General features: G+C 36.6%; 4 protein-coding genes and 1 pseudogene across 4 annotated transcripts; 2 read left to right on the top strand and 3 right to left on the bottom strand.

Moving 5' to 3' along the window:
* Positions 1–4,727: 4,727 nt before the first annotated feature.
* Positions 4,728–10,177, top strand: LOC21409422 (putative U-box domain-containing protein 50). Its single transcript, XM_010115143.2, has 8 exons — positions 4,728–5,025; positions 5,124–5,236; positions 5,343–5,470; positions 5,557–6,007; positions 6,707–6,847; positions 7,263–7,802; positions 8,210–8,956; positions 9,649–10,177. The coding sequence occupies exons 1-8, from the start codon at positions 4,857–4,859 to the stop codon at positions 9,844–9,846; spliced, it is 2,487 nt and encodes an 828-aa protein (XP_010113445.2). The 5' UTR covers positions 4,728–4,856; the 3' UTR covers positions 9,847–10,177.
* Positions 10,178–10,259: 82 nt separating this feature from the next.
* LOC21409420 (nucleobase-ascorbate transporter 11) lies at positions 10,260–15,725 on the bottom strand. Its single transcript, XM_010115141.2, is given in 11 exon segments — positions 10,260–10,723; positions 10,725–10,907; positions 11,018–11,298; positions 11,572–11,806; positions 11,929–12,216; positions 12,432–12,482; positions 12,672–12,807; positions 12,884–12,984; positions 13,392–13,562; positions 13,661–13,758; positions 14,829–15,725. Coding segments are annotated over 11 exon segments (2,574 nt in total). The 5' UTR covers positions 15,526–15,725; the 3' UTR covers positions 10,260–10,390.
* A 4,714-nt stretch (positions 15,726–20,439) lies between these two features.
* LOC21409419 lies at positions 20,440–21,534 on the bottom strand (annotated as a pseudogene).
* Positions 21,535–25,908: 4,374 nt separating this feature from the next.
* On the bottom strand, positions 25,909–29,083 carry LOC21409417 (protein SKIP34). The gene is made up of 2 exons (XM_010115138.2): positions 28,688–29,083; positions 25,909–26,198 (listed from the first exon to the last, which is right to left on the bottom strand). The coding sequence occupies exon 1, from the start codon at positions 29,001–29,003 to the stop codon at positions 28,707–28,709; it is 297 nt and encodes a 98-aa protein (XP_010113440.1). The 5' UTR covers positions 29,004–29,083; the 3' UTR covers positions 25,909–26,198; positions 28,688–28,706.
* Positions 29,084–42,455: 13,372 nt separating this feature from the next.
* Positions 42,456–69,842, top strand: LOC21409416 (protein ecdysoneless homolog). The gene is made up of 5 exons (XM_010115137.2): positions 42,456–43,686; positions 44,144–44,482; positions 45,411–45,544; positions 68,703–68,869; positions 69,162–69,842. Exons 1-5 carry the CDS (start codon positions 42,533–42,535, stop codon positions 69,339–69,341), a joined length of 1,974 nt encoding a protein of 657 aa, XP_010113439.2. The 5' UTR covers positions 42,456–42,532; the 3' UTR covers positions 69,342–69,842.
* The last annotated feature ends 2,247 nt before the right edge of the window (positions 69,843–72,089 follow it).

Raw genomic sequence — 72,089 nt, 5'->3', positions numbered from 1 at the left:
AGGAGAGGAATATATGCCTTAAAGAAAGGGTTAGATTTTCCTTCATAAGTTGCTAAAATAGAATAGCAAACGACAGTTAATCTCACACTCTTAATGGGTGTTCACTTTCAGAAGAAAGCAAGTAAGAGACTAGGCTGTTTGGCGAAAAGGGGATTCCAGCTTTGAAAATCAAGTAAGTAGAAATCTCGCCTATAGTATAAATAGATTTTAAAATAAACAGTACACATGAACTATATATGTTTGAGTACATTTAATGTTATGAATGCTATGCTATGTTATACTACATACACTTAAGCAGTACACCCGAATTATATGTGTTCGAGTACATGATATAGTATGCTATGCTAGGTCATATTGCATACACCTTAATAAGTCAAGAGTAACTTATAAGAATAATCTCAGTTGAGTGCTGTATCAGCCTCCACAAGGGAGGTAACTCAAGCTCTGCAAGGGAGAAAAGAAAAAAAAATAATGTCCTCCGACTCAAGGGAGACATTCAAGTTATAATCACGGTGTCGTGGGGGACCTTGCAAACCCTCACGTCCCGATGATTGCGCGCAAGTGGTACGCGAACACTCGGGCCCACAAGAAAGAAAGAAAAGATAAGATAAGATAAGATAATAAGACTATGATAAGACATCATAATTAAGCATAATCAACTTATGCATATTTATTCATGTGAACTTATAGTTATTTTGCGAGAGGTAGTTCCTACTTGCTGAGCGAAACCTCATTATAGAATGTTTATACTGTAGGTAAGCAACCGGCATATAATGCTTGATGGGCTGACGGCGAGTGGATGAACGATGTGGAGATCGGAAAATGGATACCGCTCGCAAATATTTCCGGAATTAGTTTTATGTTACAAATAGTTTTGCTAATTATTATTCTAAAACTATATGTTAAATGGTTTGTGGATTATGGCTATTAGTAAGTAGGATTTAAAGAGTAGGTATATACATATAGATATATCTACATGTTTTGAGAATCATATATATATATATATATATTAAGGTTTGAATGTTTCGATCAAGAAAGTAATTCATAGTATATGTTACTATAAGACTTTAAAAAAAAAAAAATGTTCCGCAAATTCTAAGAAAATTTCAGTAAGTACAAGCTAACATTTAGCTACAGTGACGGCCACTTATGAGGGGCGTCACACATGTGGACCGTAAGAAAAAGATAATCGTGCAATTATAGTCATACAACATCCCACTCATTGAATTCACAAAATCATTATGGGCATGTTTGGTTTATGGATTCAGAATCATGATTCATAATTTTAATTTTTAAAATTTAAATTTTTTATGAAAGAAAAATACTATAAAAAACTATAAATTATGATTTAAAATCATTTTTTATTTTTTTACTTTGCTTACTTATTTTCAAGCATTTTTTTTTTAAAATTGTCTTTCTTCAATTTTTTTTTCATTTCCATTTTCTTTAATTGTATTTTAAATATTGTTCTTTTTCTTCCTTTTTAACACATGTATTTTTCATTATTTCCCATTAAAATATTTTTTCCATTAATTTTCTCTTTAAACACTTTTTTTTATTGCTTGCTTTCAAGCATTTTTTTAAATTGTCTTTTTCTGCTTTTTTTCCTTTCCATTTTCTTTAATTGTATTATAAATACTGTTCTTTTTCTTCTTCTTTTTTACTTGCATGTATACTGTCACTCATAAATCACTATACTCTTAATATGTATCTACACTTATAGTAGAGAAGATGTATATATTTTTTCAACTTTTTTCTTTCTACCATCATTATGCATAACATGAAATTGTTGATTTTCATCGAATCATAGTTTTATTTAGGTTAAAATTTAAAACTTCTTAATAATTTTACACCGTTATTAGAAATTTTTTATGAATATCATTTTTTTAGTTTGAAAAATAATTATCACTTGGCTATATCTATTTATTTTTATGATTGTTAAAATATTGTTGGCATTCTTAAAAGAACATCGTTAACATGTTGTATTTGTCGTGTTTCAATTGGCTATATTTATTTATTTTTATAAATTGTTTGCATATTTATTAATTTCCTTTTAAAGAAACAATTTAAAAAAGCATATTTGTATTGAAATATTACTTACCATATTTAATAGTTTTAAATAATGTGAAAAAAAAATACAATTTGCAAAGTGAAAAAAAAAAAAGAATAACGGGACGTGTCAAGCTAGTTGAATTCTAGAAGCATGCTTCTGCGAACTCCTTTTTTTTGTACTTCAATTTTTCGAAGAAAAAAAATTAGTGCCCCTAATCTTAATCAGAAGACAAACAACTTTACTTGATTTATCACGTACTTGATAATGTTCATCCTATAGTGGCTATATAAAAGTGGTCAAGATATATACATAAGTTTTAACGATCATTTTCAGATTAATAAATGTCATTATTTTGAAATTATTGTTCTCTTAAAGAATTTTGGGAAGCATATTCCTCTGCAGGCAAACCGAGGCTAGAAAAGGTTCCCTTACGCTATAGCTGAGCCGCCATTGGTTCTTGACGGTAAGCAAAATTGAATGTCAATGGCAACAGACATGCTCATTTAATGTATAAAGGTCAACAGGCATTCCCTTCTGGTGCATTGTCATGCATCAATGAATTAAAGAATTTTTAAAAACAAATGCATTTGCCTTTCTCCCTTAAAAAAATAACAATTCATTGGCAATGATGACGGTCACTGGTGGATGTTTGGTCTATAAATTTAGAATTATAATGCATAATTATTCTTAATTTATGTGTATTTTTTGTAAGAAAAAATATTATAACGAGTCACAAACTATAATTCGAATTATGACACGAACCCTCATACCAAACACCCTCTAAATCAAATTATATGAGGTGGGACAAGGCGGGATGAAGTTCGAATTTAAAAGGATGCAGATTCGATGATGCAAATAAAGGACTCGTTTAGTTTATTAATTTGAGTTTTTAATTTGAATTAAGATGTGATTTTATGTGAGAGCTTTTTATTGTAGGAAAAAAAAGTTTAGATGTAACTATTTCTGAGAGTTTTTTACTGTAATAAAACTCGAATTATAAATTCAAATCAGTGAAATAAATAGGACCAAAGTATATCATCTCCTTTTAATTACTTCAAAATAAATAAACATGTAAATAACATGGATGATTAGCAATATATATATATGTACCATCGATTTGTAGACGAAGAGAGAAATAGAAAACAATTGGTGGTTGAAAGCGTTCTTATTTTGCCAAAATAAATGTGAATATAATTCATAACTATTGTATATAGCATTAACTATATTTCAGAAACAAAAGTTTTAAAAGCTATTCTGTTGTATTTTTATGGATTTTATATTATTTTTCCAATCATTACTCTTGCTTCTTAATAATATTAGCAATTAAAAAAATGTTGTGGAATTGGTTAGTGACCTAAAAGATGATGTAATGCTAAATATGAACTTGGAGTGCATAATTTCAATTATCTGGACATCTTCGTTTGCACTCAAATTCAAAAAAAAAGTTTGAACTAAAGTTACAACTTTATTTAAATTCATGCTCTTTTATAAAATTTGAGTTTAAACTTGAATTTTAACTTGAGCTTGGAGTTAAAATCTGAGTTCAAATTTTTCTTTCAATTCAAGTTCCTAAACTCAAACTCAAGTTAACGAATAATATTTTTTCTATTCTTAAAAACGTTATAACTTTTTCGTTCTACGATTGAGAATTTTTTTTGCTTTATGTATTCACAATGAAGAAACGAATAAAATTTAACCATATACCCTATTAAAATTTTCTATCATCATTGAGTTTTTATTAAAATACTATCTAAATACAAACTCAAGTTTTGACTCACCCAAACACAAATTCAAAAAGATTCTCATATCAAACCATAACTCAAATGTACACAACCAAACACAAACTCAAGTTACAACTTCAACTCAAGTTATAACTCAAAATCTACACTTAAGTCACCATAACTCAAAAATGTAACTGAACAAACTTGTGAAACATCTTCTTCATATCTTGTATTTTAATGATATTAAAACTCTACTTTTACCTTTACAAAAACTTTTTTTAGTACCTTAAGACTGATTTTTGGGACATAAAATGTATATTCTACCATTCTCATTAATTAACAACAAATTAATAACTTTTTTTAAAAGAAATCCAAAAATACTTTAGAACATTTAAAAATTAAAAAAATTAAATTAAGTTAAAAATGTTTTTAAAAGGCATTTTTAAAGTCATTAATTTTTATTTAATTAATGAAAATGACAGTTTGCACATTATACGTCCTAAAAATTAGTCTCAAGTGTACTAAAGGAATGCTTCTTTAAAAGTGACATACCATTTTAATATTATTAACAATATAAAATACTAGCGAGATGTTTCGTTATTAAAGAGTAGTAAAATTTTTTATCCCATTTCACTTGAACCAAAGATGAATATGTAATATAACTCAGAAGCGATTCCAAATCTCTTAAGATTGTTACAGATTAACACATACATATGCTTGTGTTACACCCAAAATTCATTTAAAAATCTCTCTGAGTTATGTCCCACGTTGATTTTTCTCCCACTATAAGACACATACAAAAGTCCAACACTAGGCTGTCCTGTTGTCACAAAAACAAACAGAAAATTGCTAAAAGCTTCAACATAGACCTTTGAAAAGTTCCATATCAACAAACCTTTTCAAAAGCAACCTTCTCTTCCAATTATTTTAAAAATTATTTGCCTCACCTAAACAATTTTCCAGTTATCTTCTGCTGATTCTCTTAAGCTCTATAGTTTATTCACCAAAAATGCTTCTATAATTATGTAAGTTTCTTGGTTGTTTCCCCTCAGCCCAAAAACCATTCCTAATAGGAGAAGCTAATGGATAGTCAATTAGCAGAAAATAAGGTATATGTTGCTCTTGGAAATGATCTACAAGATGGATTGAAGACCTTGGATTGGACACTAAAGAAGTGGAACTCTCAGCCAATCTCCATCATCATTCTCCATGCTACTCACAACATTTCCAAGGATTTTGTTTACACCCCATGTAAGTTTTCACGCTTCCACAGATATTGATTACTCTCATTCTTCTATCTTTGATGAAAATTTATATCTTAATTTTTCTGTTATTTTTTTTTATTTCAGTTGGGAAGCTTCCTGCAAGTGCTGTTAGTGATGAGAAATTGGACGTTCTTAAGAGATATGAGAAAGAAAGGATTGACAAGTTGCTCTCCAAATATATATCTTTTTGTGGAGAGGTTTGAGTTAAATTTTGCCGATATTTTCCTGGCTGCTGATCAAGCAAAATTAAGACATTTAGACATGAATTCTTTTAGTTCTAATGGGGTTCCAAAATTTCTACAGGTGAAGGCTGAATTACTGAAAGTGGAGAAATGTGATGATCCAATTCATAAGGTCATCATAGATTTGATTTGTGGACACAGAGTCACCAAATTGGTTATGGGCTTTTCATTCTTGAAGTCCTCATCTTGGTATGCAATAAAATTAGTTTGTCAGTTTCCATATTATTGGTGTAATTAATTTTATTCTTTATGATGATATTTCTATGTCCATGTAGGAAAATCAAGACTGCAATTAGTGGATCATTTTATGTCCACAAGAACAAGCCTGACTTCTGTGCGCTATTTATAATATGTGGAGGAAAACAGCTCTCCATCAGAGGAGAAAACAACAAAGGAATCATGGAAGATGATCAAGGAGTCACGGTTGCAAAGCTCAGAGAAAAGGGTAGTTTTAAGGATTGGCTAGGAAAAATCTTCATTCCAAATCCACCACAAAACTCGCTAGAAAGAAATCCGCGCCGAGTTCTCTCCTCTTCGTCGATTAACCTAGATTCGCCGAGCACGCAGAGCCAGTGGGAAAGTTATGCACAAGAGATTGAAGACTATTTCCAGCACTTGTTGTCCCTGAATTTGGATGAGGAAGCTTGTGATAAAGAAGATGAAAGTTTTCAACAAATTAGTCCTAGAGTGGAGTCGGGTACGCCGGAACATGCGGATTGTGATTTGGTAAGTAATCAAAATTATCAAAAGATACTTACTTGTGGACAATAATTAATGTTATTCTAATACTTCATTAAATTATTGATTAAGAAAATGGTGTCCATTTGTCTTGTTTTTAGACAAATGGAGTAGCTAGATAATTGTGTTTTTTCTTGTTAAACGGCTCCACTTTTGCTTTCTTTTACACCATTGAATTGTTCTTGTTTATCCTACTTTTTGACCCTTGGAAGGATATGATATTGATAGTGATGGGGATGATAACTTGGGGGGGCTCATTTTGGTGCCAACTGTGTACCAAACCTGTATCTATTCTGTCACTGAATATGAATATATTAATATATATGTATATATTTTATTTAGACTCAACTTTCTAAACAATATACGCTCCCTAGGTGAAAAAGTTACTAGTAGCCTTTGACATTGGTTTCTTTTCCTTTTTTTTTTTTTTTTTTAAATCTCTAAAACGAAGTTGAAGTTTTACACACTTTTAATAACACAAGTTTCCAATAGTGCAAATCTTTCTTTTGGAGCTGCTAATAGCTATTTTTTTCAATCTCTAACAAATACTGAAGGGTCTCTCACTTCCTAATAATACAATTTTCTTTCAGTAATCCCTTTTTTTTAGTTACAAATACAAATTGATCTGGTTTTTAATATATCTTTTATCTCTAACAAATGTTGAATTTTGACACACTATATACTCAGACTGCTGCAGAAAAAATTGATTCCCTGAAAAGAAAACTGAAAGAAGCTCAAAAGACCATCCAATCCAAAAGGATAGAAGCTAAGGCCAACGCGGAAAGGCAGGCAAAAGCAGAAAGGGCAATTCTTTTATGCAATCACCGGGTATTATTATAAGCCAATGACTTAATAGTTTGTTTAATTCCTTACGAAAAATTATACACATCATAAACAAACTATTTTACTAAAAATCTCAGGACTAAAATATAACATGCCCGAGCTTTACGTGACAATACAATCATTTTTATAGAACTTGCATAGTTGTGACGGTTGCATTTAAAATGTAGATAGTATTTTGTTTTGTTTTTTTTTAAATGTTTGGAGGCACCACATGTGCTAATTACTATCCTCAACTAACACAAAATGGGCCATACTTGTAGGCTTCATGTTACAGGACTTACCTTTTATTAGTGTATAATGCTTAGTAACACCGTTGCTTTGTATTATTATCGTTTTTTTATTTCCTAATTATAACATTCTTTTTAGATTTAAGCTAATTAAGATAAACACTTTCTATTAGGCTGAGGAACTCCAGGCAAGGATCAAAGAAGAGGTCAGCACTAGAACAGAGGTAAACGAAGACTTGGACACTGAAAAGGAACACCTGAACGAAATCCTTGCGGAGATTGAAGAAAGCAAGAGCAGGCTAAACTCACTAACCGAGCTGAAGAATGAGCTCTCAAACAAGCTTCAGATTTCCACATTGGCAAAGTCACACGCGGAGGCCCAGCTAGAGAAGTCAGTGAGCATGAGATCAGAGATGGTTAGGGAGATTGAGGAGCTGAGGCAGCAGAGAGATGTTCTTCAGCGACGAATCGAGTTTTGTCGAGAAAAGGACGCCATTGGAATGGTTGCTAAGTTCACTGAGACGAGCTGTGGTTTTAAGGAGTACACGGCAGAGCAGATTAGATTGGCAACAAATGGGTTTTCGGAGAGGTTGAGGTTGAAGCCTGGAGGTGATTGGACCACTGTGTACAGAGGGCGTATCAACCATTCCACAGTTGCAATCAAAATACTTGACTCCGTGAATGGAATGTCCCCGGAGGATTTCCAAGCTAAGGTAATGGCGGTTTTTAACTACCATAACTGTCACAACAGTAATCTAGTCTTGCACAAAAGAAAAGATCATTATTTGGCACTTCTTTCAAAAGGGCAGTTCTAGCTAACTCTACACTTATTGGGGACAACCGTTCTTGATCCGTCCATTTCTTTTTTAATGTTATAATAATGGCATAGTCTCAGTTTTTACGCTATTTCCTTCGTACCAGACAGTCCCGACCGAAGAAAAAGCTTAAATATATATATATATATATATAACCGGAAAGACAACATAACCGTCTATTGATACTAGTAGCTATACTAGTCAACTAGCTTACGTGTATAATAGCGTTTTTCTTAGTTTTATCTATTTGTTTGTTAGTTTTAATTTCATTTTAGATGTAAATGTGAAAGTTTTGTGATTTACAGGTGCTGCTCTTGAGCCAAATCAGGCACCCACATTTGGTGTCCATGGTGGGATTTTGCACTGACCTAAAGTGCATTGTGTTTGAATACATGCACAATGGTAGCCTAAGGGACATATTCTTGAGGGACATTTTGTACTCCTCCCGGAGAACCTCCAGCAAAAGAATCCGGACCCTCCGGTGGCACGACCGCATCCAAATTGCCGCCGAGGTTTGTTCGGGCCTGGGCTTCCTCCACATGGCTAAGCCCAAGCCCATTGTTCACGGACATCTCAGGTTGTCCAACATCCTTTTGGACCGCAATCTCGTTGCAAAGATAAGTGGGTTTGGGCTCTCACGGAGTGGTGATGAACATAGTATTAGATCAGATATTCGGGCCATTGGGGTTCTGTTGATGCATCTACTAACAGGGAGAAATTGGGCTGGGCTTGTTGAGGCCATGACTATGGACAGGCCAGCTTTGGTTCGAGACTTGGATGAAATGGCCGGAAAGTGGCCGTTGGATCTAGCTGAGAGACTTGCGGATCTTGCTTTGAGCTGTTTGTCTAGCAACCGTGGGCCCGATACAGATTTGAGATTGGCTACTGTAATGGAAGAGCTTACTGATTTGAGAGAAAAAGCTGCAGATCTAGTGGCAAAGGGAGAATGTGATGTGGCGATTGATAAAGGATCTAACGTGGCAACTGATAAAGCCGTAGATGGAGAGGACCCCACAGATGTACCAAGTTTTTTCCTCTGCCCCATATTTCAGGTGTGTTCTGCTTTCAACTATAATCTAAAGCTATGTTTGGTACGTTGTGTATACAAGAGAAACACACTGTAATTAAAAAAATTAAATTAAATTTTTTTTTTTTTTGAGAAAATACTGCAATAATAGAATTTGAGTTATAATTTAAGTTGTAAAAAAAATAAGACCTAAAAAAAATAACGATACCTGAGTTTAAAAGAAGAATTTATTTTATCTGCCGACCTAACCAAAATCTAAAGCTATGTTTGGTACGTTGTGTATACAAGAGAAACACACTGTAGTTAAAAAAATTAAATTTGAATTTTTTTTTTTGAGAAAATACTGCAATAATAGAATTTGAGTTATAATTTAAGTTGTAAAAAAAATAAGACCTCAAAAAAATAACGATACTTGAGTTTAAAGGAATAATTTATTTTATCTGCCGACCTAACCAGTATAAATATGAGAAGTTAATAGTAAGATATACAAATACTTAACATCAAAGCACATCAGAATCGTGTCAAATTAAAAAAAAAAATGACACTTTGCAAGAACTTGAGGATTTGACGGGTTGGTCAAATTTGTATCCCATGCTATTTTTATATTACATTATAGAATTCTCTATATAAATGATGATATCTTTTCTTTGGAATCAAAATTTGATTGGAGATCACAACTAGTTGGCATTAATAGAGTGAAATTTTGAATGCATGCAGGAAGTAATGAAGAATCCACATGTGGCAGCTGATGGGTTTTCGTACGAGCTAGAAGCCATAGAGGAATGGCTAAGAATGGGGAATGATACATCTCCCATGACAAACTTAAAGCTCAAGCACACATTCCTTACCTCCAATCACACTCTCCGTACACTCATTCAAGATTGGCATAATAAGAGATCTCTTCCTCTGCCGTAACATTGTATAGTGTTGCAAATTTCTTTGTTGTCTTTTACATGCGAGAGAGAGAGAGAGAGAGAGAGAGATAAGCTTTGTGCTATGGACGGTTGGAACTTGGAAGACCAGAGGCTGCAAGCAACAAAGGTTCAGAACGGTTTTGGGGGCAAAAACATATACCACTTTGGTGTGGTTACGTCTTTCTACTTTGACAAGAAGATGAGAAATGGGAAGTTCAACATAGTTGCCGTTGGTATTGTAGGAGTCCATCTTTTGAAAATGATAATTTTATAGCTTACCTAATCTTAGTTGGCTTTTTTAGACATTGTCTAGAAGATGAGCTGCCCCAAAAGTTCTGCTTTTTTGCCAATTTCTGGATCAGATTTTGATTACTGTTATTAAGGCACAAAAGAACTTTATGGTTGAGAGAAAAATAACAAAAAATTGACCAAAAATAGCACGAGTATGTGAAGAATACCAAGTTTTACATATATTCTAAGTTGATCCTTCTATGGGTAAAGCTCAACTGTAAAACTACACTTTTTGGAATGTAATCAAATAAATCTCAAGTGATATAATTGAGAAAAAATAACAGAGAGAGCCCCCTTTGAAATAATGTTTCACCTATTATACAATCCGGAACTTCGTTATACGTAAATAATTTCACTAACCTGGTAATAGCAAATAACTTTTCACTTTCGTGTACGCTATCGATTATGTATAAATGAACTATGCTTTCTTCGTTTTGAGCTCTGATGTCCTGCAGCTCCAACATCCGCATCCTTAACATCCTGTGAGCAGCCTTTGGAGAGACTTCTTCAGAATAAGTCTGTTCATAAAGCGTGGAACAACGCCAACTATCACACCCCCAAACATTTCGGTAAACAAATACATCGGCATATTTTCCTTGGCAGAGAATAATCCGCAAGTAAAGATGGGTCGTCCCTGATATCCTCTACGCGTGACCAAATATACACCCCTCGTTCTTGTCGGCTTCCTGGGGCAGTGTTGTCCAGTACAAAAGCTACCAAGAGTGTTACGACCATGTTCATAGACAGAAGTGCGTTTATAGCAAAATCAATCTGGATGACAGGAGCAAAGAATGGATCAGCTAGTTAGTCCAATAAGAAAAAAGGACGTCAGGTAAAGGCATAGTAGTAAAATATTTTTGAACCAATAAGAAAAAACTAACTTGTTTATTGCCAGAATGGACCGGTCCATTGGATGCTGCTGCGTAAGGAATGAAATAGCTGGGAAGTATTAAGCTGGATTCAGGTTGATACTGTTGAAAATATGCGGGGACAGATAAACCGAGGAACAATGAAACACCAACTATCATTATATTTCTAAGACTTGCTGTTTGACTATACTGCAAAGTGGAGAGACCCAAGGCCACAATAAGGGCCCATATGAAGCACAATATAGCAGCAGCCAAGGCCAATGGTATGGAGGCAAGAATAGCACCAACTTTTCCTATCAAGCAAGCACAAGAGTATAAGTAAGAGCAATTCTCTTAGAAAAAGAAAGAAAAATAAAAATCATCATTTTGATAGGTCATCCAAAATAAAAATCATCATTTTGATAGATCATCCTCCAGATTTTCAAATATCAAAGGGAAAAGAAAAAATTGAATACTTATTTGAATCTATATATGGAACTGCGACTCTTTTTGGATGCTTCCGCAATACATGATCAGGGATTCAATCTAACTTTGTGTTTGTGATAATAAATTGAACAGTAATTTACCTATAAATGAAAAGACTATCAGGAAAACTGCTCCAAGTTCCACAGCCCTTCGACTAGCCACCTTTGTGACTTCAATGGTGTGCAGATTCTCTGTCAAGGTTGTCGACCCAGTTCCTGAGCCCCAAAGTCCAGCTAATATACTACAGAAACCCTCCATTGCAATTCCTCTGCTCACAATTCCTGGCGTTGGAGGCTTCAAATTGATGAGCACGGATGTAGTGTGGTACGTACCAATCTGGTACACCATTTGCACAAGGGTCAAATGATAATTTTATCCTCATGTTAATTGCATCTAAAGATATCAAATGCATCTTTCTATATATATGTATAAACTGCATTTGAGTTAAAGTTACGCACCGAGTCAACGGATGCGACAAGTGATACTACGATCATGATAATTGATGTCCTCATATGGAAGATGGGCATGCCCCACTGCAGAGGATAGGGAATCCTGACCCATGCAGCCGTTCTCCACGCATTGGAAGCATCAGTCCTGCAATGCTGCATAGTATATGCATGTTTTCTACATCCATCATTCAATATGTTTGAACTTGGTATGTCGGGGCTGCAGCCTTTGTAATCATATGCCCCGCTGGCAGTCAAAAAGAATGCATACGTCCAAATTATAACAACGCTCAAGGGAACCTGACATGATTAAAATGCCAAAAATTCAATCAGGAGTTATATACTTGTACTAATTCATCAAAACATTTGAAGAACAGGATAAGACTAAACAATGCACCCCAATTAGCTAGAGAACAATAATCAAGGAAAACATATGATACTTTTATCATAGATTCTGTACTAGTAAAGATACAAATGCGTCAGAATATTCAAAGATAAGGTCCGCTTATCCATACCGCATAAACTCGAAATAAGCGATTCCCAAAGATGGATAATCCTCGAAGGTACTTCAGAACAAAATCAACAGAGAATAATTAGTGGTTTATGAAGATGGAGACCAAAAAAATAAAAACTCTATGAGAAGGAAAGTCTGGACCATATTGCATATGTAATCAGGGATCTAAAAATAGACAATGTGCATATGTGATCTAAGAAATTAAAATCCACGTCAATCATTTGGTTTGAATTTGTCTTACCAGGGTGAATATCAGAACCAATAGTATCAATGGAAGGCTAATTTCCACACAACTTCCGGCTTGCGGAAAACCATAGCTGAAAAAGGCTAAACCCACTGCAGCAACTGTGGGTGCAACCACAATGGGGTTTATCAACCTGCAACAATTTACCGTATAAAATAAAAAGAGTAGCACATTACTAGTCATATTTAAATATGCAATCTTTCATTTACCTCAGGAAAAGGCACATCAAACCGCTAAATCCTAGGAGGAATTGAAAAATTGATCCAACAATAATAGCCCCTTGGAGTTCTCTCATTATATGCCTAAATTTCTGCACTCAAATAATCACTGATCGGCATTGAGATGGTGATCAAAATACACTGGCATTAAAATGAGAATCACGAAACATAAGTGATCACAACAATTTAGCATACAAATGAATAAAGGACACCCCTTGCAGGTGGAACTATACCATAGGTATCCAAAAATGAAAAGATCAAGAAAAGACGTCAACTTTAAGGATATTAATCAACCGAGTTTATTTAATTAATTTTATTCTTTTAACATCCAGAAGCTGGTGGAAGTATGTTATTAAGATACAAAAAGGTTGACACTTCAAGATATTCAAGGCAACTCTGAGTAAGTGAAAGAGTCTGAAAAGCTGATCGAATGTAACATTTAATCTTAAACTAAACTTACATGGTCTGTTTTAAGCAAAAAAATAAAAAAAAATCTTACATGGTCTGTAAGATTTCGGTACTCCTGAGAATTCATTATGACCAATGCAGGTGCCAAATAAACAAACGAGCTTCCTTGAATAAGTGGAAGTCGGGTTCCGAAGTATGAGTGCAGTATTGTCGCAACGCCAGAAACTAGCAGCATTGTTGAAATCACTGTGGCAGTATCTTTCTGTCATAATACATAAAAAGTTATATTCAAATAAGAAGTACCTAGAACGTCCCTTTATGTTGCAGTAGACATAAAGAATTGTAGAAAGAGATACTTACATCTGTTCCACCCATAGATGGAACAATAATCAAGGGGATGAAAATAAGTGAGCCAGCCAATGATAAATAGTGCTGCAGGCCGTAACACATCAAGGGCACTGCAAATAACAAAAATCCAGATAAAATATAAGGTCACAGTATTGGTTTCTTTCAATTTATTGGAACAATTATAACAGCTCCATCCATCTATCAGAAATACTGAAATTGTCACAAGAATGCCTTGGCTCTCAAGTAAACAGTCACTTTGGTGGAGCTACGTGCACTAATGTGGTGCTGTCTCATAAACTTAAGCATGTACAAGGCAAACTGTAAATGACAAAGATAAAAGTGAAAAAATATTTCCACTACAGGTTTGAAAAGGGAAAAATATAGCAAACTTGATTCACCTGCAAAAATTCGAATTCATTAGTGACTATTATTTTATGGGAGCCCAAAGTTGATGTCAAACATACATCGAGACAAGTTTCATTGCAAAATAAAGTTTGTATCACGACAAGGTTCATGGAGGTCATATGTTACTTTGTACTCCCGCTCTGAGCTCACAAAATTCGGCCTTTTTTTTTTGTTTGCCACTTCTTTGCTCATGAATGGCACACCATTCTTACCATTTGCACTTTCCTTTTCTTTGTGGCATTCTCTAACACTCACCTGTAACAATTTTACTACCTTACGCTTATTATGCATCAGAGGCCTTAATCCTTTACTACCAACTATAAAAAATAAAAAATAAAAAAAATAAAAAAATAAAAAAATAAAAAAACACACTCACAAGATTTACAGTATTTCACCCTCAATGTGAGGGTTACATCCACTTTCAACCGCCGCAGAATTTCATGAAAGAAGACAATAACAAGAGAACCACACACTTGACACCTCTCAGTCTCTACGTCCTAGCTCTCTGTTAGAGTGATAATTAAGCTCCACAGCTTAACAGCACCCCCAAAAACATCATCATCAATAAGAGTACACCATTTAGCTCCATTTTCAAGCATCATACTAGTCCCTAATTCATCCAAAACTTTGAAAACCGCGCAATGTACAGTAACCACATACAAAAACAACGAAAACCACATTGCAATTCCACATACAAAAAGGAACACCATCTACTAGAAACAAAAAAAAGGTGTGTGTGTGTGTGTGTGTGTGTGTGGCTTATATACACACTAACCAAAACCCGGATTTTCTCTTAGACCGCATTTGATTCCAAAGGGCCCACGCCAGTCTCCACCTCCATGAACATGTTCTTGCTCATCACCCTCTGCATTGACATTCACTTCCAAATCGTCCTGAGCTTTCCCATCCTCTTTCTTTGCCTCCACTTCCCTATCAACCACCGCCATTCCAACTCCATTCCCATTCTCATTTCCAATTCTACTCACACCGCCATTCCCATTCCCATTGCCATTCCCAATTCTACTCACACCCCCATCAACACTCTCATTCCCTTTCCCATTCCCATTATCAGCAACTCTCCTCCCAAACCCATTATCTCTAACCCCACCATTCCCATTCAAAGAAGCAGCCTCAATCTCAGCCCCTCTGTTGGGCCGGGTCCGGCCCAGAATCGGGTCGATCTCAATCTTCGGAGACGAGCCGGACCCACCACCTCTATGGCCTCTAAAACCCTTCTCCAAATCCAACCCAGAAGAAGTGGAACTGCCATTCCTCTCGCTGGGCGCCTCACTGGAGAAATTTGAGACAAACCCAGTTCTCTTCGCCCAAGATCTCAGCTCCCTGGGATTATGGTGGTCGGCCCTTGGCACAAATGGGTCGATCCTCGGAAGCATGGAACCCAGTGTACCGCCGCTTCTTTCTCTCTCTTCCAACTCGCTCTCCACTTTTTCTTTCTCACTCTTCTTCCTCATAGCTATGAGAACTTGCACTGAAGGAAGGGGAAAAAAAAAAGGCCAATCTGAAGAGATAAACAAATACAGAAAAGGAGAGATAGAGGAAGAGTAAGGAAAGCAAGAAATGATGAATTGCGCTTTGTTTTTTTGTTTATGGTTGTTGTGGACAAGGTGTCAATATTATAATTGTAACGTCTCAAACTCTTAATAGTGACTTGAGAGCTGGGACTGGCGGTGGTGAGTAGAGAAAGAGAGTGAGCTTTGAAGCATCTTCTACTTTTGCGATAAAATTCCCTTTTTCTTAATTTTTTTTTCTCTCTTTGGTTTGTGTCTTTAAAAAAAAAAAATGTTGTATTTTACCGCTCGCCAGTCGCTATTACAAGGGAGCTTTCTGCTGCTTGCGTGCCCATTATGAAAATACGAAAATGTCCTTGCTAGTTGGCCGTTGAGATGACAGTGGGGTTTCTTACGATTTAAGTTTGTTTAGGTTTGTTTGTGTTCTATTTAAAAGTTGGTTTATTGATCCTGGACCTCACTGAGTATGTCAGTGGATGTTTAGTTCACGGATTTATAATTATGATTCATAATTATTTTTAATTTACGTGTATTTTTTATGAGAGAAAATATTATAACGAATCATGAACCATGACATGAATTTTCATACTAAATACCCTCTAATTCGGGTAATGTTATGTTTGTAATCAGTGATAGAGCGGGTCTTCTATTTTTTTTTTTAGAAAAAATAAGGTAATTATATTTCAAATTAAGAAAGTATGAATTCTTATTCATATTATGGATAACACTTCTTCATAAACTAATATTTATTCCACTTACTATATTACTAGTGATATACTAATATTTATTTAATATTAGAATGGATGAACCGACACAAATACTAATCTTATTACACAGACATTTAGTCTCAATAACATATCGATTCTACCGGTACAATTTAACGAAGTACAAAAAGATAAAAAGAAAAATATATGTGCCTGGTTGTCAGACAGAAAAATGCGAAGATACGTTATGTTTAAGCTCTCATTAGGTTATTTTAGCACAATCGATAAAAAAAAAAAAAAAAAAACTCTAATTAATCACAAACAGAGGTCACTCACTTTATAGATAGTAAAAAATAAATAATTAGAGAGGAGAGATCACCTTTATTATTATTACATTAGACGAGTTAAAAAGTCAAATAAATTACAGAAAACTGGTGCTATGGAGAAATCAACGTCATTATTGTACGAAAGCAAAAGTAACAAAAGACTGAGATAACGCTAAAGGTGGATGATGCACGCTGAAGGCAGGCCAACCCCGTATTTCGTGTAGGCCGATCTCCCCGGCCATAAACCCATCTCATCATGGTCGATCTCCTTCAGACAAGCTTTTGCATCGACACATTCGATCATAAAAAGCCACGATCAAAGCTCGCCGAGGCGGATCTCTTTCAGCCGCATCTTCCTCTCATTAATTCCAGCAGCGTTCTTCAGTGTTTCCTCATATATAGCCTCCACCAGACACGCCGCTGACTCACCAGCATTACACGCCTCCAGCCATAGGCTGCTGTATGTTACCTCCATGAATGTCAGAACCTGTGTGTCGCTCCCTCTGTCGAGCTAGGAACCCGACAGCCAACTATGGGCCAACACCCCATGCATGTCAGTTCTTGTATCGACCAAATTAATGAGATGTTAGAGTTAAAATAGAAATAAAAATGAAAAGTTTAATTGGACCATATAGGGGAATATGGAATCTTAGTAATGGCAAGAAAAAAATGGACAAATCACGGATTTTTGAAATATAAAAAACTAAAAATAAAATCTTTTAAATCAGCACCAAGTAGCACCACCCCTGTTTGTGATGAGAGAAAATCCAAATACTATCATGTGCTTTATCAAAGTAGCACAAATAAACTAATACAAAACAAGTATCATAAGTTTTAGAATCATCTAAAACTATTCCACATTTAATTATGTTCAAACTAACAATGTAAAAAGATGAAGTTGCCCTAATAAATGAACACTAGAATGTTGATTGCTTACGTGCTTAGAAGGGTACTTCTGCCATTTAAAAAGAATAAATTAGAGCCTGACCAAAATTTAACATGAGGTATACTTTTTACGTGAAAATAAGAGACTTTTTTTTATTAATTTAAACCAGGAGCATTTATCGTATTTTGATAAGGTTATATTTTCTCCTATAATAGTTTTTTTTTTTTTGTTTTTTTTGTTTTGGTGGTAGAATGTTCCTATAATAATTATAGTATGGTGGAAAATACAATTAAAATGGGTCCCAAGGATTTATTTGTAGTGGGGACATAAATAAAAAATAAAAATAAATGTGAAAAAGGTGCTTAGAAAGAGATGCACAAACACTTAATCCGTCATATTAATGGGGACCTTTTCTGGATTATGAAAATATTTTTTGAAATATTATTGGTTAACCTTTTGAATTTAGGACTCATGCAAGTTAATTAACTTAACTTTGAAAACTAGTCAAGTACATGCAAGAGGATAAGCACAAGTTTGGTATATGTCTTTGTCCTTGTTTTTTTTTTCCCCCATTCTTTTACAGCTATGGACATTAACACGATGATCAACCGTCCTACTGTTCTTTGAAGGTTCGTATTTTATATGTTTGTCTTAGGCTTTTAACAACTTATTCTCTAAATTTCTAGTTCAGAAATTTACCTCTTAACTTGTGTTGTAATGTATCTCATATTGCTATGATTTTTTTTTCAAGTTTAAAGGATTGAGAGTTGATAAATTAAGAGATTTCTATTACAATTTGAATTGTGATGATGGAACTTTTCATTGAATGTGTTTTTTCTTTATCAATTTAAAACACTCATTATTAAAATTGTAACAATTTTACAAGATGAGGAGGTAAATTATTAAAATTAAAAGTTTAGAGGATAAGTTATAAAAACCCTACAAGTTACGGGACGAATGTGTAAACTATCTTTTTTTTCAATAGGGAGCTGAATTGAACACATATAGATGGAAGAAGGTTCAAGGTTGGTAGACATCCCCCTATTGGTGGAAACCATATGGAATATGATTGGACTTTTGTTTCAATATATAATTTTGATATTTCTATTTAAGGCCCCTGAAGTGTCGGTAACTACTAACTTGACAGTGTACACTTCCTTATATAAATATATATATATATATAAACTTGATTGACAGTGTACAAGCACATAGTTTCTTTTTCTAATATCAAACTTCGATTTGGTTATAGAACAGAGCATTCTTGTTCGGCAACTATTGTAAAGCAGCTCTTTATGTGTTGGACAAAATGCTACAACTACAAAAGTAACCTCAGTTTTCTGCTTGGATAACAAAAAGATGATACCAACTAGGAAAAGTGATGAGATAATTTAAAAGTTTAAAATCATAAAGAAACGGACGAAAGATGAGTGGTTTGGATGCATAATATGGTCCTTTAATGGGAAGTAATTGCTTTCGCCATTATTGCTTTAAAAAAAAAAAAAAAAAAAAAAAAAAAAAAAAAAAAAGAGGAGGAGGAGCATAAGAAAATCTCTAAACTCTTTAAATTTTAATTAAAATGATTAGAAAGTTATTTTAACTAGTAATTTTTGAGTGTGAAATAACTAATTTAACTAAAAATATGAAATAATTAACATGATTAAAGTTACTCTAACTAACAAGATGATTACCTTTTAAAACTACGACAACACGTTTCTTTATAATAATAATTAACAATTCATAAACTTCAAACATAATTAATTACCCGTCGAATCCCCAATAGTTGCCGAATTGCCGTAAAGTTTAAGGATGATGATGGTCCTGAAAGAAATAATTACTGGAAATCATTCACAATTCACAATTTACTCTTTTTTTGTCATGTGCCCGGCAGTCCGGGCAAAAAGACCGTGGCTTAGTTTGGTAATGCTGTAGATTTTAAAAAAAATGTTTTTAGTTGTGCTGAAAGAAAAAGCAGCTGTTTTAAAAAGCAGCTAAGTGTTTGGTAAATTATAATTATAGTAGCTGTGCTGGTTTCAAAATCAGTAAATAGCGTTTGGTAAATTTTGAGGTGGAATTGCTGTGGGTATGTAAAATGACCAAAATAGACATGATATGAAATTTAAATATATATAATTATTTTTAGTATTTAAAAATACTTGTTTAATTGTGTGAACCCGTATCACTGATTTAAAAAGATATTTTAGGAAAATTACTAGGTGAATTTAAATAAATTTGATTTATTTTATTAGCCAAGAAGCTTGTGTAGAAAAAATATATATTTATTTTCTTTTTCAATGTTTGAATTTATTTAGGTGTGATTCATTTAAAATACTTTTATTAACTAAGCATTTGAGTGTAATATGGTAATGGTTGATTCAAAGGGATAAAACATGGGATAAGGAGCATAATTTATGCAACACTTTCTAACATTTTAAAATTTTAGGGTCTAAATGGAACAAGAAGCATAGTACGAGGGTCAAAATTGACATTAACTCTTAATATATTATATAGATTGATTTTTTTATTTTTTATTTTTTTAAAATCAATAATAGATTGATTTTTTTAAGGAGAAGGCAAAACTAATCAGAATAAAAAAATATGATTTTTTAACAATAAAAATATGAGTAATTAAGAAAAAAAAAATCAGCGTTCCACATTCAAAACATAAAATAAAGCCCCAAGAAAACTAACTTATACAATTTAAAAAGGAAATTTTATTTGTAGAAAACAGAAACGTGGTGATAATTACATGCCATGTGAAACAAACAATGTTTTAAAAAATGATTATTATCACTGATACTCCTTGAACTTTAAAATCATTCTTGAACTTTTAAAAACTCTCATTTTGCTTCTAAATTTTGAAATATATATAATAACACAAGATGAAGTAGCTTCTAGCAATTGCATTTGCAGCAGAATTCTATTTTTATTCAAGTGACATCCAGATAAAAATTAATCCACCAACCAGCATTATCATTGTGGTCTATCAGTCATGAACTGTGTGTACAGCTTCTAAGCTAGAAACGACATCTTAAAGAAGCAACATGTGGAAAAACAATCAAAGATCCCACCAGTTTTCCTTTGATAAAGATTATCAAGTATCCCCCTGCAACCCAGTGCCCTCAAATAGCAAACTAATCCGTATAAGGACACCATTAATCTTTTCATGACAATATCACGAGTATGATAAAGCTATTGAGCAAAGCTGGCAAATGGAATGAGATAACAAGCAATCAATCAAACCCATATCTTTGAATTCACCAGGAACTCTTCTTGGAATTTTGGTAGTAATTGAGGTACCAACGCACAAACTTCTTCAATCCAGTCTCCAAATCGGTTGTGGGCTTATACCCAAGTTCTCTGTAGGCCAAACTTATATTGGCATGAGTAAACTTCACATCTCCATTTCTCGGCAGAGGCAAGACCTTCGTCTTGGCCTTCACCTTCAAAAGCTTCTCCAATATCCTCACAAGCTGTGTCACCGGCACCGGTGAAGTATTCCCCAAATTGAAGACCCTCAACTGAGCATTCCTCTCTTCTTCCCGCCACTCCCAGTGCTTTTCTTCGCCGTGTCCAAAGCCGCCAAACAGCCCTTCACTATATCATCAATGTAGGTGAAATCCCTCGCCACAGTCCCATGATTAGGCGCTTCAAAGATCGTGATCTACTTCCTCTTCAGAATATTCTTACTGAAAGAGAAATACGCCATGTCTGGCCTTCCCCAAGGTCCATAAACCGTGAAAAACATCAATCCAGTAATCGAAAGCCCGTGGATATGGTTATAAGTGCGAGCAATCTCTTCACCAGCCTTCTTCGTTGCCGCGTAGAGACTCGCCGGCTGATCAGTCCGGTCCCTCTCCGAGAACGGTACCTTCGAATTCAACCCGTAAACCGAACTCAACGACGCCCAGACGATCGCCGGCTGCGGATTCGCCGACTTACAGACCTCCAACAGATTCACAAACCCAGCTATATTGCTATGAACATAAGAGCTAGGGTTTTGCATTGCGTACCGTACACTAGCTTGAAATCACGAAGAGAGTTTCAGATTTGAGGGTTATTTTGGGAAGAACAAAAATTTCATTAATGAATTTAAGAGATTCCCGCATAATCAGAAATCAGAAGCAGCAATTGAGCTGCTTCTAATTTCAACTTGAAAATAGCTTTTAGATTTTTTAAGAATTTGTTTTCATGTGTTTACCAAACACATTTTTTAACTTCAGCTGAAAAAAAAAGTGCTTTTGACTTCTCAAAATCACTACCAAACGGAGCCCGTGTGGACAACTTCAAGTTCCATGAATTTTATGGTCACAAAAGTGTGCGTGTGTATATTTTCCTTCATCATGATCCTAAATTCATTAAATAAAATAGTCATTTTTAAAAATTCTTCTAACGCTAATAGTAACGTTAGGTAATAAGTTTCACTAAACTTTAAAGTAATTTCGTGAAATCTACCTAAAAAGTTATACAATAGTTCGGCAATTTGTCAATCAGTTTCGTCTATAAATCCTAGTCCTAATTTTACACTGACATAGTTAGTTATAGCATCTTTATATAATTTTAATGCATCTTTCCTAAGAGTAGTTCTTAAAAAAAATTGTGTATTAGGATTATGTACAATTTTAATATAACGCTGTCAATTCCTTTGTTCGGTAAAACTAAGTGGTTGATCTAATGTGGCTACTAATCGTGCCATTTCTATACGATCGACTACGGATCGTATTTTCACGTGCTTAGACCGCCAGTTTGGCAGTCAAACGATAATTGTGTTTGGCGGAGATCGGGTTTGGCGGAGATCGGCTCCGCCTCCTTGCTTTTGAAGTTACTTTTCAGAGTATCTTCTCAAGTGTGTAATACTGTGAATAGTGTTGAAGTGCTCTCAAACTGTTGAGGTGCGCTTACATTTCTTCTTAGAACTTGCAACACTTGCACTAGCACTTCTGCTTGCCTCTCCTCCACGCCCACCACCATTACGTCCACGACCTTTAGTACGTCCACCAGGGCTCGGATTTGCAGTTTCCTCAGCAGCTCTTTCTGTTGTTTGCGATTCCTGCGTTTGAAAAACATTAGTAGGAAATTTTCCTTCTTCGATGTTGAATTGGGCATCAATGGGAATATCACCACCATAACCAGAAGAAGCCATTATGAAAAATAAGAGAGATTGAGAGCGCTTTGAGAGAGATTAAGAGAAATCGAGAGAGATTTAAGCGAGATTAAGAGAGATTTGAGAGAGATTAAGAGAGATTTGAGAGAGATTGAGAGAAATTAGGAGAGGATGAGAGTTTTTTGGTGAGGAAAATGGTTGGGGGAGGGGGGTATTTATAGGAAATTTTTTGGCTTGAAAAAAAATAATTTTTCCCTCAAAAATTCGGTTCCAACGATAACAGAAATTCGGGCGGTCAGGTCGGGTTCGGGTAAATTCGGGCAACGGTAATAAAAATATCCGTTGGGGTTCAAAATTCAGGCAACAGTCGGGTCGGGCAAAAAAAGAGCTGTTGGGTTCAAAATTCGGGCTAACGGTAAAAAATATTCAGGCAAAATTCGGGCAAATTCAGGTTACGCGGAAAAATTCAAAAAAAAAAAAAAAAAGGCAGACGGCGATTTCGACTTCTCCACCAGCGGTGAGCTGCTGGGAATGGATTTTCCTCGGGCTACCCGAGCCCAACCCGGCCAAAATGGTCGGACGGGCGGCGAATGGTGCCTGCCTGCCGAGCCCAAAAATTTTCGGGCTTCAGGCAGGCCCGCCACCCGAACTTTCAGCAGTAATTGACAGGGATCAAGTAGTATCGCTACTCCACTTTGGCCCAGTTTGATAGTAATTTTTGGAACTCAAAATTAATTCTTTAGTCATTCCAAATTAAAATTTATATTTAGTAAAAATCATAAAAAGTGATTCTTAAAGAATTTTTAAAGAATTTACATCCAAAATTATAAGCAGCCTAAAGATAATTTTGACTTTTAGATTGTGCGGCAATCTCCTTGCTCCCAATTAATGAAACTTTCTGATACACATATTACCCATGCTAAAATCTAAAAATCTCATACCCAAAATTTATGAGAATCATCACCTCTCTCTCTCTCAGTCTCCCCTTCTCTCTCTCTCTCTCTTCACTCTCTCTCTCTCTTTGTTTCTCTCTCTTCTCTCTGTTGATTACTCGCTAATGCTCACTAATGCTGATTACTCATTAATGCTCATTTTTGTTGTAACTATATATTGTGAATGAAGAAATGAAAAAAAATATTAATTATTATAAATTTAATGTTCATAAACTCATGAACAAATTGTGTTTTTTTTTTTAAGTTAAACAAATATTTCTTAATGACAAACAAAATTATACAATTTAAATTTTATATCATGTCTGTTTTAGTCATCTTCACTACCCACAATAATTAAACTTCACAATTTACCAAACGTTATTACACTGCTTTTAGAACCATCAATACTTGTATAATTACAGTTATCAAACGCTCAACTATTTTTAGAACATCCGTTTTTTTATCGACACAGCTAACAATAATTTTTTTAAAATTTACAACACTACTAAACTGACCCTTAATCACATTGTGGAGAGTGAAGGGATTAGTGAAAAGATTTTGGTATCCGACTGTTTGATAGAAGAAAAGTGCATGGGCATGAGAAATTTCAAATGAATCACAGTACCTAATATATATATATATATATATATATATATTTATTGGGAAAGAATCCATATAGAACACAATGAGAGAGGTTCTCTCCTTCCTCTCCATTTTCCTTACTTAAAATCACATTTCAACTCGAATTAAAAACTCGAATCAACGAACTAAACATGCCCTTAACTTATATACCTCCATTTTTCTTCTTATTTTCTCTCTTACCAAACATAACCTTAAGGGGGCATTTGGTATGGGGTAATCTTAGGAGTGGGAATGGAAATATAAAAGATTCCCGTATTTGGTACAATTATTGGACTTTTTTTAAACTCAGGAAAGTAAAGCCCATAGGTTTCACATTACCACATTTTGAGGTAATCCTAAACCCACCTAGGAGGGTGTTATTTACTTTCTCAGGAAAGTTTAATATCAAGGGAAAGTTAAAATCATAATATACAGCCTTAATCTCTCTCTCACCCATCTCTTCCCAAACCCAGTCGTCCCTTTTTCGTCTGGTAACGGGCACCGCTCTGCCGTCGACCATGCCGTTGCCGCCTCCTTCCGATCCACCACCGTCATCCAGCAACTAGCACTGCCGACCATGGCGTCGCCAAACTTTCTCCTTCAACCTTCCACTCTCATCTTTCTCACTACTCCGCCCCTTCGAGAAGAACGACACGGAATGGTTCACTTTGCCAGCATACACAGCCACTGTGGACGGCGCCGTTTTGGGGAAGGCGATCGCCGGAGCAGAAAATGACGATGTAAAGGTCCGCCAAGCTTCGAAATCCGCCGCCACCACGACGCTGAAATGGGTCGTCCGATGCTGCCCGGAACTCCCGAGAAGCCTCGTTTAGAAGCTTTTCCACCTAACACACATGCGATTTCATTCCGGTTCTTCCTCGCCGAAACTCTGGCGTGTAGCCAATTCTTACCCTTTTTTGCTTTACTTTATTACATGCTCGAAGAGAATCTCCTAACGTGAAAGATTGTAATGCTAGTGATCAATTAGGCAAACCTCGATTAAGAAGGGTAACTGATGAAACTTTTTACTTCCTAACGTGTTGTTATGGTTATTCGTAAAAAGGATTTGATTTTTGATGTTTGAAGCTAGATTTAAGGTGTCGGTCAAGATTCCCTGAACTTGGGAGGCAAGACATTTCTTCCCATTTTTGTAAAAGAACTTCCTGTGGAGAAAAAAGAGTGCTTTTGCGGTGAAGAAGTGAATTTTATCCGTAGCCTTGAGTATATTTAATACTTTTTAAAATATTAGTGCTAATGTTATGGGCTAAATATTAAAAAAATATAACATTATGTTATTAACATATATGAGTATTAATTGTAAGTTTAAATTTTTTTTAATACACAACATTCTCATACACAACCAAACACAGTAAGGTATTATTCCTGAGAATTTGAGATAAGATTTATCTATGGAACCAAACACAGTAATGCATTATTCCTGGAAATTATATTACCCCCTATCAGTTTTCCATGAATATGATTATTACTAATTACTGCATACCAAATGCCCTCTAAGGGAAGATAGACATTGCTTTCGCCTTTCAATTTTCATAGCAAGTGACCATTTTATTCATGTCTACTGCTTGTTTCGGTTAGATTCCTTGGTCTTGTAGTGTGGCTGCAGTGCTCACAGTCTGTACAAACTACAAAGTTGGCTTTAGCCAACTACCATGGTTTTCTTGTTTCCGGATGGTTCCCTCCGTTTAGGGAAAAAAATAATAAAAAGTTTCATTGCGAATGCCTTAAAAATGTGACTGAAAAGGTAAAGTCTGAAGAGAAAGAGTAGAAAAATGAAGCTTTTTTTGAACTCTGCGACATCATAAGGGAAGATGTCACGTGTGTGTAATACATGTGCCCTCTCACCTTTCAACTTTCAGTGGTGTGGTCTGGAGTTATCTAATATTCGAAGTGCATAGAATCTAATGCTTTGTCTGACAATTACAAAACAAATGCTGCCTCAAAACATTTTTACAATGACACTTGAAGAAAGTTATCTTTCATAGGCTGCCGGTGAGATCCCACCATCAAACTTACCCTTCCATCATCCTGCCAAGAACAAATTTCCCAGTTTCAGACTATTGTGTTCTATTACTGGAAATTTCAGAATCAAGCTTCTTATTTTCATTCTATCTCATTCAAACACAGACATAATCCAAATAACCTGTCTATTAGGGATGGACAGGAAATAAGTTATGGTTATACAGACTAATGCAATATCTTTTCAAAACCAAAATGAAACGAGCCCACATTTAATGGAACCAAGATTACCAGGCTACAAATCTCATATGCAGTGTATATTCCAAGACCTATCTTGCCCAAGATTTTTCCATTCTCCCATCCAGCTATTTCATCAATCTTAAAGCAAAAGAAATACATAAAAACCAAGGTCCATTATGATGTAAGCCAACAACAAATAAATAATCTAATGATGTCTCCTAATCATTTCCAGTTAATTTCATACTAGCATATGAAACGTGAAAATAAAAATGGAGTGCAGGTAAAAGGGAAATTAAGACACCGGTTGCTTTTTCATTTTGTTCAAGAATCATTCACTTTGATCAGTTAAGCTGGAATACTATTGAACTGAAGATAGATCCCCAAGCAGCATATATAGCTAAAATAACTTTACACTAGATTCATGTATATCTATCCATGATCGTGGCTGCGACTCATCCTTTCCTTGACAAATCTCTGATCTTAAAGTTAAAAAACAATTTGAGAAAACATATTTCACTTCCGGTAAAGAACCTTACTCTTGCTGCTTGCATTAGAGGCTCATAAAATACCCATATGAAGTAAAAAACTACACTGAACACAGTAACAATGTACAGACCATAAGTACCCAAGAATTTAGTTATTATCTCGTCTTGGCCTTTCTCAAATCTCATCACTCACTAAATCTTCCTACATTGATGAGGAACTCGCCACAATCATTGGCATCATCTAAGCATTACTTGATCCATCAACTGGAAATTTGAACAAAAAAACATTCCTTAATTTGGATTCCTAGAAGGCTTCACTTGCCTTCATGCCAATATAGACAAGCAGGTTACATGGGATAAACTACAACATGTTGCAATGAAACTACAGGCCTTTTCTAGATCTCACATACTAACTTATTTACTGATTGTATTGGGTTTCGATTTGACATCATGTTGGAAACAACTTCCCCATAAAAATGAAGATCATTTGGGGAAAAAAAATACTGCATAAAAGAACCATTCTTGGCCCTCTCCTCAACCAAAATACTTGGGTTTCTATTTCCTATAATGATGCAGCGAAATGGCTGGAACGAGATTTTACTGGCCTAACCCAGATGGAAGAGAGGACATGCAATCTTAATCTACCTAAATGAAACCCCACAAAGGGGAAAACCCCAAATTAGAAAGGAAACTCAAGTCCAATTCAATTATCAAAATATTCAAAGTCTCCTTAATACAATAACTAAGTTAGTTATTTATAGCTCACGTAGAAAACGATAACAAAATAACGACTAAGATAAACGACATACTAATCAAAACTAAGCTAAACTAATAAGCTAAAATAAACGACATATGAAAATATAAAAAATGACTACTTATGCCTAATTATCCCTATATCAGTTCACCCTGTCTATCAAAAAGAACTCGACCTCGAGTTTGGTAGATGCACTCGGAGATGAACCAATAGTAGCTAGCGCCAATGTGGAATGAAGGAAGCTCAAGGAAGTCAACATGAAAGAGACCCCTATTGGTCTTGTGAGAATGGTAGACCCCAACGGACAAGTCACGTTGAAGCACTTCCCAAATCCACAACGGTACCAAGGCAATAGTCCAACAGAATGTCAAAAATACCCAAGCTATTCGCCATTGGCGTCGCCTTGCCTCCTTGGCCAAGAGATCCACAAACCCAATGCTTAGCATTCCACAAGATTGATCACCAAAAATCAATGGCTTAACCCCTAAATCCTCAAATGCAATGCCCTTAATTGTTGACTCCACAGGTTGAGCATCGATTTTTGCATTTTCTCCAACAACTTGATTTGTTGACCCACTTTGTATTTCAAGACAAATTTGCTCATCTTTAACCTCAACTTCAAAAGAGCTCTCATCCACAACTACGCCCTCAACAATCAACTTTTGCTTCTCCTTAGACCCTTCTTCAAAAGTGCTCTCACTAAGCTCCATAAGTTCACGTTCAAATTTTGTTACTAAGTTAATAGCCTCGGATAAATCATATACGGCAAATAAAGAAATTTCTTTCTTTAATCCGCTAAGAAATCTAATATTACGTTGAATCATAATTAGCAATTAGCAAGAAATCCAACATAATTACAACAAAATGGAACTCCTGAAGCATTCGATTTTCTGTGAATTATATTCGAACCCAAACATAAAAACTTCCGTGAATTTTCAGCTAATTCCATTGGAAAAGATGAATCCAATTGAAATGAGGGAAAACAGAAGCGTGATGATTTTAACCCTAAATCAACTAAATTAAAGCAAAAAAGAACAAAAAAAAGTATGATATGAACAAGGATTTCGTATCAAAATCACCGGGAATGGCGTGGCTGTTCTATGAATGCGTGAGCGGAGAGAAGAGGCGAGCGACATCTTCTTGTTGCTCGCGAAAGCGGCGCTTGAGGTAGGTCTCGAGGATCTCCATGACGGAGACGAAGCGCTTCATCTCCTCGAGGCGGCGGCTCAGCTCGGCCTCCCGAGCCCTGGCTCGCGCCAGCCGCTCCTCCGTCTCCGCCAGCCGGCCGCGCAGATTCTCGACCACGGCCGCGTTGTCGGCCGCCGCCGATCGGGCGGTGCGGGAAGGGGTTTGGCTTTCGTCGCCGGGAAAAGATCGCTGCTGACCGTAACACATGGCCAAGGAGGTCACCAGAAAATGCGGCGAAGACACAAGACTGGACTTTGCTTGTTGTGATTCGGTTACGATGCCCCAGAAGAAACGCGTTCATTTCACCGATTCGAGTTTAAAATTTAAATTTTATAATAATAAAAATTTTAAAAAATAATTATACTTAATTTTTATTATAATAAAAAATTTTCACACAAAATTACATATTAACTCAAATTAAAAATTTAAATTAATAAATTAAATAAACTTTTAATTTAGAATAATCAAGGATTAATCTGAACTGTATGATGGGGATGTGGCTGTTTTGCTGCTGTTGATTTTTACAAAGCCTTTTGTCCTTGTTTTGACTTTTTTTTAAGGGATTAATCTTGTGCACGCGTGATTAATTTAAACAATGATCATATAAATTATTTTATCTGAATAATATTGAGAATTTAATGTAAAATGTCTGAATTAACGGATAAAATTAGACCACAAATCAATTCAAAATAAATAAATATAACAAATAAATGTAAAAAATAAAATAAGAGATTATTACGATTATCGGATTGAAATTAACGTACACATGATTTATTTAAAATGATGGTTATGCAAATTGTTTAAAAAAAGGGACATCAAATAAATGAAGACAAAAGTGGAAAAAGACACGAAGCAAAATACACCGAAAAAAATTTTAAATTAGTTATATTTTGTTTTTATTTAATTTAACACACATTTATTTATTTTTGTGTATTTTTTTAATTTTATTTTTCATTCGAATTATTTATAGTATTTTTATCTAAGTAGCATAAAAAATTTAGTGCAAAACGGTGTTAAAATGGATGAAATTAGACCACAAATCAATTCAAAATAAATAAATAAATATAATAATAATAAAATTTACAAAATTATTTCGACTGTTGGATCAAGATTATTGACAACTATGATTGGTGCGTGAAGAGCACGTGCAAGCATAAGCGAGTTCATGTCAGTGGGAGTAGCTTTTTTGCTTTTCAAGTGGGCAAGAAAAGGGGAAAAATTATGAACAATTTAATAAGGTGTGATTTTATTTTATTTTAATGTAATTCTATTGAAGTTTAATTTTATCCAAATTATTTATAGCCTTTTTATTTGAATAGTATCAAAAATTTGGTAAAAATAGTATTAAAATAGACAAAATCGTATCATAAATCACTCTAAAGTAAATAAATAAAATAAAATAAATTGTCTACTTTATAGTTTACATTTGATTATATGCTATTTATATTATACAAGATTGTTGGTAGGTTTTTTTTCCTATTATATTTATAAGACTAAATATAAGTTTATGGGTAGTTCTACATACACACCTCATTTTTACTCTCCACACTCTCTTTCTAAACACACACCACACATCATTATAATATAGTTAAATTTACTTTCTACAAATTCATTATTCCAAAATTTTACCCCAAATTATTTTCAAAAGAGTATTAATTCTTGAACATTTTTCTTTTCACACCCACTATTTTGTTTTAATTTTTTATTTTAATATTATCATTTCCATATTCCCTATTTTTTAGGCCTGACGCTTAAAATAGTTAAATTTACTTTCTACACACTCCTATTATTCTAAAATTTTACCCCAAATTATTTTCATAAGATTATTAATTCTTGATCAATTTTCTTTTCACACCCACTATTTTGTTTTAATTTTTTATTTTAATATTATCATTTCCATATTCTCTATTTTTTAGGCCTGGCGATTTTTTTATACAGGAAGAAAATTTATTAAAATAACTTTTTAGAAAACATAAAAGACACTCAAAAATATAAAATAGAAAGCAATATAATTTAAGAAATAAAAAATAAATAAAAAATATGGTAACAAAGTTATTATATTATTGAGGTATGATAAAAAATACAAAATAAAAAAAATACAAAATAAATAAACTAAATGAAGAAATAAAAAAACAAATAAAGAACAAAATGGAAAAGAATCAATTATACTTTATAAGAAATGAAAAAAAATAAAACAAAATGATTTGTCCTTTTAAAAATGAAATAATTAGAAAAGTAAAAAATATTAAAACAAAACGAAGGAAAGAAAAGGCAAAAGAACAATCACCATAGAACAAATAGCAAAGAAAATTTAACATACTTCTATGTAATTTTGTGAAATAGGTATTAAGTGGAAAAAAATAAAAATTTTATCATAGATTTCAAAATAGCAATGTAATTTGAGAATATGATACGTGAGGTATGTAAAGGGAAAAAACTAAATATCAATATTTTTATAATAAAATTTAATTATGTAATTAAGTCATTATATTAATCTTTTTTTCTCATTTTACAAGAGAGTCTTTTCTAATAAGAAACTATAATTAAAAAGGGGTGTGAAGAGTAAAGAGAGGTGTGTAAATAGAACTATGTTTATTTTTTGCTTATGATACTTTTCTTTTGTTTTTTTATAGAACTCATTTTATAAGACGTGGGATAAAATATTTTGGTACTTTGTATTATAGTGAAACATGTTCTTAGTACCATTTATTTTTAATAGTATTAAAACAGTATCTTGACGTTTTTAAAAGCATATTTTTGATACTCTGAAGTTGATTTTTGGGACCTATAATGCCCAAACTACCATTCTTATGAATTAAATAAAAATCAATAATTGGCATAAATAGTCCCTAACTTATTTAGTAAGTGACAGTTTGGGCCATCTTTTTCTAATTTTGACAAAATAGTCCTTAAACTCTTAAAAAATTGACAATTAAGCCCTTTTCTGTTGCAACATCATGTGTTCTCTTTTATAAGAAAAAGACCAAAATGCCCTCAAACAAAAGAAGGAAAAAAAACTCAAATCCTAATAATGTGTTTGGTTGCATTGGATCTGAGTCCATTGATCTTCCTCTTGTCTCTTTGTATTTTGAAGTTTATGACCAATTTCTCTACAAATGGTCTTAATTCGCGAAGGAAAAAAAAGCTCCTGAAATGATTTTAACGCTTTATTTCTTGAACTAAACCAAAATATTTTTGGGTATGGGTGTTTTAACAACAAAGCCATTCTTTCATTCAAAATACAACAGACCCAAAAAAGTCAACTTTAGGATTTATTGTTCTTTGAACATAAATTAAAAATAGATACAGTTAAATTGAATTTCGACTATCTAAATTTATCTGAAAAAACTATCAAATGTAACTAATTTCAAACCACAACCAATAAACCCAGTTCTAATATACTTAAGAACCATCAAAATACGTGATAGCAATCAAACCCATTTCTTGTAGCAAAAGTACAATAGACCCATGTCTATAATGTTCTCAAAGAAAATGGAAACAAAGGCCAACACCTATCCAAAATCCAAATTAGCTACTCAAAGCATTCATCTAATCAAAATACAAAGAAAATCCTAGAAACCCAACATAGTCTCAAAACTCCCCACCACCTTCGAAACCCTATCGCCAACCACCTCTGCAACCCTATCGCCAACCACCTCCCGTACACAATACAAACTATCTCATCCCCTTGCATTTCAAGATCGAGACCCACCCACCGTCCCTCTCCATCGCAAGATCGAGACCCTACTTCCCCTGTCGTTGCGAAATCAGAGCCTCCTTTCTTTGCCATTGCGAGATCGGAGTCCCTCTTTCCCGCCGTCATTATCAGATCCAAACTCCCCCTACGCCGCTGTCAGCTCCTCTCTATCTCTCATTTTACTTTCTAGCTTTTTAAAGGAGAAATTTTGACGAAAGGGACCGAAACAAAACAACAATTGAGGATCTAGACCATTTTTTTTATAGAGGTGTCAAATGTGCTGTGTCGAGTCGGCATGGCACATCCAACACCAGGCCCGTGGCGGGCCTGGCACGACCCTGCACAATGTAGGGTCGTGCCTGGGCCGGGGTTGAGGAGAAAAACTCAGGCCCGGTCCAGGCCCGCAGCCCTAGTCCATAAGGGCCAGGGCCGGGCCTGAGCCTAGGCCCTTCACGAGCCGGCCCAGACCCTTGTATTTTTTTTTTTAAATTTAATTAAAAAAATATATCATATGCCCCCAAAAGATGTGATTTTATTGAATTGACATAATATGAATAAGTACACATAAATTACTGCCTCGTTAAAAACCTTGCCAAGTAAAACCCATGGAGAGATTGGGACAAAAACTTAGCGAAGGAAGAAAGAGTGCAGTAGGAATATTAAATTACAAACCTAAGTGCTTTCAGAAGATTCTGTTATTTCTAAGTTAGAAAAATAGTATTGCATTGAACCATCCGTGTATTGTTGTTTTCGTCTTCTGGCATCTTCACAGTCTTTAACGCACATTAGCCCCTCCAAGATATCTGGATGCATTCTGTTTCTCTTATCATTAAGAATTCGGTTGCTTGCGTTAAATGCTTGCTTCGATGCTACCGTTAACACTGGAGTTGTCAGAATGTCATGAGCTATTACGGACAGTGTTGAAAAATGATCGGTCTTGCTCTTCCACCACTGTAAGATGTTTAGTTTGCCGTCATCGATTACAAAAGTTGCTTCAAAATATTTTACTAGTTCGGTAGACACTTGTGTTGATGACGATCCTGTCATTTTCTCTTTCTTCTTCAAGAAACTTCGCGATGATCCTTCAGGCCCCGAACTGCTAGTTGACGTCGAAGTTCCCTGTTCTTTTTTACCTGTGTCGTATTTTACTTCATACAAACTAAATACCTTTTCTAACTTTTTTTTAGCGTCAGTAATAGTTAGTTGCATATCAATTTTTAAATTTTCTGCTATAGCAGTCATCAATGATGTAGTCCCATCTACACCGCACCTAGGATCTAAAATGACTGCTAATGCATATAACATAGGATAACCTGACCAATAACTTTTAAATTTAGCTTCCATTAACTTAATTATGTCTCCAAAAAGTTCTGTATCCCTATAATAAAAAAATGTTTCTGAAATATTGAATAGTTGATGTAAAGCTAAATGGGCAGTAGGATAATAAACTCCATAAAGTAATTCAGTAGCATTGTAAAAAACTTATAGAAATTTTAAAAAATACTCACCAATCTGCCAATCTGTATCGAAAATTAAAAGTTGATCGTTCTTACTGTTTACATACGTTGTGATAAGCTGTGAATATGAGAGTGCTGCCTTCAACATCAAATAGGTGGAATTCTACCTATGTCTCAAGTCAGTTGGGAACTTTCTTAGGCGCATCTGACTGTTCATGCAATATTATTTGAATTCTTGGAGCCGAGCTCCAAAACTATTTATGAACGATAAAGATTCTCTAATATTTGTTAGATTAGATGAAATATGTTCAATTCCTGACTGAACTACTAAATTGATTATGTGACATGCACACCATTAATGAAAAATTTCCCCCCAGATGCTAGTTTCAAACTACGTTTAAACATGTTAATTGCAGCTGTGTTAGGTAATGCATTATCAAAAGTAATAGTTAAAACTTTATCTTCTATCCCATAAAACCCAAAAATTTCCATTATTGTGCCAAAAATAGATGATGCGTTATGAGGATATGGACATAAACGAAAATCTATTATTATTTTTTGTAAAACCCATTCGTCATCAACATAATGCACCGTGATGCATAAATATCCAGTTTTATCGGACCCCTCCCATAGACCAGAAGTGCACAATACAGTAGCATTAAAAGTCCTAAAATTATCAACAAGAGATTGTCTCATTGCATAAAAGACTTTCATACAATCAGAATGAGTTGTGTTTCTACTTACCCGTTTAAATTGTAGGCAGAAGGCTATCTAAATGAATTCTTTGAATGATGCATCATTTGCAAAAGAAAGAGGCAATCCAGCACTGGTTAGAAATTTGGCTAGTGCCTCACGAGCACGTTGTGCATTGTATGTAAAATTTTGTAACTTATGTGATGTGAGTGATAGTGTTTGTTGGTGGGAGTCCACACTCCCACCTTAGTGTAACGGTAGACATACTTTTCAATGTCTATTCAAATGACCAGTACCCCTACCATTTTTATTAGAAAAGTGTTTTTTACAGTACTTACATACCTCACGAATTTTCATTTCACCTATTTTTTATTTTAGTCGGGGCTCCTTGATGAAATGCTGCCATGCAGGAGAAGTTCGCGGTCTTTTTTCCCTGGTGCGTTCTCCAGCTTCCTCGTTGTGCACTGAAGTATTATCTACCGGAGCATTTTCTGGTTCAGTGAGGGTGGGGTTAGGAGGCATCATTTCATCCTAAAAAAATGGCTCATTAACAAGCTCAGGAAGAGCAGTGAAATTAGGGAAGTTTGATGTGACCATTTTCTGAAAATTGATTAAACTTAAACTTTGTAAATAGAAGAGAAAGAAAATGAGTGATCGCGAGAAAAAAAGCTTAGAATCAAAATCAAACAGACAAGATAAGAGATAGAATGAGAGTGAGATGAAAAGTTGAGAGTGAATTGTTGTGTGGGATTTAGGGTGGAATTAAGGGGTATTTATAGGAGATTTTTTGAGACATTTTCAAATTGTGGCCGTTGGGCTCTTCGCGGGCCCTTGATGGGCCTAACGGGAAGCCCATCATGGGCCAAATGGGAGGCCCGTCACGGGTCGAATGTTGGGCCCGTGAAGGGCTCAACGATGACATTTTGAACGGGTTGAGGGCTGTTTCTCGGGCTTGGGTCGCAGGCTGAGAAGCCGAGGCCCAGCCCTAGCCCATCATACGTACCAGGCTGGCACGACCCGTAACAGTATCGTGTCAGGCTGTGCTAAATCTAGCACTGTTACGGGCTTGGCCGGGCCGTCCATGGACGGCCCGGCCCATTTGACATCTATATTTTTTTTATAACAAAAAAACTTTGACGTGTATCATACGTGTCAAAAAATAGACCCTATTTTAACTCATTTGTTATATATCACTTTAAAAAACATTTCTCCCTCCCTCAGAATTGAATAGACCGACTCTCTCTCTTATCTTCTCTCTCGTCAACTAGACCACCCTCCCTTTCCGCTTTTCTCTCGCCGACTGACCAACCACGCCGACTGACCAAACACGCCAACCACCCTCACCGACCAAACCCTAAGCCTCCCTCTCTCTCTCGCCGACCAGACCATATAGTCTGTTCTTGGTCTGTTCTTTGTCTGTTCTTGGTATGTTCTTATTATATGGTATGTTCTTGGTCTGTTCTTATTATATGGTATGTTATTGGTCTGTTCTTAGTTTGTTCTTATTATATGGTATGTTCTTAGTCTGTTCGTATTATATGGTTTGTTCTTTGTCTGTTCTTGTTATGTTATTATTATATGGTCTGTTCTTGGTTGTAAAATGTATTCAACGGGTTATTTTGACTTTGGGGAAGCCTATTATTATGGGAAAATACTGACCAAAGTTTTATTATAGAACACATAAGTGTAAGAACATACCATTAAAAGAGATAAAAAAAGCGTTACTAAAAATAAAAAAATGAAAAAAAACCATAAATTTATAAAAATGTATAATTAAACATTATATAAAAATAGACCAGACCACTAACAAAATGACCAGACCAAGAATAGAATGACCAGACCAAGAATAGAACAACCGAATAATGATTAGAATAAGAACAAACCACAAACAGTCCAAGAATAGTCAAAGAACCGACCATTCTTGACCAAGAATAGACCTTGAAGAGTTTTTTTTTATTTTTTGGAAAGCTTCATACCAGTCCAAAACAATGGAGAAATATCTCATTTATAAAAGAGAAAAAATGTGTTAAAAAATGAAAAAAACCATCAATAGACTAAGAACAGACTAAGAACAGACCAAGAATCGACCACCATTGACTAAGAAGAGACCAATAACCGACCAATCTTGACAAATAATAGACCATGATGATTTTGTTGGTTTTTTAGAAAGATTCATTCTAGACCAAAACAATGGAGAAATATCTTATTTATAAAAGAGAAAAAAACGTGTCAAAAAATGAAAAAACCATCAATAAACTAAGAACACACCAATAACCGACCACTCTTGACCAAGAATAAACCATGATAATTTTTTTTATTTTTTAGAAAGCTTCATACCAGTCCAAAACAATGGAGAAATATCTTATTTATAAAAGATAAAAAAAGTGTTAAAAAATAAAAAAAAAACAATCAATAGACCAAGAACAGACCATGAACAGACCAAGAAAAGACTACGAACCGATCACACTTGACCAATAATAGACCATGATTATTTTGTTAATTTTTTAGAACGCTTCATACAAACAATAGAGAAATATCTCATTTGTAAAAGAGAAAAAAAACGTGTTAAAAAATGAAAAAAAAAACCATCAATAGACCAAGAACAGACCATTAGCTGACCAACCAGACCAATAACAAACTAAGAACAGACCAAACATACCAAGAACAGGCCAAGAACAGACCAACAAGATCAAGAACAGACCAAGAACAAATCATTAAAAGAGAAAAAAAGACGTTACTAAAAAATAACCGAATGACCACTAAAAAAAAGACGTTACTAAAATATGATATAAAATAAGACCAGACCACTCACAAAATGACCAGACCAAGAACAAAACAACCGAACAACGATCAGAACAATACCATACCACAAACAGACCAAGAACCAACCACTCTTGACCAAGAATAGACCGTGATGATTTTGTTGATTTTTTGAAAAGATTCATACCAGTCCAAAACAATGGAGAAATATACCATTTATAAAAGAGATAAAAAAATGTGTTAAAAAATGAAAAAAATCATCAATAGACCAAGGAAAAACTAAGAAAATACTACGAATCGACCACATTTGACCAAGAATAGACCATGATTATTTTGTTTGTTTTCTGAAAAGCTTCATACCAGTATAAAATAATGGAGAAATATCTCATTTATAAAAGAGAAAAAAAACCATCAACAGACTAAGAAAAGACCACGAACCGACCACACTTGACCAAGAATAGACTATGGTGATTTTTTTAATTTTTTAGAAAGCTTCATACCAGTCCAAGATAATGGAGAAATATCTCATTTATGAAAGAGAAAAAAACGTGTTAAAAAATGAAAAAAACCATCAATAGACCAAGAACATACCACTGTTGACCAAGAATGGACCACGATGATTTTGTTAATTTTTTGGAAAGCTTCATACCAATTCAAAACAATGGAGAAATATCTCATTTATAAAAGAGAAAAAAATGTGTTAAAAAATGAAAAAAAAAACCATCAATAGACCAAGAACAAATGAAGAATCGACCACTCTTGACCAAGAATAGACCATGATGATTTTGTTGGTATTTTGAAAAGCTTCATACCAGTCCAAAATAATGGAGAAATATCTCATTTATAAAAGAGAAAAAAAAACCATCTATAGACCAAGAACAGTCTATGAACAGACCAAGAAAAGATCACGAACGGACCATACTTGACAAAGAATAGACCATTATTATTTTGTTGATTTTTTGGAAAGCTTCATACCAGTCCCAAACAATGGAGAAATATACCATTTATAAAAGAGAAAAAAACGTGTTAAAAACTGAAAAAAAAACCATCAATAGACCAAGAACAGACCATTAACAGACCAAAAACAAACCAAGAACATACCATGAACAGACTAGACAAATCGATATCTAATAAATTTTTTTTTCACTTTTATAAATTTTAGATCATTGATTTATGACATTGATGTATATTACTGATCTTGAATTGAATATTTATTAATTTTTACAACATTAGTTAATTATATCTATCATAACACAACATAGCTTTATTTTATACATGATGTCTTACATAATATATAGAATTACGTTTTTACTTCTTACGCATAACGTTTAATTAAATATTTTTTCTAACATAATTATATTGTTTCATCAATATATGGATAAAGTCATGTCTTAATACCGAAAAAATAAAAAAATATGTTAAAATGTATTTTTTAAGTTTTATTGGGCTCTGTGCTTAGTATGTGCTTAGTATGTTCTTGGTCTGATTGGTCTGTTCTTGGTTTGTTCCTGGTCTATTCTTGGTAAGGTTGGTCTGTTCTTGGTCTGTTCTTGGTCTGTTCTTAGTCTGTTTGGTCTGTTCTTGATATGGTTGGTCGATTAACGGTTTGTTCTTGGTCTATTGATGGATTTTTTCATTTTTTAACACGTTTTTTTTTCTCTTTTACCAATGGGATATTTATCCATTGTTTGGGACTGATATGAAGCTTTCTAAAAAATTAATAAAATAATAATGGTCTATTGTTGATCAAGTGTGATTGATTCGTGGTCTTTTCTTGGTATGTTCTTGGTCTATTGATGGTTTTTTTTTTATTTTTAACACTTTTTTTCTCTTTTACAAATGGGATACCTCTCCATTGTTTTGGACTGGTATGAAGCTTTCTAAAAAATCAAAAAAAAAAATATCATGGTCTATTCTTGGTCAATGGTGGTCGGTTCTTGGTCTATTCTTGGTATATCGATGGTTTTTTTTCATTTTTTAACACGTTTTTTTTCTCTTTTATAAATGGGATATGTCTCCATTGTTTTGGACCGGTATGAAGCTTTCCAGAAAACACACAAAATTACCATGGTCTATTCTTGGTCAAGAGTGGTCGGTTCTTGGTCTGTTCTTGGTCTATTGATGGTTTCTTTCATTTTTTAACACGTTTTTTCTCTTTTATAAATGTGATATTTCTCAATTGTTTTGGACTGGTATGAAGCTTTCAAAAAAATTCATCATGGTCTATTCTTGGTCAAGAGTGGTCGGTTATTGGTTTGTTTGTGATCTATTTTTGTTCTGATCGTTGTTCGGTTGTTTTGTTCTTGGTATGTTCTTGGTCTAGTCATTTTGTTCTTGGTCTGGTCATTCTGTTAGTGGTCTGGTCTTGTTTTATATCATGTTTAATTACACATTTATAAATTGATGGTTTTTTTTTTGCATTTTTTTTTATTTTTTAGTAACGTTTTTTTTCTCTTGTAATGATATGTTCTTACACTTATGTGTTATGTTATAAAAATTTGGGCATTATTTTTCCATAATTATAAGCTTTTCCAAAGTCAAAATTACTTGTTGAATACATTTTACAACTAAGAACAGATCAAGAAAAAGACCATATAATAAGAATAGACTACGAACATACCATATAATAAGAACATACAAAGAACAAACCATATAATAAGAACAGACTAAGAACATACAATATAATAAGAACAGACCAAGAATAGATTATATAATAAGAACAGACCAAGAACATACTATATAATAAGAACAGACTAAGAACAACCTATATAATAAGAACAAACCAAGAACAAACCAAGAACATATGAAGAACAAACTGTTTTTCCTAAACCCAATAGATCTTCTTCATATCAAGCAATGTAAACCCGTCTTTTACCATGTAAAAATACAATTTGAATGGTTTTTTTTAACATTTTTAACTACATTCTCATCTTAAAAACAAATGAACAACAACAAAAAAATACCATGAGAGATATAGAAAAAGAAAGACTTATTTAGTAGCTCTTCTTCAAACTTCGTTTTGGACGAGAAAAAAGCGTTGAATGGGCAAGATAATATTGTTAATGAGATTGTGCGACGACGAGGACTTGAGAAGAGGAGAGAAGAAATGGAAGGTGGATGGGAGAAGAAAATGACGCGAAATGGAATAGGAGGAAAAGAAAGAAACCTCGAAAAACATACTTGATGACGTGGAATGGCTGATGTGGAAGTTGGCCTATTTACCTAATTTATTTTTTTGTAATTTATTTACTTAAAAACACTTTTTACTTAGTCTATTTATCCAACAGACCCTTTTTAAAAAGCTTTCAACGTCTGCGGGTTTTTTTTAAGAATTTTTTTAATTTTGGTTTTTATTAATTATATGTTCTTGTTATTTTACCAATACACCTTCTTAAATTAGAGCACATGCTTTGTACATGTCGCAATCTGTTAAAAGTCTAACAGAATTAGATAGAAAGGACTTAACTGGCAACATATTAATGACATGTTTACTTATCAAAGTGAGGAATGAGAATTAGGAATCATAATCAACCCCGTGTTTACTTATCTATTTTTATCTTGGAATGAGAGTAGGAATGTGTGGGTTCCACGCCAATTTGAGATTGATAAATGAGATTAACACTTCCCCCACCTCCTACCGGATTGGCATTCTCAATCCTGATAGTAAATATGAATTACAATTTTATCCTTAATTCTACTAACAAATTTGTGAATAGAAAAGTAAAAAGTAAAAAATTAAAAATGCTCCAATTTACTTTCACCCCTCTCGTATCTCCTTGCTCACTTCCTCTAATATTTTTTTCTCCTCAAAATACATCATTGCATCCACAAAAATCAAGAGCATCTTTCTTCTCTTCAAGGCGAGTCAATTACATAAATTACGTGGTTCTTTTTTATTGAATCGTAAGTTTATTTTTTTATTTTTATTTTTTTGTGTTAATTTGTTGAATTTGTGATCAAACCATGTTTTGCCCCTTGATTGCACAACATCATTTCAAGGATTCGTGGAGATCCAAACTATTACAATTTCTAATTACTAATTAAAAAAATCTAAGTGTGATTAAAAAAATCTAATTACTAATTAGTTATCTTAATATTAAGATTGTTAACATAATATAAATTTTTGTTAAGTTCAACACACAAAAATTTACTAAAGGGGTAGGTGAGTAAATTTATAACAGTTTATGCGATTCTGGGTGTAAATAAATGCATGAATGAGATTGAGACTGATTCTGACTTTGATTCTTGAAAGCTAAGTAAATAGCTTATTCTGACTCCTATTCCTGTCCACTCTGATTCATATCCACTCTGATTCATTTTTTAAGATTTTTTTAATTTTGGTTTTTATTAATTATATGTTCTTGTTATTTTACCAATACACCCTCTTAAATTATAGCACATGTCACAATCTGTTAAAAATCTAGCAGAATTAGATAGAAAGGGCTTAATTGCCAACATATTAAGAGTTTAAGAACCGTTTTGTTGAAACTGAAAAAAAAAAAAATCAAACTATTACTTTCTAAATAAATTAGAGACCATTTATGCCAATTACTTCAAAAAAAATATTTAAGACATTAAAATATTTTAAAAAAACAATAAAATAAAAAATTCATAATTTTTTTAGACCTATTAAATTTTAATTAATTAAATAAAAAATACTAAAATCATTTTATATATTAAAAATTAATTCAAAATATTAAGAAAATATTTTTAAAAATGTGAAAATACCCGTCACTTTATTTATTTATGGAGAGACCACACTATTTTAATATTATAAAAAATGCAAGATAATCGTAACACATATTCTCCAAAATGGCGGTAAGTTTTTCAATTTCAAAAATAACCCGTTCATTTTACTGATTTAAGTTTAAAATTTGAGTTGAGATGTGACTTTATATGAGAATTTTTTACTATAATAAAAAAATTAAATGTAATTATTTATGAGAATTTTTTACTGTAAAAAAATTCAAATTCTAAACTCGAATATGCAAAGTGAACGGGCCTAAATTATCGTCTTTTCCATGACGTGAAGATAATACGAGATTCCAGAACAAAGAAGCAGGAACATTCAAGAAAAGCAGCTTCAGAGAAAGCGAAATAATCGCTCACTCAGCTTCAGAAGCTCGAAAATGGCAAAACCTCCAGAACTCAACCCTTTTTCTTCCTCATCCATCTTCTCACAGAAAACCTCTAGGCTCCCAGACGACACTGTTTTCTACGCCATCTTCCCAGACACCTCTCTTAACTCTTCCGCCGCCGTCGCCGCCGCGTCGCTCCAGTCGCTTCACCTCCAAATCCTCGAAACCCTCTCTCCCTTTACCGCCGACTACATATGGCAGCACGAGCCCTTCAATCTCTCCGTCTCTTCCGCCCCCAAACCCTCCTGCCTCTGCTCTGACCACCTGCCTCACCTCCACGGCAAGCTCCGTTACGGCGACAATCTCGAAGACGAGTGGTTTGTCGTCTTCCTCCTCTTCGAAGCTTCTCGAAGATTCCCCGACCTCTCCGTGAGGGTTTGGGACACCGACGGCGAGTTCTTGCTCATCGAGGCCGCCTTCCACCTCCCTCGTTGGCTCAACCCCGACAATAGCCTCCATCGCGTCTTGATCCGCCGCGGCGACCTCCATATCGTCCCCAAAGATCGCTTGCCTAGCCCTAACTTGGAAGATTCGTTGAAATTCGTCGCCAATTGCGGCGAGGAATCGAGGGCGGCGGAGTCAGTCCAGGCCGTGGTGAAGAATCGGATATCGGAGTATCCAGAGAGGGCCAGGATGAATGTACATATGGTCAGGGTTAGGGTTCCGGCGTCGGTGGCGCAGGTGCTGAAGCACGAGCCGTGCCTGATTTCACTGGCGGTTGAGGGCTTCTACGACCGGGACATCGACACGATGAAGTACGCGGCGAAGATGGAGTGGTTCTTGGTGAAAGGGAAAGATGAGGAATTGGTGAGAGTTTCGGTGAGAATGTCGAGGGCGATGTACGCCCAGCTGGTGCAGCAGACTTTCCAGGCGCCCAGGTGTTATCCAATGCCGAGCCGGAGCGACGCCGCGGCGTACATCGAAGCCGAATTGGGGATGAAAATAGCGTGCGGGTTTGAGATGATGTATCAGCAGAGGAAGAGGGAGGGTTTGGAAGGCAAAGGAGGTACTTGGGAGGCGTTTAGAGAGAGTTTGGAGAGGAATGGCTATTTCGAAGGGCTGCTTCCGGGTTCGCAAGAGTACCGGAGGTTGATGCAAAATGCGAAGGAATATTACAGGAGTAGGTCTTTGTTCTCGAGGGCCAGGTTTTGTTTTCTCAACTCTGCATGAAATTTGATGTGCTTGCAGCTTTTGCTGTGGAAAATTGATATGCTGGAACTGTGCATAAAATTTGATGTGTTTTCATTTTTTTAGTTGTGGAATTATGATGTGCTATAACTCTCTATCAAATCTGACATGTTTTCCTTTTTTGTTGTGGAATTATGATGTGCTATAACACTGCATGAAATTTGATGTGTTGGGTTTTCATTTTTGTTATGAACATGCGATATGATAGCAAGAAGCTAGTTTCTGTTGAATTCCAAATATAATCATGACGCCATCATGAAGATTCTTATTGCAAATGATTAGATTTAGGATGATCTTTTCTGGTTCGACGGCTTGAGTTATTAATAATAGAGATTATATTCTTTTGTAGGACTTTGTTTTCTGTTTCATGTTTATTGGTCTTGCTAATTTGTTAAGATGTTACCAACGTTGCAGTGAGATGATGAGTGCTCCAGTAAGGCGCATAGATGAGATTCTTGCTTTGCCTTATTCAGAAGATGATTTCAAGGGGCAGGAGGTACCTCCTTCTGACGACGATTCTTGGCTTTACAATGGAGAAGATGATTTGAACTCTGCTCTTTCGGAGAGACAAAGAGAGCTTGAACTTTATGAGGCAAAACATAAGAACAAGCAGAAGTCGAAGATGCAGCAAGATACAGGTGAATTGTCGAATACAAATGTTGATGAGTTTGATCCTAGTGAAATAGCAAAAACCATGAAGGCATTTGTCCGTAAGGTGTCGAGCTACAAAGGAGCTGAGGTTCCTGAGAACAGGTTTGTATTATATCTGATTCACATTTTCACCAAAAAAATACAGAATATTTTAGCATGTACTCTTTTTCTCTCTTTTTTTTTTTGGGATACGGAAAAACACTTTATATTGATGTGAATCAAATATAAAGGCAAGACGACAAGGTATCCTCGAGAAGCAAAAATAAAATCTCAAAACATCAAAACAAACCAAATAAAAGGAAAACTTAGTGATCGATTCCATCCATCCAATTAATAAATAATCGAAGTGAAGGGGTAGCCTTAAAGCTCTCTGTTTGTCGAGGAAGAGTACTTTGCCTTCTCAAACAAATCCTCCCTCGGTCCACCCCCATCTCTGTTTATCATCAAAGATTCGTGAGCGAGATCACCATACACTTCATAAGACCTATGCCATTCTATTTGACACAAAACCAACCATCTCTTCCATCACTAAAGAATGCAATGTGCCGGAAACACCCATTGAGAACTTGCCTCTATGAACAGCTTGTGCAATAATTCCCTAGCCACACTACAATGCAACAGAAGTGCATGCACTTCTACTGCTAATACTCTATGTTTCATAAATTTGGCTGCAGAAAGCAACGTGTTGTCCGTATTGTGCTGGATTTATCATCTTCATTTTGAGTTTGCCTTTTTCCAGGCTTCTAACTGTAATATAACAATTATGCGCATGTTAATATAGCGTGCTGGTATAAACACATTATGATTCTTACTATGATTCTTTTCCCATTTTCTTAAGAGCTGGCATAATGTTCTATCTACAATATGGGATGAAATGTCTTATGTACTGAATCTTGTGATTAAAGTGGCTGGAATAAATCTGCATCAATGAAAGTCACCAAGCCATGCCTGAAGTGACAAGTCTTCGTTTCTTTTGTCTTTGTATTTTAAGGAATAAATCTGATTGTATTCTGTAATTTTTCTTTTGAAGGAACCTAAAAGAAGTAGATTTAGATATGAATCGCTTCATTAGAGACATAGAATCAATAATGAAGCACCAAGGTTTTGAAGACATTGCTAGTGGCGACAATATTGAAGAGGGGTCTTCGTCTGACTTGGATTTTGGTAAAGTTTGCATCATGTTTTACTTGATTGAATTGACAGTTCTCATTGTTGCATGAATTATTTTTACTAGTGCAAATGTTAATTAGACGCTGCAGAATCTATTAGTCATCTCTTTTCTCTGGTTGCTAATTGTTAAGCTCCAAGCCAACAACTAGTTGAATTATGACAAAATTAAAAGAGAAATGCTAACAGGAAAGCTTCGATTAGTATTAATAGTGGAAATCGGTTACAGAAAGAATATGGGGATATTTGAGAGATCCCTTGCTCTTCCTAGACTATCTTCTCTTAGAAGTTCACAAACTGATTGAATACTCCCTTATTCTGCCTCTGTTCTATTTATACTCACTATCTCTTATTCCTTTCACCAAACCCAAGGACTAACTAACTACTAACTACTTGCTGACTTAGCCACACCCTTCTTCCTTTCCTTGAGTGCCCCCTCCACCTCAGCAACCCCTTGAGTTGTCCCTCCACTTGCACTTCCCATTCTAGTTCCTTCAGCTCCGACCTTGTCACATGGTGGCGCTTCCTTCGAGCATATGTATAACGCACGGGAGGCTTATCATTACCCCCGCCCCAAAGACGCACCTTGTCCTCAAGGTGAAAATGAGGAAACTGCGCATCAATGGCAGCATATGATTCCCAGGTATCCTCGTGGTCATGCAAATGGGCCCAACGAATCAACACTTCTAAGTCGGTGCTGCCCCCGTGAAGCTTGCGGCGCACCCCCAGTAGCGCAGCCGGCTCAGTGCACAACTCTAAGTCACTTGTCAGTTGAGGTGGTAGAGATGAAACGGCCTGCCCCTCCCCCACTGCCCTACACAGCTGAGAAACATGAAACAAAGAATGTAGTAGCTGACTCTGGCAAAGCCAAGCGATAAGCGACTAGCCCCACACGATGCGTGATCTGAAAAGGGCTCAACTTTTCATTACGGCGGTGAGCCAACGAGACTTGACGGTAAGGACGAAGCTTCAGGTACACCAAGTCACCCACGGCAAATTCCACATCCTGTCTTTTACTATCTGCTACCGCCTTCATCTTCTGCTGAGCACGAAGAAGGTGGAACTTAAGTAAATCCAACATGGCATCCCGATCCCGTAGCTGCCGCTCCACCGAATCCACCGGTGAAGTCCCCACACTGTACCGTAGCAAAGGCGGAGGAAGTCGGCCATAAATCGCCTGAAAAGGGGTCATTCGGGTGGCAGTGTGGAATGAAGTATTGTACCAATATTCTGACCAAGACAACCATTTACGCCACTGCCCCGACTTATCAGAGGTAAAGCACCGCAAATAAGTTTTCACACCTATTAACCCCTTCGGATTGCCCATCGGACATTGGATGGTACGTTGTACTGCGCGAGAGAGTAGTACCCATCTGTTTGTGCAGGTCAGTCCAAAAACGGCTAAGAAAAATACGGTCACGATCCGATACAATGGTGCGAGGGACCCCATGCAACCGCACTACCTCCTGGATAAATAGCTTGGCGACCTTTTCCGCAGAAAATGGGTGCGTCAAAGCGATAAAGTGGCCATACTTGCTTAAGCGGTCAACAACCACCAAGATAGTGTCGTACCCCTCCGAGCGAGGTAGGCCCTCAATAAAATCCATGGACACATCTTCCCACACCTGCTCGGGAATGGGCAAAGGCTGCAGTAGCCCACCAGGGGCCAATGTGGATGCTTTACATCGTTGACATACCTCACTGTGCCACATACGCGGTTACATCTCGTTTCATCCCAAGCCAAAATCAATCGGGCGTGAGTCGGCGGTAGGTCTTCAAGCCCCCCGAATGGCCACCCAACACCCCGTTATGATATGAGTGTAACAAAACGTTGTACAACCGGAGAAGTACGAGCCACCACCATTCGTCCCTTATACAACAAGCGGCCTTGTCGGACCGAATACCCCGGGTATGTTGCCGGGTTGGGTAATCTGACCAAATTTTCGCTAGCCGTTCATCTTGCAACACTTGCTGATGGATTTCTTCGGTATTGACAAAAGTAGATGTTGTCATGGCGGCCATAGCTGGGCTGACTGCTAGCCGTGACAATGCATCCGCTGCTCTATTCTCCACCCCAGGCCGATACTGGATCTCGAAGTCATACCCCAGTAGCTTGGTAAGCCACTTTTGATGTTCCATGTTAACTAAACGCTGCTCTAACAAGTACTTAAGGCTACGTTGATCCGTTCGGATAAAAAAATGATGCCCAAGAAGATACGGCCGCCACTTTTGAACTGCCAGAATAATGGCCATCAACTCACATTCATAAACTGACTTGTTCTGCGTTGAGTGGATAGGATTTGGCTAAAATAAGCGATAGGGCGCTGATCTTGCATCAAAATTGCCCCCACTCCAAATCCTGAGGCATCTGACTTGAGAACAAATGGCTTTGTGAAATCTGGAAAAGCTAGCACCGGCACGCGTGTCATGGCATACTTTAACCCTTCAAAGGCCTGCATTGCCTCCGCATCCCATCGAAAACTATCCTCCCGGAGCAAGTTAATTAAGGGCCCTGCAATTTGACTATACCCTGCTACAAACTTCCGGTAATAACCCGTCAATCCGAGAAATCTCCGTAATTCCTTCAAGTTGGCGGGAGGCGGTCAATTAACCATGGCCTTTATTTTGCCGGATCAGCCGAAACTCCCTCAGCAGATACAATATGGCCAAGATACTCAATTGAACGCTGCCCAAAACTATACTTCTTAGCATTGGCATATAATTATAAATGAGTATATCATCGAAAAAAACAAGTACGAACTTACAGAGGAAAGCGCGTAGAATGTCATTCATAAGCGATTGAAAAGTCGCCGGAGCATTCGTAAGTCCAAAGGGCATAACGAGAAACTCGTAATGGCCCTCGTGTATGGAATGCTGTCTTCGGCACGTCCTCGGCTTTCATTCTAATTTGATGATAACCCGACTTAAGGTCGATCTTGGAGAAAATTGTGGCCCCATGTAACTCATCTAAAAGTTCTTCTATCACCGGAATAGGAAAATGATCGGAAACCGTCTCTCTATTCAAAGCGCGGTAATCCACGCAAAATCTCAAACTTCCATCTTTTTTCTTTACTAACAAAACTGGACTAGAATACGGACTGACACTTGGCTGTATTATGCCTGCCGCTAACATCTCCCCAACCAACTTCTCAATTTTTGTTTTCTGTTTGTGAGGAGGGTACCGGTATGGTCTAACACTTATAGGGGAAGTCCTTTCTTTCAAAGCAATTGCATGGTCTTTGGTTCTAACCGGTGGCAGTCCTTCTGGCATTTCAAAAACTTCCTCATATCTCCTCAGCACCATTTGCAATTCCAGAGGAACTTTCTCCTCTTTGACAAATTGTTCCACACCAAGAGTCCCTAACTCTACCCAAACCCCTCGTCCTTCATGTCTCAAAGCTCTCATTAAAGCGTTGAGAGTAACCGGCGACTTGTTTAACCCCGGATCTCCTCTTAATGTGATATGCCTTTCTCCCAAACTGAACTTCATAAGCAAAGTCTTCCCAATTCATAGACATGACCCTTAAGGTTTCCAACCATTGGATTCCTAATATCAAATCCGAACTCCCTAGTTCTAATGGCAAGAAATCTTCAACAATTTCAATCTCTTGCATGGAAATCACCACTCCCCGGCAAATGCCCTCGCCTCTCACAGCTAACCCCGTTCCCATCACCACTCCATGTCCGTCTTATCCATTGGCAATTTCAATTTCTGAACCAAGTCACATGAGATGAAATTGTGGGTGGCCCCACTGTCTATTAAAACAATTACCTCACATCCTTGGACGACCGCCTTAAGCTTCATGGTTTTCGGTGCTGTCAGACCAACCACCGAATTGAGGGATAATTCCACCATCTCCTCTTCTTCTGGCGGCTCATCCCTTTCTACCTCCGCTTCCCCTTGATCTTCCTCTTCTCGGACTATCAAGACTTGCAGCTCACGGTTCGGACAACGATGGCCTACGAAGTATTTCCCGTCACACCGGTAACACAGACCTTTCTCTCTCTTTGCTTGTAACTCGGCATCGGTCATACGCTTGAATGGCACTGCTCCGGTCCCAATACTAGTGCCCTGGAAGTTGTTAGGCCCCCTTTAGATTCATTTAATAAATTTCCTTTACCCTAACTTGAGTACTGTGGGCCTTGCACTTTTGGGCCACGTACCAAAAGGTTACACTCTTCCACCCTCTGGGCTACTTCTATAATACGACCCAATCCCTTAGGCTTTATCAATATGATTTCTGCACGTGCCTCTGGTTTCAAACCATTCATGAAGGAACTCTCCAGAACCTGCTCAGAAATGTCCCTCAATGGCGCCGCCAAGACCTCGAATTGCCTCCGATATTCCCTCACCGACGTTTCCTGCTGTAGCGACAAAAGTTTTTCACACAGGCTGCCTTCCTGCGTAGGTCGGAAACGCTCAAGGATCATCACCTTCAATTCCGCCCAATTTCGAATCACCTGCCAGCCATCCTCCCATTGAAACCACGCCAAGGCTTCTGCGTCAAGACTTACAACAGCTACATCCAATTTCTCATTCTCCGATAATCCATTCATCGCAAAATACCTCTCGGCCCTAAAACCCAACCATCGGGATTTTTGCCGTCAAACGTCGGCATCTCAACTCGCCGGGTCGGACAGTCCACGCGAACTCCAGATTCTCGCGGAGCCCTAACTCTCTCGCTCGTCTCTTCCCCTAGCGCCATCTGTTTTGTCGGTACATCCATTCCGGCCGTATGAGAATCCTGATGCTCATGGCTCTGTAATTTCATCAATTCCTCCATTCTTGACAACAACAAGTCCATACCTTGCTCCAGCCGAGGGATCTTCCTCAATTCCTTTCGCACCTCCTCTAATTCCTTCGCGGACTCTTCTCTCGTTCCTTCAGCTCTCTCCTTTTCACGGTCGTCGGGTCTCCTCGTCATTCCAGAAAAGTGCTCTGATACCAAATGTTAAGGTCCAAGCCAACAACTAGTTGAATTATGACAAAATCAAAAGAGAAATGCTGATAGGAAAGCTTCAATTAGTATTAATGGCGGAAATTGGTTACAGAAAGAATATGGGGATATTCGTCTCTTGCTCTCCCTAGACTATCTTCTCTCAGAAGTCTCACAGACTGAATGAATGCTCCCTTATTCTGCCTCTGTTCTATTTATACTCACTATCTCTTATTCCTCTCACCAAACCCAAGGACTAACTAACTACTAACTACTTGCTGACTCAGCCACACGCTTCTTCCTTCCCTCGAGTGCCCCCTCCACCTCAGCAACCCCTTGAGTTGTCCCTCCACTTGCACTTCCCGTTCTACTTCCTTTAGCTGCCGACCTTGTCACATGGTGGCGCTTCCTTCAAGCATATGTATAACGCACGGGAGGCTTAATCTATTAGTCATCTCTTTTCTCTGGTTGCTAATGAAAGGTAAAACTTCATTGTGATGGTCGACAAAAGGTTTGAGCACAGGGCCACTTCTTGCTTGAGGAGTGAAGAGTCCTACCAGGAAGCAATCTTTTGATTTTATTCTTGTTAGTTGACATTGAGATTTGATTTGAATTGAGTTATACATGTTCAAATCAAGGATCTATAATCCATAGATAAATGGTACACGTTATGCTCTGTTTTCGGCTTTGATGCTAGTCTTATAGATGTTTGACTGCAATAATTTGCATAAATTTTTGTTGTGAGGGTTGGCAGTGTCGGTTGTTTCATACACTACATCTCATCCTTGCTTTGTATTTCATCATGTGTATGGCGTGATAATGTCTAGAATGTTAGTTTATAAAGTCTTTCTAGTGTCTGTTGGATTGATACAGTTGTTGTCAGATTGGCAATAGCTGTCATAATGTATAGTTGACAATTGAAATGTATATATTTAGGAGAATTAGGATTCTTTCCTAATATTTTCCTAGAATAGATATCAATCAATATATGTAATTAGGCAGAGTTTCCTTTTTTTTTTTTTCTATCAAATCAGTCTATATAGGAATGTAACCACTGATTGGAATAATACACAGAAAAAACCATTTCTCTTTCTTTCTGCGTTATGGTATCAGAGCCCTAGGGCGTTCCTTTCTTGGGGTTCCTTCGTGCATTTGGCCTTCATTGCCACCATTAGCTTCTTTTGTCATTCCAGCCTTAATTGTCGTTTTTGCTGTTTTTCTTTGGCCTTCATTGCCGCTGGTTATTGTTCACTTTAGTGGTTCTTTCATTGTTGTCCCTTCCCTGAATCATGGCCGAGACTAAAACCACCTCCCAATCCGAAGAAAATACCTCTCATCATTCAAATAGTGATCTGCAGAATATTCATTCCACATATAGGATGAATGGAAAAAACTATTTAAAGTGGTCTCAACTAGTCCAAACCTACTTAAAAGGCAAGGGAAAGCTTAAGTCATCTTCTTGGAACCGGACCAAAAAAGGGGGATCCGAAATTTGATGCTTGGGATGAAGAAGACTCCATGATCATGTCATGGTTATGGGATTCGATAAATCTTGAAATTAGTGACACCTGCATGTTCTTGACTACTGCCAATGAAATCTGGGACTCCATTCAACGCACCTACTCGAAAGCTCGTGATGCAGCCCGGGTTTATGAGATCAAAGTCAGGGCAAGTGCAATCAAACAAGGAGAAAAAATCGTGACTGAGTATGCCAATTCCCTAAATAACCTATGGCAAGAACGTGATCATTATCGAGTTATTGAAATGAAGTGCACGGATGATGCTGCAACTTTGAAGAATTTCATTGAGAAGGACCGGACCTATGACTTCCTTGCTGGACTCAATCAGGAATTTGATCAGGTTAGAGTGCAGCTTCTTGGAAAAGAGATGCCTTCTTTGGAGGAATTAATTTCTCTTATCTTGTCAGAGGAAAGCCGGAGGGGTATTATGCTAGAGCCACAAATTGCGGAAGGATCAGCATTGGCAACCTTGACAACTCGGACTGAACACACAAAAATACTAGAAAGTGGGAAAGCACAACCAAAGGTGGAGTTAAGCAGATTTTTAGAAAGTGGGAGAGACCAGACAAGATTTTCAGGAAAGGATAATCGGGACAACAAGGATAATTTGTGGTGTAGCTATTGTAGAAAACCGAGACACACCAAGGAGACTTGCTGGAAGTTGAATGGTAAACCACCTAGTCGAGAATGGGGAAATCGTGGAGGCCAGCAGAGAACTCAATCCCAGGCTCACATGACAGAACAAACCAATCACAACGAGGTACTAGAGAAAGGAGGTCTTAATAGTGAAGAAATTGAAAAACTCAGGAGCTTGATAGGATCCCTCGAGAAGCCCTCAAGTACATGTTCATTGGCACTCTCAGGTAAACCTTCATTCTCTTTTGGGCTATATGTCTCAGAAAAGTGTTTGACTGATTCTTGGATAATTGATTCGGGGGCCACAGATCACATGACTGACACCTCACAAAATTTCAGCACCAATATTCCATGTCCTAGTAAATAGGAAAATTACAGTTGCCAATGGTTCACTTGTTACGGTCGTGGGGTTAGGAGATATCCATATAAGCCCATCTCTTGTACTTAAAGATGTTCTTCATGTACCACAACTGTCAGCAAACCTTGTCTCGATTCAAAAGCTCACAAAACACCTAAAATGTTGTGCCATTTCTCATCCTTCTTATTGTGTTTTTTAGGACCAGGGCTCGGGGAGGAAGATTGGACTTGCTAAAGAAAGGGATGGGCTCTACTATCTTGAAAACCTGAGTACTTCGAATAGGATCATGAATAATTTGTCCTTATCTTTCCTTAGTTCTTCAAATAAAGATGCCATATGGCTGTATCATTTGCGTCTGGGTCATCTATCTTTTAGAGTCTTGAATATCATGGCCGTGTTTGTAATTGATCCTGTTTTTATTTTTTCACATTTTTTAAGAAAGAAAAATGAAAACGTTTTTAAAACGGCGTTTGGCGCAATAAAGACAAAAAAGGAATGAAAACAATTTTTTAGTTTAGTGTAAAATGACAGAGAAATGAAAAATGACTTTTAGTCGTTTTTTATTTTTTATTTTTGTTTTCTCCTCTCTCGAGCAGAGAAAAAGAGATAGAGACATTAATAGATTTTTTTATACTAAAAATAATCTCTTGATAAAACTACCAAACGTATTTTTAAAAATGATTTATGTCTAAGATTGAAAACGTTTTCGTTTTCATTTTCATTTTCATACAAAAAACAAAATCATTTTGGAACGAGTTCCAAACGCGCCCCATGTTTCCCTCCCTATTTAAGGGATTGAAAGTTACTGGCTTTCATTGTGATGTTTGTGAACTGGCAAAGCATACTCGTGTATCTTTTCCCATCAGTAATAACAGATCATTGCGTCCTTTTGAATTAATTCACAATGACATTTTGGGACCATCCACAATTCCAAACATTTTTAGGGGCTTGATGGTTTGTTTCTCTAGTTGATGATTGTACTAGGGTCACATGGATATTCTTACTCAAACAAAAGTCTGAAGTGAGCAATGTTGTTCCTAACTTCCATTCCATGATCCAAAACCAGTTTGGGATAAAAATTAAAGGCTTTAGGTCTGACAATGCAAGGGATTACTTCAACCAAATTTTGTCACCCTACTTTCAAAAGTCATGAGTCATCGTGTGTGAGCTCACCACAACAAAATGGGATGGCTGAGGAAAAATGGTCATTTGTTAAATACCACTCGGGCATTGTTATTCCAAGGGAATGTTCCTAAATCCTATTGGGGGGAAGCCGTTCTCACTGCCACATACATGATCAATAGACTCTCCTCACGAACATTATATTACACAACTCCCATGGAAAACCTTGCAAGGTTTTATCCTCATGTCAGAACATCAAATGGTTTTACACCTAGAGTCTTTGGTTGTACCTCTTTTGTCCATATCCACAGCCAAAATAGAGGGAAATTTGACCCACGGGCAATCAAGTGTGTGTTCCTTGACTGTTCATCTACACAGAAAGGATATAAGTGTTATCATCCCCCCACTAAGAAAACTTTCATATCTGCCGATGTTATCTTTGTTGAAAATAAAAACTACTTCACAAAGTCTTATCTTCGGGGGGAGATCTCACTTATGGAAGATAAAGACTATGGTGTCGGTGATGATCTTGCTTCTTTTGAGCTTCTTGATTTACCATCAACTTTGTTGTCTCCGTCCACTCAAAAATAGAATGTTACATCTCCCACTGAGTCTGTCCTGACTTCTGAACCTGAGTCTGAGTCAATTCCAGAACTAGAACATGTGTCTACTCCAGTGTCTATTCGTCAAGCATTCAGCCTCAAGACAAGGAATCTTTATCTCACAGCATTCAGCCTCTGGAAAAGTGACAGCTCTTCTAGTGTATGTTGATGATATTATAGTCACAGGAGATGATGAGGAAGAAAAGCTTTGTTTGAAGCAGTGTTTAACCAAGGAATTCGAGATGAAGGAGCTTGGTAGACTTAAGTACTTCTTTGGAATTGAAGTTTCAAACTCAAGACAAGGAATCTTTATCTCACAGCAAAAGTATGTGACAAATCTCTTGAAGGAAACAAGAAAGCTTGGTTGTAAGCCAATGTCTACGCCTATTGAGCCAAATCAAAAGTTGGGAGAAGCAAAGGAAGAGTCGGCTGTTGACAGAGAAATGTATCAACATTTGGTGGGTAAACTTATCTATCTTGTTCATACTCAGCATGATATAGTTTATTCAGTAAGTGTGATCAGCCAATTCATGCATGATTCGAGAGAAAGACATCTACAGGCTACCTACCGTGTGTTACACTACTTGAAAGGTAGTCCAGGAAAATGAATTCTATTCAAGAAGAACAAGGAATTCACTTTGGAAGCATACACAGATGCAGACTATGCAGGTTCAGTGGTAGACGGATGATCAACATCTGGATATTGTACGGTTCTTGGTGGAAATCTAATAACTTGGAGAAGTAAAAAATAGAATGTAGTGGCGATGTCTAGTGCTGAATCAGAGTTCAAGGTAATGGCTCAAGGAGTATGTGAATTATTATGGTTGAAGATCATCTTGGATGATATGAAAATTAAGGTTGTACTGTGACAACAAGTTAGCAATAAACATTGCTCATAATCTGGTACAACACGATAGAACAAAACACATTGAGATTGACAGACACTTTATCAAAGAGAAGCTGGAAAAAGGGCTGATTTGCATGTCTTACGTACCTTTAGAGGGTCAACTGACAAATGTCTTGACTAAAGGACTAAACAGTACAGCTTTTTGTAAGACTTAAGCAAGGAGAAGAATAATCTGTATTCTTTCTGTCTTGTTTAAGAGAAAAACGTACAGGGATTATATAGGCCAAGGAGGCCGAATCTCTTCCCTAAACTAAGGAACAAAATCTGTAAAAATAAGGAAATAGAAAAGTCAACTATCCTCTAATATTTTTCTTTCCTAATATCCGGTGTACAGCTAATCATACCCGGATTACACTTATTCCTTATTCTAATCCTTATTCTAATGGGAGATAGTTGACTTGCCACAAGGAAAACGACCTGTGGGCTGCAAATGGATATTCACGATAAAGCACAAGTCAGATGGAAGTGTGGAACGATTCAAAGCCCGACTAGTTGCAAAAGGATTCACGCAATCTTACGGTATTAATTACCAGGAAACATTTGCCCCAGTTGCTAAACTCAACACTGTAAGAGTTCTCCTATCCCTTGCAGCTAATCTAGACTGGCCACTATTTCAGCTTGATGTCAAGAATGCCTTCCTCAACGGTGACCTCAAAGAAGAAGTATACATAGAGATCCCTCTTGGTCTCAGAACACAAGCAACAAATAATAAAGTCTGCAAACTCAAGAAGTCATTGTATGGACTAAAACAGTCACCTCGAGCTTGGTTCGACCGATTTTCTAAGGTTGTAAGAGGTTTGGGTACGCACAGTGTCAGGCGGATCATACTCTTTTTATCAAGCGATCAGAAAGAGGGGAGTCATCCATTCTCATTGTCTACGTCGATGACATTGTCCTTACAGGAGATTTCTTAGAAGAAATGAAAAGACTGAAGAACGTCCTTGCAAAAGAGTTCGAGATCAAAGACCTAGGAACCCTCAAATACTTCCTAGGAATGGAAGTGGCTCGAACAAAAGATGGAATATCGGTCTCTCAGCGAAAATATGTCCTAGATCTCCAAAAAGAAACCGGAATGCTCGGATGCAAACCTGCAGATACGCCTATGGATCCGAACACTAAAATAGGACTTGGGGAGAATAATGCACCAGTTGACAAGGGAAGATATCAGAGACTCGTCGGGAAACTCATCTACATCTCACACACTAGACCTGACATTGGTTTTTCAGTGAGTGTTGTGAGTCAGTTCATGAATAATCCCATGGAAGAACATATGACGGCTGTTTATCGAATTCTGAGGTATCTCAAGATGACTCCTGGTAAAGGCTTGTACTTTAAGAAGAACACTAATAGGAGAATAGAAATCTTCACTGATGCAGACTAGGCAGGCTTAGTTACTGATCGAAGATCCACATCAGGGTATTGCACCTTCATATGGGGAAATCTGGTCACTTGGAGAAGTAAGAAACAAATAGTGGTTTCGAGAAGCAGTGCAGAAGTTGAATTCAGAGCTATGGCACATGAAATTTGCTAAGGAATGTGGCTTAAGAGGCTCTTAAAGGAACTCAGAATTCAATATGAAGAACCTCCACAAATGTTCTGTGACAATCAAGCTACAATACGCATTGCCAAGAACCCAGTTCTTCATGACAGGACCAAGCATGTGAAAATTGACCGCCATTTCATCAAAGAGAAGATAGAAGATGGAGAAATTTTGCTGCAATACACGCTAACAAAATGCCAGACAGTCGACATTCTAACCAAAGCTTTTCCAAGATCAAGCTTTGAGGATTTAAATATCAAACTGGGTATGATTAACATTTACTACCCAGCTTGAGGGGGAGTGTTGAAAATCCGGATTGTACAGCCTTGTTCTAGCTGTAACAGGCTATAAATGTGACATGCTGTAGATTAGCCTTTAGTTGTCAAACCTTCCTTATTTAGTTAATCTAGGAAATTAGGAAATATATCCTGATATTCCTGATTAGGTTAGGCTAGAAATCAATAATTTTTTCCTTAGAATAAGGCCGCAGATCAGGCCTCCCTCTTGTATATATATTCAGTCTTTGTACCATTCCAAATCAATGAAAAGAATCATATTTTTCATTCAATTCTTTAAGATTCCTTGTTAATGGTTTTGGATTCATCATTTTCAGTTTTCTTAGGTAAAAAATCTCCCAATAACCAATTAAAAGTCGAATCTTCACTAGATGTCCCCCCCTGAAGATGAGGCGCCATGAAGAAAGGTTTATTTTCAAAGAAGGTTACATCCTTGGATATAAAATATTTTTTGGATGTTGGATCAAAACATTTGTAACCTTTTTGATTTGAAGTATAACCAACAAACACACATTTTCTTGCCCTGGGATCAAGTTTTCCTCTATTGATATCATGAATGTGAACAAATGCAGTGCAACCAAACACTTTAAGGGGAAGATCATATGAAAGCCGAGAGGAAGGAAAGCATTTCTGAAAGCAATTCAAAGGGGTTTGAAATTTCAAAACTTTTGAAGGCATTCTATTGATCAAATATGTGGATGTTAGGACCGCTCACCCCATAAATATTTAGGAACATTGTTGGAGAGCATTAAAGCCCTAGTTACCTCTAGAAGATGTTTATTTTTCCTCTCAGCTACTCCATTTTATTGTGGAGTATTGTTGCAAGAACTTTGGTGAATAACACCATTTTCCACGAAAAAATCCCTTAAAATCTCATTGAAATATTCTTTGCCATTGTCACTTCTGAAGACTTGAACCCATGTTTGAAATTGTGTTTGAATCATTTGATAGAAATTTTTAAACACTCTCAGCCTCCGATTTTTCATGAAGTAAAAACACCCATGTAAGCCGAGTATGGTCATCAATGAAAGTTATGAACCATCTTTTTCCAGTTATTGTTTTTATTCTTGAAGGTCCCCACACATCACTATAAATTATAATAAAAGGTTTTGTGGCCTTATAGGGCTGTGCTGGAAAGTAAGATCGACGGTGTTTAGCAAGTTCACAAATTTCACATTGAAATGAAGATGGATTTTTATTCAAAAAATACTTGGGAAACATGTCTCATATAATAGAAACTTGGATGTCCTAACTTAAAATGCCATAACATAATCTCATTCTCACTAGGAATTGAAATATAATTGAGACAAGTTTTCTGGGATTGCCTACTCAAGTCATATCCATCTTCAAAGAGATATAAACCTTCAACTTGCTTAGCATTGCCAATCGTCTTCCCCGTAGTCAAATCCTGAAATTGACAACCGGAAGAAAAAAAGTTAGCCTGACAGTTTTGATCGACGGTTAATTTACTGACTGATACTAGATTACAAGACAACTTGGGAACATGAAGAACATTATTGAGTGTCAAAGAAGGAGAGACAACAATTGATCCTTTCCCGACTACTACTGAGAAAGAACCATCAGCTATTTTTACTCTTTGATTTCCTGCACAAGGGTTATATGAAGAAAACAGTTTTGAAGAACCGGTCATATGATCCGTTGCTCCGAAATCGATTATCCACAAGTCTTTTGAATTGACACTAAAACAGGACGCTACTAGATGATTACCTTTCTGAACCAGAGAACCAGAAAACAGACTGAAGAATTTTACAAATTTACTCTATCTGCTCCTTTGTGAACGGTTGCACTCCAGGGGAAGTTTCGGGCCTTGATTTTGAAATATTAGCTTGAGAGGCACGGTTATCTCCAAATGGTTTTTTCTTCCAATTGTTTGGTTTACCATGGATTTTCCAACATGTCTCCCGAGTAGGCCATGGTTGTTTACAGTAATCACACTAAGGCTTCGTTTTGCCATTCTTCTTCTCTCCCTCGGCCTTGGTTCCTCTGGATACAAGAGCAGAGCCTTCCACCGCCGGTTCACTCTTCCCGATCATCACTTTTCGTCTCATCTCTTCTCTCCTAACTTCAGAAAACACTTCTCAAATGGACGGCAAAGGCTTCCTGTTAGTTTACCAATCCATCGCAAAAGCTTAAGCTTGTTTGAGTCATGACATTCTGGCTAAGCAGCTTCTGGAGTACCTCAAGTTGTTCCTTTGTGAAGGGGCTGTTTTCAGCCTGTGAACTAGAAGTGGTGCAGTTTTCCTTGTCACCAGAAGTGGCAGCAATATTGATTCTGCCTTCCCGATCATTGTTTGGTCTAGAAGGCTTCCAATCCGATGGTTTCCCGTGAATCTTCCAGCAAGTCTCCCTGATGTGTCTTGTTTTGCGGTAGTGATCACACCAAGGTCTTCCTTTTCTTTGCCTGTTGTCAGTAACACTATTCTGTGGTCCTCTAGCAGCCAAGGTGGATCCTTCTAGAGTTGGAGCGGAATTTTGAGAGCCCATCATCAGCTTCTTCCTACTTTCCTCCCGACGAACCTCTGAAAAAGCCTCCCTTATACTTGGAAAAGGCTTTGTACCCATTATTCTTCCTCTGACCTCGTCCAGATTCTTGTTGAGGCCGAGAAGAAATTTGAAGGTCCTTTTTTGCCCCACTATCTCCTGGTACAACTTTGTATCTTCACTACACTTCCACGGATGGACTTCAAACATATCAAGATGCAGCCAATGACGAGTGAGAGTATTGTAGTATTGTGTTACCGTGAGGTTTCCTTGACGTAGATCATGAAGAGCAGCTTCACTGAGGAAAAACAAATGAGAAAATAGCTTATTCATTAATACCGAATTAGGTTACAATAGGAGGTATAAATACAAATATGAGAGCCAAAGAATCAGCAAAAGAATCTCCTAAAAATCTGGAAATAACCACCAGAATATACAGCTATCTAAATCTCCTAAGAATCAGGAAACTAACAAAGAATATTCTATAATAAAACTTTTCCAAAATAACCCACATAATCCGACACTCCCCCTCAAGCTGGTAAATGGATGTCTTCCATTCCAAGCTTGTTAATTATATTCTGGAACACGGCACTTGACAGGCCCTTGGTGCGAACATCCGCCAATTGATCCTTTGAAGAAACAAACGGAGTGCAAATTAAGCCACTTTCGAGTTTTTCCTTAATAAAGTGCCTATCGACTTCTATATGCTTCGTCCTGTCGTGTTGCACGGGGTTATGAGCTATACTGATAGCTGATTTGTTGTCGCAATACAACCTCATTGGTCCTTCCCACTTTATCTTCAAGTCGTCCAATATAATCTTTAACCACAACAGTTCACAAATTCCCACTGCCATTGATCTAAATTCTGACTCTGCACTTGACCTTGCAACCACATTCTGTTTTTTACTTCTTCATGTGACAAGGTTTCCTCCTACAAAAGTACAGTAACCCGAGGTTGACCTTCTATCGTCTAAAGATCCTGCATAATCCGCGTCGGTATAGGCTTCGAGGGTCATGTGCTGTCCTCTTTTGAAGAAAATACCTTTCCCAGGGTTGCCCATAAGGTATTGCAGAATTCTGTGGACCGCCTTGAGATGCATTTCCTTAGGGTTGTGCATGAATCTGCTTACAACACTGATAGCAAATCCAATATCTGGCCTTGTGTGTGTCAAATAAATCAGCTTTCCAACACGCCTCTGATAGGAACTTTTATCTACTGCTGAATCTTCAGGTGCCTCGCATAGTCCATGGTTGAACTCAATAGGTGTATCCATAGGTTTACAGCCTAGCTTCCCTGTCTCCTTTAGCAAATCCAGTACATACTTTTGTTGTGAAATGAAAATTTCTTACTTTGAGTGAGACCTCAATACCAAGAAAGTATTTTAATCTCCCAAGCTCTTTTATATCAAATTCCTTCAGAAGCCGCTGCTTTAACTCTTGCATTTCTCTAGTATCATTGCCTGTTACTATCATGTCATCTACATACACCAATAAAGCTGTCACTCCCCCTAAATCCGAATGTCTTACAAACAAGGTATGGTCACCTTGGCCTTGCTTGTATCTTGCGGCAATCATTACCTTGGTGAGTCTTCCAAATCAAGCTCTTGGCGATTGCTTGAGCCCATAGAGCGCCTTCTTCAGCTTACACACCATACCTTCTTTTGATTCAAACCCTAGAGGAACTTCCATATATATCTCTTCCTCCAGATCTCCGTGCAAAAAAGCATTTTTAACATCAAATTGTTGTAGATTCCATCCGAAATTTGCAGCCAACGACAACAGGACTCGCACTGTGCTCATCTTTGCAACCGGTGCAAACGTCTCAAGATAATCGATGCCATAGGTTTGAGTATACCCTTTGGCAACCAACCTCGCTTTATATCTTTCAATTGAGCCATCCGACTTGTATTTTACGGTGAACACCCATCTACATCCAACTGGTTTAATCCCTTTTGGCAACTCGACCAACTCCCACGTATTATTCTTCACAAGTGCCTCCATATCCACTTTCATAGCATTCTCCCATTTCTTGTCCCCTAGTGCCTCAGAAAAATTTCTTGGAATGGTTATGGTATGGAGACTACTTAGGAAGGCTCTATGACTTTGGGAGAGGTTTTGGTAGGTCAGAAATAGGTATAGTGGATGTTTGGTGCAAGCTCTAGTTCCTTTTTTGAGTGCAATGGGTAGGTCTTCATCATTTGTTTTTTCATGATTATCTGTGGGTTGGCTAGGTTCGGTTGGTGATGTTTGTCTTTCTGTGGTTAAGATACCAGTTTTGGGAATCTGAACAGTAGCACTAACCGGAGATTGTACTTGCACAGACTGAGGAACGCGAACTTTCTTCCTGAAATATTGCTTCAATGGTTGAGCATTGTCTTGGATTCCCTCATCTGACGGTGGAACTGGACCAGGAACAGACTCGGGAGGAATGGTAGATGGAACAGACTCGGGAGGAATGGACAGGACGGATGGGACTTGAGATGGAAAGTCAAGAAGCAAGTCCCTCGCTCTATCTTCAACTAAATTCTCCCCCTGAAGATAGGGATGTTGAAAGAAGGACTCATTTTCAACAAATGTAACATCAGCAGTAACAAAGAATTTTCTTGTGGATGGATGGAAACACTTATACCCCTTTTGGGTAGAAGAATATCCGATAAAGACACAACGAAGAGCACGCGGATCAAGTTTCCTCCTGTTTTGAGAATGAACATGAACAAAGGCAACACTCCCAAAAATTCTAGGAATGAGGTTATTGGAAGCTTGGAAGTTAGGAAAAAAATTCATTAGAATTTCCATGGGACTTTTGAAGTTAAGAACCCTTGTAGGAAGTCTATTGATAAGATGGGCAGCAGTTAGAACTGCTCCCCCCCAGTATGATTTAGGAACATGTTGTGAAACAACAAGGTTCTAGTAACATCTAAGAGATGACAATTTTTCCGTTCGGCTACCCTATTTTGTTGTGGTGTGCTAACACATGAAGACTTGTATATCCACGTATATCATCGATGAAGGAAACAACCCATTTGGCTCCAGAAATGTTTGGAACAGTTGAGGGACCCTAAATATCACTATGAATAAGATAAAAAGGATTGAGAGTTTTTGTATTACTTATTGGAAAAGAGGCACGTTTGTGCTTGGCAAGTTCACACTCATTACAATGAAAAGACTCTAGTTTGGACCCTTTGAACAATGAAGGAAACATCAACTTAAGAACACTGAATGAAGGATGACCTAAACGACGATGATAAAGCCAAAATTTATTTTTGTTTGACATGACCGACTCTGAAAGAAATGTTGCAGATAGGGAATCTTCGACTTTAGCTCTTCCACTTCGACTTTCCAGGTAGTAATGACCGTCTCTCTCACTAGCATGTCTAATCTTCCTCTTCATGCCCTGTTCCTGAAACACACAATGTGGTGGAAAGAACGTTACACTGCAATTGAGATCTTTGGTGAGTTTCCGGATAGAAACTAAATTTGCTGACAATTTTGGAATATGAAGAACATTTTTAAGGGTGAGGGAATTATTGATATAAATGTCTCCTTGTCCAGCTACGGTAGTAACTGATCCAGCAATAGTGATCTTTCAGTGGCTGGAACATGGTGTGTAGGATGTGAAATAGTTAGGGGTATAGGTCATATGGTCGGTGGCTCCGGAGTCTATCACCCAAGTATGTGGAGAAATTTTTTCTAAGACACTAATAGCACGAGAAGAGGAAGAAATACCTGAAAACGCTAGTGAGCATGTACCATCTGTACCTGTTGTGGAAGGTTTTTCAAGTGTCTCCAATAAACTTCTCAATTTTTCAATTCCTTGTGAAAACCTAGTGTCAGATCACGCGAACCAGAACCTCTTTCATCATGTGATTGAGTGCTCGCAACATGTGCTTGCCCCCTGTCATTAGCAGTCCGGTTGGGTCTCCCGTGAAGCTTCCAGCATCGGTCCCTGGTATGGCGGTGTTTTTTGCAGTATGTGCAAAACAGTGAGTCCCTATCCCTATTGGCGGATTTGGACTGATTGGCAGGAACAAATGGTGAAATATGGATGGTTTCCTTCCCTTCATTAGCCTTCACAACTTTGGACACCATGGCAGATCCGTCTCCTCCATCTGTCTCCAACATAACACTTCTTCTTCCTTCCTCTCCACGGATAATTGAAATGGTTTCGTTTAATGACAACAATTCTGGTTTCCCCAAAATCTGCACTCTGACCACATCAAAGTCAACATTGAGACCGGCAAGGAAGTCATAGATACGTTCCTTCTCAACAAATCGCTTTAAAATCGCTGCATCCTCACTACAACGCATCTGAATGCATTGATAGTGATCCATTTCCTGCCACAGGCCTTGTAAAAAACTTGAATATTCTGTGACAGTCCGTGTACCTTGTCTGGCTGCATGAATCTTTGTCTTAACTTCATAGATTGGAGCAGCATCATTGACATTGGAATATGTTTGTCGGATAGCATCCCAAATTTCCTTGGCGGATCCGAGAAACATGCACGTATCGCTTATCTCTGGTAGCATCGAATTCCATAACCAAGACATCACCATCGAATCTTGTTCATCCCACGCAGCAAACTTCGGATCGTCCTTTGAAGGACCCATGCCTAGTAAGTGGCATAATTTTCCCCGTCCCTTCAAGAACGTCCGAACAAGCTGTGACCATTTCAAATAATTCTTTCCGTTCAGTTGATATGCTGCCTGAATATTTTGTAGGTCTCCAGGCTGGACAACGGCTACACTCTCTGTTACTGGAGTGCCCGATGTTGCTGTGGTTTCCGCAGACTCAGACATGGTTAATAGATCGACTAGAAAGAAGAGAGAATGGACGAATGGAATGAAAAGAGGAATAAAGGATTTCAGCAGAAACAAGAGAGATTCCAGCGGCAAAACAGAGGAACAGAGGAGATTTCAGCAGGCAGAAACGAGGCTGAGGAACAATGCTGAAATCGCAGATTAAAGGAGGCTGACAGAGAATGAAAGGGCCGGAAAAAAACAACCCAGAAAAAAGCCTAAAGCTCTGATACCATGAGGAAAAACAAATGAGAGAATAGCTTATTCATTGATACCGAATTAGGTTACAACAGGAGGTATAAATACAAATATGAGAGCCAAAGAATCAGCAAAAGAATCTCCTAAAAATCTGAAAATAACCACCAGAATATACAGCTATCTAAATCTCCTAAGAATCAGGAAACTAACAAATAATATTCTATAATAAAACTTTCCCAAAATAACCCACATAATCCGACATTCACTCTCAAACAATTCTGAGATGTTTTCCGAGCTAGAGTAGGTTTCCCTCACTGCATCCCATATCTCCTTTGCAGACCTGTATAGGAGAAAATTTTCTCCTATTTCGTTATTCATAGAATTGATCAACCATGACATGATCATGTGGTTTTCTGTCTTCCATGTTCTGTATTTAGGGTCCATTTTTTCTGGAATTGCAATCTCACCAGTGAGATATTCATCTTTGCCTTTACCACAAATAAACATCATCACTGATTGTGACCATTGTAGGTAATTGTGGCCATTGAGTTTGTGTCTGGTAATGAGAGTTATTGTGTTTTCTGGTCCTCCATGGGAATTGGTTGTGGATGAAACTTCAGTGGTGGAACTATCTGCCGAGGTTGAGGTAGACTTCTCTGTTGCCATGCCGTATTTAGTCATTCAGGGAAAAAACAAAAATAAAAAACGGCGATGTGAAGTCTAGAGAAAAAGAGGAATAGATCGATCCCTAATCGTGAGAATAAGGGAGCAGAATACGAGGATAAGGCCAAGAGAATAAGGCCAGTTGACTGGAAAAGAGCACTCCCTCTCAAGTTGAGTTGTAGATGTTGAACAAACACAGCTTGTGACTCAATCCTTCGAAGCTTGTTCTTGGAAGAGCTTTCGTGAGTATATCTGCCACTTGAGATTGTGTAGGGGTATAGATCAATTGTATTATTGAGTTGTTAATCTTCTCTGAGATAAAATGACGATCAATCTCAATGTGCTTAGTTCTGTCATGGTGTACCGGATTCTTGGTGATGCATATAGTTGCTTGATTGTCACAGAAAAGCTTGATCGGTTTCTCACTTGTTATCCCCAATTCCTTGAGTAGTCTCCTTATCCACATTCCTTCACAAATGCCAAGGGCCAATGCTCTAAACTCAGCTTCTGCGCTGCTCCTTGAGACTACTGGTTGTTTCTTGCTCCTCCATGTGACTAGATTCCCATAAACATATGCACAATAACCAGTTGTTGATCTTCTGTCCTTTACATCTCCTGTCCAGTCTGCATTTGAGTAGATCTCAATATCCTGGTGTCATTTTTAAGTACCTCAAGATTCTATACACAGCTTCCATGTGTTCTTTTGTAGGATTGTGCATGAACTGACTTACTACACTAACTGGAAAGCCGATGTCCGGTCTTGTGTGAGAGAGGTAGATAAGCCGTCCTACGAGTCTTTGGTATCTCCCCCTATCAACTGGTGCAGACTCTAAAATTCTTTGCTTGGATCGAGCTACCTCCATTCCGAGAAAATACCTGAGATTGTCAAGATCTTTGATTTCAAATTCCTTGGCTAGAACTGCTTTCACTCTCACTAATTCCTCCTCATAGTCACCTGTCAGAATGATGTCATCGACATATACAATTAAGACTGCCACTTTGTTTTCTGAGGAGAACTTCACGAACAGTGTATGATCTGCCTAACATTGAGTGAATCCATATCTCACAACTGACTTTGCAAACCTGTCAAACCATGCACGAGGAGATTGTTTAAGTCCATACAAAGACTTCTTGAGTTTGCACACTTTGTTGTTTTCCACGGTTGCTTCCAGTCCTGGAGGTATTTCCATGTACACATCTTCTTCAAGGTCACCATTCAAAAATGCATTTTTTACATCCAGTTGATGTAGAGGCCAGTCCTTGTTTGTTGCAAGTGAAAGGACTCTAATAGTGTTTAGTTTGGCCACCGGAGCAAAAGTTTCCTGATAATCTATTCTATAAGACTGAGTGAACCCTTTAGCAACTAGTTGAGCTTTTAGTCTCTCAATACTACCATCAGCCTTGTGTTTGATAGTAAAAATCCACTTACATCCGACGGTCTTCTTATCTGGGGGAAGATCTATCAACACCCATGTGTTATTTTTCTCCAATGCTTGGATTTCATCATTAACTGTCTTCCTCCATTCTGTGTGTTTGAGAGCCTCCTGAATAGAATTGGGAACATGCATACTATCAAGAGTAGACACGAAGGCCTTGTATGATGGTGATAGTTTCACATATGAGACAAATTGGCTAATAGGATGATTCGTGCAAGTTCTGACACCTTTCCTCAAGGCAATTGGAACATCTAAATTCTCCATAGCAGGTATTGTAATATCTAAATTATCCTTACCCAAGTGAACTTGTGTAGGCATTGAATCCGGATCAGCTTCATGGTCTAGTGTGCGAGTCAATATTTGAGTACATCTCCCTTACTGCCTCCCATATTTCCTTGGTTGTCGACAGAAACATATGAGGTTTTCCAATGGCTGGTTCCATTGAGTTAATTAACCAGGCCATGACTAGGGAGTTCTCAAACCTCCAAGTTGCCATATTCCGATCACCTGCAACCGGCCTAGTAATTTCTCCAATCAAATAACTGAGTTTACCTCTACCATCAATAGCAAGTTTCGCCGATTGAGCCCACTCTAGGTAGTTCCGGCCATTTAATTTATGGCTGGTCAATTGGAAGGACACGTTTGGACTGAAGAATTCGGCACTGTTCTTTGATCTGCCATTAGCCGCTGGCCCTCTTGCTCCTGATTGCACATTCTCAATTGAAGTCCCACCACTCGTAGCGCTCGAGCCATCACCAGCAGTGGAGGAATCCCTTTTCTGGCCGGTCATTGCCAGTCTATAATTCATTTAGGTTGCAGAAAAAAAAAATTTTGACAGAAAGGGGTGAACGGTTGTAGGAGGAAGGAAGGAAAAAAAAATTCAAGGAAAGAGCCGAGGCTCTGATACCATGTAAGAATTAAGCAAGGAGAAGAATAATCTTTATTCTTTCTGTCTTATTTCAGAGAAAAATGTACAAGGATTATATAGGCCAAGGAGGCCGAATTTCTTCCCTAAACTAAGGAACAAAATCTATAAAAATAAGGAAACAGAAAAGTCAACTATCCTCTAATATTTTTCCTTTCCTAATATCCGGGGTACATTTAATCATACCCGGATTACACTTATTTCTTATTCTAATCCCTAATTTACCGACACTTTTCATGGTTTGATTTCCAAGCTGGGAATGGAAGATATCTATTCTTCAGCTTGAGGGGGAGTGTCGGATTGATACAGCTGTTGTCAAATTTAGCAATAGCTGTCATAATGTATAGTTGACAATTGAAATGTATATATTTAGGAGAATTAGGATTCTTTCCTAAGATAGGATATTTCCCTAGAATAGAAATCAATTAATATATGTAATTAGGCAGAGTTTCCTTTTTTTGTTTATCAAATCAGTCTATATAAGAATGTAACCACTGATTGGAATAATACACAGAAAAAACCATTTCTCTTTCTTTCTGCGTTAGTGTCAACAAAGATGTATGTCAATAAATCCATTCACAAAAACTAAAACATGGGCTTTGGAGTGGACATCGGAGCACGACAACTCTGTGTTCACCCTGAAATATGTAGAAGTGGCTTCTCCATTCTTTCTTGGTGTTTCACAGTTTTTTTTTCTTTTTTTTTTTTTTTACCAGTGGATTCCGAAGATGATAATGATTTTGAAGAACCTTCTAAAGGTAATGATGAGGGAGAGGACACTTTTATGCGATCTTATTCCGACATTTTGAATGAAGAATTGAATACCACAACACTTGGGAAAAGTTTTGTTCGTGCTAAGGAACAAACCACTCAACAAGATGAGGTAATACTTCTTATCTTTGTTGGGGGTACTTGATATATTTCTATATTGAAATTCTCAGGACTTATCTGTCCAGAAATAAGTTGTCTACTGCTCTATTTAAAACCAAAATGATAAACGTTTGCATGATTGATAGGAGAAATCATGCATAATCTTCCAAATGGGTTTCTGTTTTTTCCTTAATGAACTCCAAATTTGTGCCTGGCTTTAAAAGGTTGGGGCTTGTTGTACAGCTTCTTTATTAACGTTTGTCTGTTGATTTGAAATGTCATACTGATTGAATATATGCTTGTAGGAAACATCATCAAATACCACAGCAGCCATGGATGAGGATTTTACTCCCGTCGATGCTGATGTGAACCTCGTCAAAAGCTTTCTCGATTCCTTCTCCTCCCAAGAAGGTCTCCCTGGTCCTGCTTCGAATTTGCTAGGGCTTATGGGTTTACAACTACGAGATGCCAACAAGGGCAAGTGATGAATGGAGATATCTTTTGGGTGGTTATTTGCTGAAAAAAAAAACCTCGGTTATCCCACTTACTGTATGGTGTGAATGGCATGCTGGGGATTGTACATGTTTTTTTCTTGGAGTGTTTCTTGAAGAAGGTTAAATTTACCAAGTGGAGGGTAGATAGTTTCAGCAATAGAGGGAGAACAGGATATGTATAGGATTTTATGATTTTAACCTTCTTTGTTTGGTGAAAATTAAGATTTTAAAGGAAAAAAGATGAGTATTTGTACCATCTCGATCGGTTTGGTTTTGAAGAGACGAAGAGGGTAATTTCTGAAAACGTAGATTAATAAGCTTACAAAAAGTCTTTACAATATTTTTGCTTTAAGGACTCAGAGAGCCAAGTTTTTCCAAGAAACAGACGAGTCACTTGATCACTTACTGTCTCTTTCCCCAAAAAGGATTTGTGGGAGAAATCGTTGATGGTTAGCCAATTGGAATGTCGCAATGGTTTTCTTGTTTTGTCTATATAGTATCTCTCACGTAATTAGTAAGATTCCATCTTGAATGTTGCAATTTTTTTTTTTTTTAAAGTCCAATAAAAGGGATCTGTGGCAGTTGCAGAATTAGGAAAATAATGTTTTATCAGTGATAAATAATGGTATATCAGTTTATTACTGATTGATTTCATGGTATATCACTATAATATGAAACAAGTTTAGATATATTATGAGTTTTATATTACTTTATGGTTATGTTTTTTATTTTAATCTTAAATTAGGATAATATTTATCTTGTAGGATTATTTTTAATTGTTTTTAATTTTTAATTCTAATTTAGTTTATCTTTTAGGTTCTAAATACATTAGTGATTGTAATTTAATTCAGAAACTTTTATGATTGATTAATGATATTGAGTTTTTAGTTTCGTGCTTTTCTCAAGTTTTTCCGGCTCGAGTTCTTGTTCTCCTTTTATTTCTATTTTTTCTCTTCATTCTATTCTTCTCTCTAAATTTTATCTCTGTTCTAAAATTTGTCTTCGTCACACAGCCAGAGACGACGAAGACAACATGGGCTTGAGCGCCCCCCCTCAACTCTTGTTTTTCCTGTTTTTACTTATATAAATTCATATGAATATAAATATAAATTTATAAAAAGCCCCCCTTAGAATTTTAAAACCAACTGTTATATCCTTAAAATTTAAGAAAAAGACATCTATCAACAATAATCATAAGCATTTTGAATCATCTTGTTTCAATTTGTAATCTTCTTGCCCTTTATGTTAATTTTTTCTCATTTATTTTTTTGCCTTTTTTTATTTGATTAAATTATAGTAGGATAGTTTATAGTTCAAATTTTCAAGGGATTTGAGTATAATCATTATTATTTTGAGAACAGGATTTGATTAGGGCCTTCTTTTTTGGTAAACTACAGGATTTGCTTCTTTGAAAAATATCGTTTATCCATTAGTTTATCAGATTTTGACATTAATATTAATTTTACCAGTTGTTGCTGCTACTATTGAGAGTAGAAGATTTAGTCCCGTTTATTTTATCGATTTAAATTTAGAATTTGAGTTTTATTAAATTAAAAAGTTATCAGAAATAGTCACATTTAATTTTTTTACTACAATAAAAAATTTTCACATAAAATCACATTTCAACTCGAATTAAAAAATCGAATAACGAACTAAACGGGTCCTTAACTGCAATTGAATGGAGATCAGTTGATGAGTGATATTTTACTTGAGTAGATTGAGAAAGACATTTTCAAATATCATTGATAAAGAGACTATTGTGCAACATAGGCATGAAAACCCACGGGGATAATTGTAATACATTCACAATGAGTTTAATTACAATTTTATTATAGTTATTAGTCCACTCTCGCCACCTGCCCCCTTCCCCCCTCAAATTCCTGCTTCGGCATGGCCTTCTGCACACTGATTGACCAACATCATTTAATAATAAACTAATTTCAATCCAGAATTTATTAATTTATTAATGATAAAGTATTAGTAAATAAATGATAAATTGGTTTATAACCATGGTGTATTATCAGTTATAAATTATGTTTAGGGCTGGTAATTTTAGACATAACACAATAAAACGATATGAGATAAATGAGTTTAGATCGCAATTGGGTCGTTAACAGGCCGACACAAATAACACAAAAATAAATAGGTTGGATTCATGACAACTCGTTTAACACGCTTAATCCGTTTAGTTATACGGGTCGTTAATAGACCAACACGACCTGACACGGCTGATCGTTTATAACCCATATACAAAAATAAAAAATTTATAAAAAATTAAAAAAGACATTCAACTTTATGATATTTATAAAAAGACATCTATGAATAGGTTAAAATAACTGGAAACTAATTTTGAGACGTAGTTGGGCATTCAACCTTAAAGTAGACATTTTTCTATATTTATTTTATGTTTTATGCACTTAAGCATTTAAATGTTTAGTTATGTTTTCAAACTTATTTAGATGTACTCGGTTATGTTTTGAAACTTTTTTGAATGTTTGGTAATTGGTTATGTTTTGAAACATATATATAATAATCTAATAGTATCATATATATATATATATATATATGTGTGTGTGTGTGTTTGATATTTAAATATTTTTATGTGTATCGGCTATTATGGAAAATTAGATGATTTATGTTTTTCTTATTATATGCTCGTCAGATTTTAATTATAAGTGATATTAAGTAATCAATTAATATTAATTTTAAAGACAATATAAAATTTTACTATTTTTACTA

This window comes from Morus notabilis, unplaced genomic scaffold, assembly GCF_000414095.1.
Source record: "Morus notabilis unplaced genomic scaffold, ASM41409v2 Scaffold184, whole genome shotgun sequence".
In the NCBI taxonomy this organism is placed as follows: Eukaryota; Viridiplantae; Streptophyta; class Magnoliopsida; order Rosales; family Moraceae; genus Morus; species Morus notabilis.
The sequence above is the reverse complement of the archived record's forward strand: the minus strand, read 5'-3'. Positions and strand labels throughout refer to the sequence as shown.

Coding starts and splice junctions, on each gene's coding strand:
- LOC21409417 (XM_010115138.2), bottom strand. CDS start 29,003: ATGTGTTACGGTCAGCAGCGATCTTTTCCCGGCGACGAAAGCCAAACC.
- LOC21409422 (XM_010115143.2), top strand. CDS start 4,857: ATGGATAGTCAATTAGCAGAAAATAAGGTATATGTTGCTCTTGGAAAT. Junction 6,008..6,706: donor AACATGCGGATTGTGATTTG/GTAAGTAATCAA, acceptor CTATATACTCAG/ACTGCTGCAGAAAAAATTGA. Junction 7,803..8,209: donor CGGAGGATTTCCAAGCTAAG/GTAATGGCGGTT, acceptor TGTGATTTACAG/GTGCTGCTCTTGAGCCAAAT.
- LOC21409416 (XM_010115137.2), top strand. CDS start 42,533: ATGGCAAAACCTCCAGAACTCAACCCTTTTTCTTCCTCATCCATCTTC. Junction 43,687..44,143: donor TCTTTGTTCTCGAGGGCCAG/GTTTTGTTTTCT, acceptor CCAACGTTGCAG/TGAGATGATGAGTGCTCCAG. Junction 68,870..69,161: donor AAACCACTCAACAAGATGAG/GTAATACTTCTT, acceptor ATATGCTTGTAG/GAAACATCATCAAATACCAC.